We start from the raw sequence: 72,089 nt of genomic DNA on the forward strand, positions 1-72,089 counted from the left end.
TAAATTTTTATTTACAAGTGGTGTACAATAAATTTTATACACCGTAGTAAATATGTAAAAGTTATCTATTTTAATTTAGTGATAAATTTTTTCATTTTAATAAAACTTATTTTTTAAAATGTTTATCTATCAACTTTTTTGATGAAACAAGTGTAAAAGTTAATCAGAATTAGGTTAAAGTTACAAAAAAAAGGGTAAAAGTTACTCCCTCCGTATTTATTTAAGGGGGTGGAAGGAGTGGTGGGTTTATGATATTATTTGTTGGTGGGTCATAGGGTTAATTTAAATGTATTACTCCGTATTTAATTAGATGGTGGGTTGATAAATTACTAAAAATGACAAGTGAATCTCTTAAATAAATACGACCGGAAAAGACAAGGGTATCCCTTAAATAAATACATAGGAAATCTAATATATATATATATATATATATATATATATATATATATATATATATATATATATATATATATATATATATAAAGGAGGCATATTTGCTGAAATATTAGAGGGTCACCTAGGATTACTAATGGTTTCGGCCAATGAAAAATAAGATTTCTAATTTAATTTTAAATTAAAAAAATCGAGTGTCACGTAGATAATTAATTAGGTGCCACATGGATATTTTTATTAATTAATAACATAACTCTTATAATTAAATGTTAAATCTAATAAAACAATAAAATTCTACACATAAATTCATAAAATAAACTGAATCTCGAAGATTAACATAAATAGTTTTAAAAAGTCTATACTGTATTTTTTGTTTTTTTTCCAAAGCTCTTTGGAGGTAACACCCTTCATGTTTTGGCTAAGGATAGCTGGATATTGATTAAAAAAACAGATATTGCGTGGATTTGATAAGATAAAGGTAAATTAGATGTTAAATGTTAGGCAAGACTCTCTAATATTGCAGGACTAGTTTAAGGCCCGTGCAATATACGGCTACTACTATAACAATTTATTATTTTAATAGTAACTAAAAGACTTGTGATATTAGGAAAACATGAAAGTAAAAAGGATATACGAAGTATGAAAAAGTATAAATTCAAAGTTGTGTAAAAAAAAATTCAAATGAACTAAATTTGCATATTACTATACAAAGTTAAAAGTTAGAGTGATGGATAGCTCAGTTGGTTATAGCTTTCATCCCGGTTCCAGGTGATCCTGAGATCGATTCTCATCCTCGTCCTTGTGGCTCATTTGCACCAAAAAAAATAGTCGTTTACTTGTATGTAGAACGCTCTAACAACGTTAACCAAACTCGAATGACTCAAGACTAATTTTCGAAAAGACCCGAGCTGCCGAGCATAACCGAGTTAGTCAAATACAACATATTTTGAATTGAGTAAAATCTTAGTAAATAAACTTATATGTTAGTCTACTTACCATGTATTATTATTTTAATTAACATTCTTACTTACCAGTTACCATGTATTATACTAGTCTTATATGCACGCGATGCGTGCGTGCATATTAGAAATTAAAACTTAACTGTAGATTCGTTTGACGTTTCATGAATGTTCTAGAGCATGTAAAAAGTCTCCTCTCTTCTCCCAAAACACACACATACAAATACGTCTCGTAATGAGCACCAAGCAACCAATTAGTAAACTACTACAGTCCGTTAAGTAAAAATTAAATATTTTTCTGCTAAAAACGAAAATTATAATTTAAAATAAATTAAATATTTTGTTTTGAGGCCTTTTGTTTTTCTTTTCTGGTAAACGAATATTTTAATTTAAAATAAATTAAGTGTTTTATTTTGTTTCCTTATATTTTTCTTTTCCACAAAAGTAAAACTTTTAATTAAAAATAAATTAAAAATTTTGTTTTGATGCTTTTTATTTTTATGTCTTTCTGAAATGTTCATTTTCGTTTTAGTAGAATTCAGTAGTTGGCCCATTTCATTAGAGCGACCCATGTTCTCAAAGCCCAAAGTTTGGTTTGGTTTAGTGTTGTAGGGTTTAGTATTTCATTCCACCTGTTAACCCCATTTTGTTTTGTTGTACCGCCGCTTCCTCTCTCTATTTCCTTTTGTTTCTCCGCCTCTCTCTCTCTCTTCTTTTCGCTGCTCCCCTTCTTATCTAAACCCTAAAATGGCGCTGGTTTGAGCAAGAAATGGCGCTGATTTGAGCAATAAATGGCGAAAAACACTCGAAAAAGGCAACACTCGTTTCTCTAACTCCGAATCCATATCACCTCAAAAAATGCGAGCGCCGTCGATTTGTGGCACAGGTATATTCCTCTATCTTCGTCTTAAATTCTCTATGGTGTTGTGGTTCGTTTATTATTAAAAAGATTAAAATAAACTTAATTTAGCATTTTAGGGTTTTATGGATTGATGTTTTTAGGGTTTTAATCGGAATTTACTTCATGCAATTTTTGTAATATTCAGATAAACTAATTTTTTGTTGCTTTACCAATTCTTTTTGCAAAAACCGCCGTTGATTTTTAAGCGGAATATCAAAATTATTGTTTCTTAACCAAAATTTTTTGCAATTTTGGTTTGCATGTAGAGTCCCTCTATTGGTTGGAGAGGAAGGTGCACAGATGCTGGGCAAGACGCGCGCAAAGCGCTGCGCGAGGCGATGGGCGAGGCGGGGAAGGCGATGGGCGAGGCAACCGAGGCGCTGGTCAGGTTATAATTTGTTTAAATTGGGTGAGATTTGTTACTACTTTGGGTTCGTCAATTCTTTTAAATTATAAACTGATTTGGTTGTTTGAATTTAATTTTATTTGTGTGATTTGGTGGTATGAATTTATTTAGATTTGGTGGTATGATTTGTTGTTGAGTCTTAATAAGATTGGGACTTTGAGAATTGAACATGGTGTGGCTTTTTTTTTTGATGGAATTTGTTTTTTTGTTGCCTTTTGTTTTCTCTTGCTGCAGTATTACTGGCTCAAATTCCTATTTTAAATAATGCTCAGTTATCTTATATTTGTAAGCAATGGTCTATAACTTAAGTTTAGTTGGTTAAATCGTGGGCCATGACAATAAAATGTAACACCTAATATTTTGGGCCATTTATATCTTGGTGTATACCTAATATTCTGGTCTACCCAAGCAGCATTATGAATTGGTGTTGTTTGTTTGTAGAAATATCCTCATTTTTTTGAGTTGAATGCGGAAATTAAGTACTTTAGTGAAAATCATGATATTATTTTCAGTTAGTGTGATTTGTAGGGGTTTAATTAGGGGTTTGATCCTGTTGTTTAGATTATTTTGTGTGTTTTTCTAGTGGATTGTCTTGATTTTCTTAATGTTATTGTTTATTAAAACACAATTCAAAACTAAATTACCTAAATTGATGTGTTAATCACATATTGAGCTCTAGATCAACCCCGTTATTGAGTACCTTGATGTCGTTGTCACTTTGTTGAGCCGAAACATGTAAATACAACTATTCTTGCGACTCGAACTCCCATTATTCACTCTGTAATTTTGGTTAATTCAAGAAGGGATGAGGGATTAGGTTAGTTCACTATGCATGGGTGAGATCATTGTGCGTGGGTGAGGGGAGGAGGGAGATGATGGGTTTTTAATACTGAATTTTGAAACAATGTGCGTGGGTGAGGGGAGGAGGTGAGATTAATGTGCTTGGGTGAGATCAACCTGATGTAATTTTTTTTAGATGTATTTTTATTTATTAATTACTCACTATATTTTAATCGAATAAAATTACATTGTTTTTACCTTCTCATTGAACAAATTTGTTGATTTTTATTCTCAATTAGTTAGAATGAAAACTTGATGATTTTCTTTTCGTTCTATGTAATTAAAACAGAAACAAAACATGTGTACAGTCACATTAGGTATCATAAACATGTATACAGTCACATTAAGCATGCATATTATTATTAAGATCTTGGTGGGCCACATACCTTATGCCGTTGTTTATAGTATGTCTTGATGAACTTAACACCCAACTTAAAATTGAACTTAAAACCGAAATTATAACCTGCAAAACCATAATTTATTTCGGATTTTTTACTTACATAATTGAACAAAAAAAATGCAAACAATCTCAGATTTGACTTGGGAAAGCAAAGGTCTGAAAGATGAGGGGTTTAGTTTTCCTTCCAGATTTTAAAGATTAAGAATTTACCGTATGTCGTTGGTCGTTGTACCTCGTTATGAACTTCAAACCCCAATTAAATTCTGCATTAAAACAAATGTAAGTCAATAATGTAAGTCAATTATATTTAAAATCATAATTTTAATAACAGAAATTTATGTTATCATATACCTTCGTTATTGAAATCTGCAATTAAAAATTAAAAAAATTATGAGATTATTTAACCAAATGCTTAAATTGAAATATAAAATAATTTAAAAGCAAGAATATTACTTACCTCTTTCTTTCAAAAAAAAAAGAATATTACTAACCTTATATGTTGAAATCTGCAAAATAAATAAACACAACAATATTAGAAAAGAACATTTGTTTTATGCATGAATTCACAAATTTAATTTTGTTTTTATTTTTTATATAGTCTTGTATACATGAAAAGTATATTGTTATGCGTACAATATTCCTTGTATTTTTATGCATACACAGATTTGAATATGTCCATACAATTAAATTAGAAATTCACGAATTTGTTAAAAGAATGATTGTTTGATTTCTGTTTCTTTATGGTTATGTATTAAAATTTATGAATTATTATTATAAAAGAATTGTTTAATTTCTGTTTGTATTTTATTTGCAAGGATTGGTACGAAAAGTATACTTACGTGTGGGAGCGACTTGAAGAAGGAAGAACGGTGATGTGGTTCTTTTGAGAACGGGTTCCTTCTGGTTTTCTACTGAGAATCAGCGCGGCAGTAGATTTGCGATGGAGATGTTTTTTGATTTCTGAAAATTTTCTTCCTCTTCTGGTTTACAATGGAGATTTTTTGAATGTTTTTGGTTTCTGCAGTTTGAAATTTTTTGTTCGTTTAGCTGTATTGTTCATAATTTGATAGTTTCATTTGGCAACTGTAATAATTGTAATATTTTCTTTTCCTTATTTTCATTTATTTCCTGATTTAATCCATCAATCAACACCAACTTTGGTAATTGAGATAAATAGGATTGTATTATGTGGTAATGGGCCCATAATCTTGATTCTGGGCGTTACATTCTTTCAGGCAAATTAGATCTTTAGTTAAATTAAACTGTAGAACTACTGAGGGGGTATTTTTGTCTTTTAACTGGGGGACACGAAAAGCAAAGTTACAAAAAAGACCTCAGCTATTCCTTTATAGAATAGAGATTATTAATAGTAGACTAACATTAGAAATTCATTTACCAATATTTTTTTATATTTTTTATCAGATTAAAAAGTTATAATAATACATAAATAAAATTATATCATAAAGGAAAAAATAATATTGATTTAGCTTTCCTCCAATAATATATTATGCAGTACATATCTATGGTAATTAAAATATATTTTTATCTTAGTTTCCTAAAAAAACGTAAAGTAATTTAATTATTTTAAAATAAAAAAATAAAAAAATATTTTGGCAGGAAAAAATCGCACCAGGAAATAACACGTGTCATTCCTGGTGTCTCTTTTAGTATATAGTAATAGATACCTAAATGTTATCTAAAGATGCCTATAGTATTATCTAATTTATCTAATAGCAGTGTTTTATCTAATTTAAACCATTAGGGCCGCTGGGGGATATATATAAGATCCCAATGCATCGATTTAATTGTGTACATTTACAACACTTGAATCAATTTGTTAAAAAACTACTCAGTAAAGTTTATTTGATTTATTGTGTAACAATTTTGCTAAATTTTTGTTTTTTTTTCTCTCTTAGTAGATGTCGTTGGTATGGTTGTGAAAGAAGTTGGAGATTCTATCGAAATAGAAGACCAATGGTACAATTTTTTTTTCTTCAAAAGAGTTACTTAAATATATTTTAATGTTGTTATTAATTCTTTAATTTTCTTATCTTATAATTTTTATAGTGTTATTATTTATTTAATTTTCTTATCTAACAGGGGACAACGAGTCCAATTAAAAATTTGGAGCAACTGTTTTGATGAATATAATATTCGCAACAAAAAAATAATTTGGTGATTCCTCTGAGCCTTTTGCTATAGTTGTTATGTCTACCATGGTAAAACAACTTTTAGGTAAGTATCGGTATCACACATTATAACTCATATATTTCTTAATTTTTTTTAATGAACTATTTATATTTTTTATTTTATTTTCTACTTATACTTTATTTCGTAAAGCAACAGTATAGGGAAAGCTTAGGCCTTGGATACACTGTCTTATTTTTGGGGATTGTCTTGGTATCGAAGTTGAAACTTTTGAAGACATGAGTCAAATACAGTGGGTATATGCTTCTTATAAAAAATGATGGATGTGAGCTACAGATTTTGGTTTCTTATTTCATATCATAAATTTTGTGACATTATGTATATACATTGATTTGGGGGTTAACATAAAAAATAAAACGAAGCTCATGCACGAAAACAAAACTACAACGGAACCCATGTGTCACTAAAACAAAACTACAACGGAACCCATGTGTCACTAAAACGCAACTTAATAATAGAAGAAAAAGTACTCGTTATTGTACACACGTGCATCAAAACTAGTATAATTTATTGTACACCTTATGTGCGTAAAATATTTTATTTGTTTTATGTGTGCGTGTTGTTCACAATATAAATGAGATCATTGGCGCTGTTTAACCTACGTGATTGGAATGATTGTCCTAAAGTTGGTTCATCTTTGCCAATCAAAAGGAAACAAATAATTTCGTAGGTGATTTTCGTAGACAGTTCATAGTTTGTCACCCAAGTTGCTAATTTCAGTGGGAAATGGTCAATCAATAGCGTGTATGGTGGGAAAAGATGCAAATTATTAAAAGAGTACACCCTCTGTTCCGAAATTTTTTCTCCGTTCTTATTTACATGACATAATTGGGTTTATTACACTATTCATACAAGTTCATTTGACTTCATTTTGTGATTTATACTTAAGTAAAAACATAGTCATGTGGGGTTTTATTAGATTCGTCTCAATAAATATATTTTAAATATCAACTTTTTATAATTTTTTCTTATCCATAATTGGAGATATTAACGTTTGAAATCATGCATTGGTAAACGTGCCTAAATAATAGTGTCATTTAAAAAAGAACAGAGGAAGTAGTTGCAACGGTTTGACTTTTTACACTATTCACATAATTCACTTTAACCCTATTTTATTTATAGTATATATATGAAAATAAGTGTTAGCATATAATATATTGTTGGTTTCAACTTAATATATATTTTCAAAATATTAATATTTCATAAGTTTTTATAACATATAATTGAAGATATTGATTGTCAAAGTTGTGCATTGGCAAGCGTGTCCAGTGAAACCGTTGGGACTATTCCGGGACGGAGGGAGTCGTAAGAAAAGAAAAGGAAATAAAAATCAATATGGTTAGAAAAAAATAGTTTTATCAAATCAGTAGGTTGTGTGTAGACTTGTCAAACGGGTCGGTTGGGTCGGGTTATAAAAATATTTTCGGGTTCGGGATAATTATGGTTGGTCACTTTCGAGTCTGGGTTTTGAAATGCTTGTTCAAGATCCAGGTGTTTCAGGTTCGTGTTGAACCAACGGTTGAGAGATTTTAAAACGCGTACTCCCTCTGTTCTCGAATATTAGTCCCTTTTGGAATCTTGACACTATTCACAATTGAAGAGAATCTTCTAATATCTTTCCAATACGTACTTCAAAACATATTCATGTGAGATCTTATTTTGTTCGTCTTAACGTGTAATTTAACATTATCAAATTTTTATATTTTTTTAACATATGTATTTGGTGATATTTACGTTTAAATATTGAGTTGAAACGAGTTGAAAAGTCAAAACATGACTAATATTTAAGAACGGAGAGAGTATTATATTTTCACTAATTTGTGTAATAATGGCAAAATATGGAGAATATATCATTTGACTTATCTCGTATTTTTTGTGAGCGTACGCCTTTATTTATAGTACAAACTAGATTTCCTACACTTTGTAGGTTTCCTAAGTCTTATAGACTTCTATCTAATATCATATACCATAACTCTATCTCATATGATATTCTATCATCCCGCTGATATGTTCATATTTTATAGTGTTTTTACCCCCGTCCCTTAGTACTTTTTGATCTCAAATGAGCTCTACGGAGCGATTTTTAGTACTAATGTGCTCCTTGTAGTGTGTTTGTAGTTTCAAGTTCATCATTGTAGGAATTAGCATGTTTTTGTGCATTTCCTACTCATTTCAATCAATACAAGAGATTATGTACTTTCGAGAGCACACACACTGAGTTGGAAGAGTTTTCGAGCAAAGCGGATAGTGAAAGAACTAGAAATCGACACTCGTCTACTCTTTTGATCATAACTTACGTTCTACAACTCCAAATGAACTGATTCTAATTGGGTTAGATTCTAGACTTCATTAGCTTTCCAACGAGTGGTCACTCGCCTAATTACAACGAATAACGAAGAAGATATGGCGTTTTAAAGATAGAGGATCGTGCAGATTGTACGCGCGCCCGTCGGGCGAATGGCTGCCCGACGGGCGAACGTCTGCCCGACGGGCGGGAGCTGCCCGACCGGGCGCGTGCCGTTGATTTCCAGAATGTCTCCCTCCGCCCGGCGGGCAGACCTGCGCCCGACGGGCGGGTTACGACAACCCAGGGCCCTTTTTCCGCGGTTTTCTTCCGGTTTTTCCTTATGTTTATGGGCAAACTATAAATATTAGGCTTAGTTATTTTAGTTGGACATCTTATTCCTTAGTTTTATACACTTAGTTTATTTCCTTTGCCTAATTTATTCTCTCTAAATTGTTTTAAACACTTAGTTTTTATTTCCAATCAAAAATTCAAGCTTTCTTATTTCATTGTTCTTCAATTAGGTATTGCTCTTATTTTAATTCATTTTCTTGCTTTAATAATGCTTTCAATCATGATTATTGCTTTTTTTATTGGCAACATGCTTGAGTAATCTATTTTCTAGGGTTTGGGGATCCATGATTAATATGAAGGGATATTGAATAGTTGTGATTGTTGGCATTGTAATTGATTCCTATTGATTGGTTTATTTCACTATACAATTAGATTTGCGTAGGTTTAATTGTGGTAGTTATGCAATATCAAATTAAGATTCGAGAGATGCAATTTGATGTTTAGGCTTGTGTCAATAGGTGGAATTAGAGTTAATACGTAGCGAGAGCCCGTTAATTCTAAGTCTATGATTAGTATCGATTCGAGAGAGCATGCCAGTCTAATTAATTACTTTGTTGATTATCGCGATTATTCATTGTCCTGGATTGTTATTTGTTGGTGAACCTATGCCCTAGATTCTTTAATACCTTGATTCTTAATTGTTTAATTGTCGCCGTAGTCTTAGTAATCATCAACCAAACTCTTGTTCCCAATAGTCTAGATTAGTTAATTGATAGTAGAAAGAACGCCCGTTTCCCTGTGGATTCGATCCTGACTTCCCTTGCTACCTAGCTAGTGGACTTAGGTTATTTTTGATTAGGTGATACGACTTTAGCCTGTCAAATTTTGGCACCGTTGCCGGGGATTCGGTTTTATTTTCTGTTATTAATTCTTTTTCTAGATTATTGTTTGTTACTTCTCAAGGGACTCCCGTTCCTTGAGATCGGATCTCACGACTGTTTTCTAGTTTTTACTTGTTTATGCCCAGGACTGTCCATACCAGCGATCTGACTTCGTTCGATCCTGAACCTGAACGCACCTTTCGTAGACGGCGTAGATTCGTTGAATAGTTGAGGGACTATTCTGACTCTGAATCCGACTATCTGATTAGCAATCTATTCCATACAGATTCAGAGATGGGTGACCAAGCACCACCACCACCACCCCCACTTGTGCCAAGGCTTACAGACTATTCTAAACCAAGTCTGTCTATGCTTCCCAAGGCAATCATGCCTTCTATTGCGGTCGAGAATTTCAAGATCGAACCCCAACTGATAAACATGATCGAGAGACACCAATTCGGTGGGGAAAAGGGTGAAGATCCTAATCTCCATATTCAGTCTTTCATTCAGTATTGTGCCACCATTAAGCAGAAGAATTTAACACCGGAGAAGACTATGGAGATACTCTTTCCATTTTCATTGAGTGGGAAGGCAAAGCTATGGATTAACAGTCTCAGCCGCGCAGCTATGAAAATCACCGATTGGAATTCCTTGGCCCTTGCATTCTATGTTAAATATTTCACACCTGAGAAAACAGCTCGTCTGAGGGGTCAGATATTAGGTATCTCTCAACAAGCAGATGAGAGTTTGTTCGAGGTTTGGGAGAGATTCAAGGACTTGCAAAGAGAGTGCCCGCACCATGGTTTGGATGACTGGTTCCTGGTTCAGCTGTTCTATAATGGTCTGGGTAATGAGTCTAGGTGTCTTTTGGATTCAGCTGCCAGTGGGAGATTTATGCAACTGGAGGTGCCTAGAGCTTTAGAGGTGATTGAGGAGATGGGCATCCATAGTGCCCAATATGGGAATCCTAGAGGTTTTGCCGACCGGGGTGTTAAGTATGAGATGAATTCTATTGAACAGCTTACTGCTCAGCTAACTGCCCTACATCACAAGCTAGATAATATACAGATCGCATCTTCCCAATCCAACCAACATGCTAGTGTCGCTGCAATGAGTGCCCAATCTGCCAATGTCTGTAATAGTTGTGGGATGCAAGGCCATTATGCACAGGAATGCCGGAGCTCTATCGAACAATGCAATGCATTCCAGTCCTACAAGCAGAACAATCCGTACTCCAACTCTTACAATGAGGGGTATAAAAACAACCCCCTACTTTCATATAGGAGTACTAATGTCCAAAATCCCCATCAGATTCAACACCCTCCACCACCACAACAACATTACCAACCACCACCACAACAGTCATACCAACCGCGGAGCAACTACAACCCGCAGCCTAGTGGACCACCCGGCTTTCCTCCACAACCTCAACCCACACAGCCTGATCCCATGCTTGTAGAGATGAGGAATATGATGTTGGAATTGCAGAGATCTTTGAGCGAAAAGGATGCCAAAATCGATGCCCTCACTGCTTATAACAAGATCATGGATAAACAGTTGGCACAAATGGCTACTAGTCTTGCAGAGAGACCCAAAGGTCAACTCCCTTCACAGCCTGTGACCAGAGAGTCTGTAAATGCTGTCACCTTGCGGAGTGGATATGAGTATGATGGGCCGCCTATGACTATTGAAGGAGAGGTTGAAGTACCTATCAGTGATGGTGTGACAGAAGAAAGTGGGAAAGTGCTCAAGGAGAAGGAAGCTAGTACAAGGATTGAGAAGAAAGTTGAGATACAAGTTCCACCTATCAAACTTCCCTTCCCTCACCGTCAGCTAAAGAACAAGCTAGACAAGCAGTTTGGTAAGTTCTTAGAAGTGGTAAAGAATCTGCAGGTAACAGTTCCTTTCACTGAATTAATTACTCAACTACCTGCATATGCTAAATACATGAAAGACATCTTGACTAGGAAGAGAGCATTTAGTGAGGTGGAGACTGTTGCGTTTACTGAAGAGTGCAGTGCCTTACTACAAAATAAGTCTCCACCCAAGTTGAAGGACCCCGGGAGTTTCTCTATCCCGTGTAATATTGGCAACCTTTTTATTGACAAAGCCTTATGTGATTTAGGTGCCAGTGTTAGTGTCATGCCCTTGTCTGTATGTACTAAGTTGAACATGTGTGATTTAAAAGTTACCAACATAACTCTACAAATGGCTGATCGATCTGTGAAGTATCCCCTAGGTGTCCTAGAAGATGTGTCTGTTAGAGTAGGTAAATTTTTTATTCCTATTGACTTTGTTGTGTTGGACATGGAAGAGGACAGACAGATCCCTATTATTTTAGGTCGACCTTTCCTACACACTGCGGGGGCAATCATAGATGTCAAGAATGGCAAGCTGGCTTTAAATGTGGGGGATGACAAAGTTACTTTCAATTTAACCCATGTTGCTAAGAGTCCTATGGTAGAGGAGTCGTGTTGTGGAGTTAATATTTCTAATGATTATTTAAATAATGAATTGACTCATACTAACTCTAACAATCCTTCGGAGAAAGCACGTGTTTCAAATTGTTTTGCAGGTAGAGGTGACCGGAATATCAACTCTTTGGCATGGGTTCGGAAGGAAGCACGATTTGATAATGATGCGATCCAAAAGGCCGAAAGTTCTGTAAACGGTGGGCACCGTATTCATGATCGGGGTCGTGATTTATCACTTCCCGCACCACATAGCTCATCCAAGGCATTTGAATTGACACCAGATGGCACCATCTTTGGTGCCCCCATTCGATGAGTTGTCGTGGCTCTCATCCCCTTATTTTAGTTGTCTGTGCATAAACTGAGATTGTGTAATGGGGACATTGAATCAATCTAATCGGGGGATGAGTACTTCACTATCCATTTATTGCTTTCCGTAGTGTACTTTATTGCTTTCGATAGTTTAGTTTTATTTCGTGTGTTTTGTAGTTTATTCTTTGCTTTAGAGTGGTGAGGAGAGGGTATTTTTTTACTGTTTTGGGTGTTTGATGATGTACAGGTGTTAGCTCCTAAGCGCGAGAAATTAGAAAACAACGTAAGGAGCAAGTTCGCAAATGGCCCGGCGGGCAAAAGCCGCCCGACAGGGCGCGTGTCGAAAGAAAAAAAGAAAAATCTCATTTCGCCCGACGGGCAGCCAGGCGCCCGACGGGCGATTTATTACGGAGCTGCAAGCGTATCGCCATACGCCCGACGGGCGAGAGGCGCCCTACCGGGCGCGTGCGGAAATTTTAACCAAGCGTCGCCCTTCACCCGACGGGCGGACCTGTGCCCGTCGGGCGGCCCCCGAGCTGCTGGCCCGTCAGGCGGGCGTTGGCCCGGCGGGCGAGAGGAGAAAAGACTGATTTAAACACGGGATTCACTCCCATTATTTCACTTCTCCTTTCAATCATCTCCTTTTTGAGCCAATGAGGACATTGTCTGATTTAGCTTGGGGGGTGTTTCACTCACTTGTACATTTTAGGTATGTTTTCTTATTATTTTTGCATTTACTTATTTTGGTGTGTTTATTTTTATGTGTGTTTATTTTTGTGTGTTTATTGCTTTCTAGAGTAGTTTATTGCTTTGAAAAAAAAATATAAAAATACGTTCCGATGAATACAAAACCATGCTTCCGTGTGCCCCTTGATCGAAAGTCGTTTTGATTCTTGGTATTTGATGATGAGCAATGTAAATGTGTTAGCCATGATTTGATATCCGACTGCTTTGATGCCTTAACATGAGTCAACTCTGACTACCTATTTGTGGACTTGGTGCTCGGCTAGTTGATTTGGTTAGGAATGTGTGATAGCTTTCTGGTGTGTCATTGATTTTGAGTATTGATTTGCAACTATTAGTAGTGTTTTATGACTCATATACATGCACATTGTGGAGGACGAAGGCATTTTTCTATTTAGGTAGCCTTCAGATGAAATTAGATACATTTGTTCCCTCCTTTTCTACCCATGTTGTTGCTTGTGCCCTTTATTCGGTGACTAACCACATTACAAGCCCGCGAAAACCCCATTGGTTACTAGTCCCAAGCCTAGCTTGGGGGAGCTAATAGTAGTGAGGTGAGGGAGTTGTAGTATTGTTGAAAAAGGAGTTCGTCTCATCATGTTTGTTGTTGAAAAATGAGTTGAAAATGAAAGAGATGAAAGAACAAAACAAATGTGAAGGTTTCTAAAAGAAAAGAAAAAAAAAGAGAGATTGAAAAAGAAAAGAAAGAGAAAAATCTATTACTCTCAGAAAAAGTTCAAAGCATTGTTTCAATCGAGTTTTGTAAATTCATATCCTTATAAGTGATTGGTAATAATTGTGAAAAAGGCAAGAAAGTATGGTGTTGGTTATTTGTTGTTTTGTCATGTGTTGAGTGGGAGAGTTATGGTCATTATATTGGTTAATCATGGTTGTATTTAGGATTTATGCTCCCCAAAGACAAGGCTTTAAGCTCACATTTTTCCCAAATTTACCGCACCCTTACCTAAGCCTAACATTACAAGCTTTGAAGACCTTCCGACCTTTGTGCATAGAGTCGTACTTATGTGAAAATAGTTATTCATCAATGCAAGTTATGACATGACACATTCCGAGTCGACTACTAGGTTGAGTGTATGTTTTTCTAGACACACGAGTGTTGTGAGTTTAGGAGGGCATTGTTCACTTATATGTTAGGAGGAGAGCGAACGGGTACATCTTTTATCCGCCACATAAATGAGTGACGAGTGTGTGAGCACTAGTCTTGAATTCCATTGTGCATTTGTGGTTCGCTTTGCGTGACGATTGTTAAGGTGGATTAGCGGTCGAATAGATTTGATCGGTTGACATTGATGCATGCTTGTTGGATTTTACCTTGAATCGTACCTCCATTGTTTTAAGATGTGTTTGGGGTGAAGTTGATTTATGTATTCATCGATGATTTCTTTGCTTAGGGACAAGCAAAGATCTAGCTTGGGGGAGTTTGATATGTTCATATTTTATAGTGTTTTTACCCCCGTCCCTTAGTACTTTTTGATCTCAAATGAGCTCTTCGGAGCGATTTTTAGTACTAATGTGCTCCTTGTAGTGTGTTTGTAGTTTCAGGTTCATCATTGTAGGAATTAGCATGTTTTTGTGCATTTTCTACTCATTTGAATCAATACAAGAGATTATGTACTTTCGAGAGAACACACACTGAGTTGGAAGAGTTTTCGAGCAAAGCGGATAGTGAAAGAACTAGAAACCGACACTTGTCTACTCTTTTGATCATAACTTACGTTCTACAACACCAAATGAACTGATTCTAATTGGGTTAGATTCTAGACTTCAATATCTTTCCAACGAGTGGTTACTCGCCTAATTCCGACGAATAAAGAAGAAGATATGGCGTTTTAAAGATAGAGGATCGTGCAGATTGTACGCGCGCCCGTCGGGCGAATGACTGCCCGACGGGCGGGAGCTGCGTGACCGGGCGCGTGCCGATGATTTCCAGAATGTCTCCCTCCGCCCGGCGGGCAGACCTGCACCCTACGGGCGGGTTACGAGCTGGTCGCCCGACGGGCGGAAGGCTGCCCGACCGGGCTACGACAACCCAGGGCCCTTTTTCCGCGGTTTTCTTCCGGTTTTTCCTTATGTTTATGGGAAAACTATAAATATTAGGCTTAGTTATTTTAGTTGGACATCTTATTCCTTAGTTTTAAACACTTAGTTTATTTCCTTTGCCTAGTTTATTCTCTCTAAATTGTTTTAAACACTTAGTTTTTATTTCCAATCAAAAATTCAAGCTTTCTTATTTCATTGTTCTTCAATTAGGTATTGCTCTTATTTTAATTCATTGTCTTGCTTTAATAATGCTTTCAATCATGATTATTGCTTTGTTTATTGTCAACATGCTTGAGTAATCTATTTTCTAGGGTTTGGGGATCCATAATTAATATGAAGGGATATTGAATAGTTGTGATTGTTGGCATTGTAATTGATTCCTATTGATTGGTTTATTTCACTATACAATTAGATTTGCGCAGGTTTAATTGTGGTAGTTATGCAATATCAAATTAAGATTCGAGAGATGCAATTTGATGTTTAGGCTTGTGCCAATAGGTGGAATTAGAGTTAATACGTAGCGAGAGCCCGTTAATTCTAAGTCTATGATTAGTATCGATTCGAGAGAGCATGTCAGTCTAATTAATTACTTTGTTGATTATCGCGATTATTCATTGTCCTGGATTGTTATTTGTTGGTGAACCTATGCCCTAAATTCTTTAATACCTTGATTCTTAATTGTTTAATTGTCGCCGTAGTCTTAGTAACCATCAACCAAACTCTTGTTCCCAATAGTCTAGATTAATTAATTGATAGTAGAAAGAACGCCTGTTTCCCTGTGGATTCGATCCTGACTTCCCTTGCTACCTAGCTAGTGGACTTAGGTTATTTTTGATTAGGTGATACGAGTTTAGCCTGTCACCCGCGATGACCACGTTATCCTCAACACCCTCCACAATCGTAACAGCAGTTTCACGAACGTTGCAATTGGAAACGTAAAAGTATCTTTTGCATTAGCACCAAATCAATCGGATGAACTGGTACTTCTTCGTCTTTGTTGAAGTTGATACACACAACTCAGTGATGTCGGCTTCAATAAAAAAATTCTCGATCGAGCAGGAACGCCACTCTTTTCGAACGTGCAATTTTTTTTCTTGATGAGAACGTGTTTCTTTTCGAATTCATCAATTACCTCAACATAACGGGAACCCCTTCGGCTTCTCTTGAGCAATATCATGCTCAATCCGTCATTGGTTTTCTGAGCAACCAAGCTCCCAAATCTTCATTGATTTTTGGAACCAAAACCAAACTCAAATGTATACTCGAATTGGACGTGATACTAAGTATGAGTCTTTTCTCCAACACAAACTTATCTCCTACCAGTTTTTTACAGCAGACGTATTATATTAATTATTAACTATGAATCTCGCCGGTGGGTTCATTTTTCTAACCCACCGTCGGGTGGAAAATTTTGTAGACAGTCCCTAGGATCTCCCTAAGCTCTTGATACCATGCCAAAATATGGAGAACATATTATTTGACTCATATTGTTTGTGGACATACGCCTCTATTTATAATACAAACTAGATTTCCTACACTTCATAGGTTTCCTAAGTCCTATACACTTCTATCTCATATCGTCTACCATAACCCTATCTCATATGATATTCTATAATCTCGGATAATTACGTTATACTCAACAAATAACTATATAAAATATGGGCACAAATTAACAGATTTTCATATTCAAGTTTATATATAGTCAAATTCAACCATAAAATTATGTAGTATTCAAATCAAAATCATATTACACGTAACAATAGTAGACCTGATCAAAAGTCGGGGCGGGCCGAGAGAATAAAAAACTGTCCATTGTGTCGGGCCGGCCCGAGGCAAGGTTGAGTAAAAAACTGCCTTTTGCTACCTCCTTTTTATAAAGATATTTACGGATACTTTTTGCACAAATACTAAGACAAAAGTAGAAAAAATAGTTGAATATAATAAAATATGGATAAAGTAAGAGAAATGTGTAATAAGATGAGTGGATGTAAAAATAATGAATAAAGTAAGAGAAAATGAGTGGAAAATCATAAATATTTTATGGTAAGAAGGATAAGGTAAATTGTTTTTGCCGTTAGCCGCTCCTCCTCTTTTTTTCTCTCCCTTTTTTCTCTTCCTCTTTTAAAACCCTAATTTTCTAGGGGATACCATCAACCATTACCTAATGGTTGATGGTAAGCCCCTTTTTCTTGTTTTTCATAGCTTTTGATTTCATTTTCGGAATAAAAACTCCATTCTCTACCTTTTGGAGAGCTTTTTTACCCATTTATTGAGTTATCTGTACCCATTTATTGGGTTTTATCTCTCCCTCCTTGTGAGAGTTTGGGGCCATGTTTTTAATTTCGCAGGAAAAGTTGATTTATTGATGAAGATTTGTGCGGGGTTACAACGGATGTCATTCTTACGTCTACAATCAATTGAATCGGATTTAATTCAATACCAAAGCTACAACAGATCGAAAGATCCCCTCGTTGAAGGTTGTATCAAACAACAATGTGAAAGAGGGTATTCATCATTGTCAGATCTCATCTACAACGATCATGGTTTTGCCGGATTAGAATTTTGTTTATCCAAATTGTTTTGTATTTGTTAGTTTTGATTTCTATTGTAGATGTCGTATGACTATTTTATCAATGAACTAATTTTTACCTTTAAAAAATGCCCAGGTAAATTTTCATGTCCAAAAATAAAATGAAGTAAAGTGTAAAGAACATCATGAAACGGATTAAAACGAAAAATATAAAGATCATTTTGAACAGAGGTAGTATGAACCACGAACTAAAATTTGAGAATTGTAATAGACATTGGTTTTGATTAGAATCACAAAAGAATAGGAACTTTTAAAAGAGTGGTAACCGGTAAGTAAAGAAAGGGTAAGGAAGATGATTTGATTAGATAAAAAGAATTTTATGGAATTAATTGGTTGAGCGGTTGAGAATTACTGCTAAAATGGATGACCTAGCTTCCAAGAAAATAAACCATGAGATATAATAAGTACTACGTACGAAATAAACCAAGAGACGGAGGGAGTAACATTTAATAGTTGTATTAGACATTGATTTTGTTGAGAATCAGAAAAGGTTAAGAACTTTTAAAAGAGTGGTAAGAAAACAAAGGGAAAGAGAAAACAATTAATCAATCAATGCCTAGTATCTAGTACTCCCTAGTATTTAAAAAGGAAGAATGTGGTTTATTAGATGACTAGATTAGATCCCGTGTACGCACGGATATTTAAAAATTATTATTTGACCATCTTTTTTATAAAAATTTTAATTGAATTATTTATCCCTTAAATCTATTGCGTAATTAATAATCTCGAATATATTCATTTTATCATATTTTAACTTACTATGTATTATTTATTTTATATGTTTAATATGATGATCTGACTAAAATATTTAATATATTTGATATGCTAATTTGACCAAAATATCTAGTAAGAATAAATCTATTATTGATATGACAGTTTGACTAAAATTTTACCAAAATTTTAATAATGGCATATTCCATATTCCATAATCCTATATTTTTTTTCCATATATAAACATTTATACAAAAAGAGAGAAAATAAAAAAAGAATAAAATAAATAGGTCTTTTTAGGAAAGAGTTTTTGGCGGGAAAATTTTTCACCAGGAAGTGACACGTGTCATTCCTGGTGTCTCTTTTAGTATATAGTAATAGATATGTGTCATCCCAACTTTCCTCTATTAATTTATTTTTTCAATTTTCCCTTTTATTGTTTGTTTCACAAATTATTTTACAGCGTTAACACCCCAATTCTTCCTCGTTCAAAATCAATTCACCATTTAATTCATATAACTTTTTTCACCCCATCTCCTCATTAACACTCGATATTAAGCCACCATTTAATTTTTATTTTTTTTTCAACTTTCAATCCACCGAAATCACAATCCCTCAACAAAATTAGCACTTTAAAGATCACTTAACAACCACTATATAATTACCCGTTCATTAAATGGGCTCATAAGCTAGTTAGATAAAAACCACTTTACAAATTAATGGGTTGTGCGATGGATATTTACTGTTATAATGGATGGTGTTAGCTTACTAGGAGAAAATAAAGCATAAAAAAGAAGTACGAAGTAGAATTATAGACATTGATTTTGATGAGAATCACAAAACAATAGGAACTTTTAAAAGAGTGGTTGAAAAGAAAGGGAAAAGAAAGAAAAAAAAATTAGAAAAAAGAGCTTTATCAAATCAGTGGGTTGTGCTATATAATTGAGAGTTATTGTTATAATGGATGGCCTTTATTTGAGAAAATAAACCATAACAATACAAAGTGTATAGGAGAATTTGGAGTTGTAATAGACATTGATTTTGATGAGAATCAAAAAAAATATGAACTTCTAACAGAGTAGTAAGAGTGACTTGACATGACAAAACACACCAAAATGTATGAAATTTGATTTTGGCCAATAAGTCTGTCGCCCGACACATGAAGTTTGCACCTAAACCGTTTTTTTTTTTTTTTGGGTAAATTTCGACATGACGACTAGCCGGTGGACTGAGCCTAGTCAATTACATGACATGCGGGTTTGTTAAGATGCACTTCCCGCTCACATCCATCTTTAATGATGACCGATAATTTTTATAGTACTCATTAATAGTTTATGCACCATCCAATCTTAGCAATCACTTAGTAACTATTTAAAAGAAAAAAAAAGTAGTTAGTACGTAGTATTTGTTACGTGATTGCCGTACACAAACAACACAATAATTGATAGTTTATCTGACAAACTAGGCACATTAATGAATGCAACGTGTACAAAGGATATTTTGTAGTTTCTACACAAGTGGCTAATTTCAGTGGAAAATATGGTCAATCATTTTGGCTTGTGATGTGGAAAAGATGCAAATTATTTAAAACAAACTGTAAATTTCAAATCTTTGTTCAAGATTGGTGGCTAGGTAGACCCTTTAAATACAATACAAGAGGTATACTATTGTGTTTTTCAACGTCTCTCCAAAGCACTAAGGCATGGATAATGTTGATTTGATTTAGGCATTCTGATTTCTAATCATATTTGTATGATGAGTTATTTAGGCTGTCTTCAACTCAAATCGGTTCAAATAATCTATCCAGATTGGGATCATACGGAGTACGGAGTATGTAGTTCATCACCGATTACTATGTACTCCCTCCGTATTTTATTAAAAGATACAGGATACATTTTGACCGGCACGTACTTTTAGAAAAGTGAGTTGAATATATTAAAATAAGATGAAAGTGTTATTGTACTCCCTCTGTCTCTTTTTGTTGTTTACGTTTTTTCTTTTTGGGTGTCCCAAAATGTTCTTTACATTTCCTTTTATATTATCACATAAATGCATTAATATTCTATCAAAATTTTATATCCAATGATTATTTTACCCAATTAAATTCATTGGGTCATTTAATTTCTCACACTTTTCCATTGCGACATTAATTTTTTTCTTATTTTTTCAATATCAGAATTTTGATAAAAGTGAAAATATTATAAATAAACGTAATTTGCCTTGTTTAAATAAAAAAATAGAAGAATTTCCACGCACATTAATTAGTCGATAAAACGCGTGTAAAATATCAAACGTAAAGAACAAAAATAGACGGAGGGAGTAGTAAAAAGATGATGTGAGTAAGTGTGGTGAACACAAAAAATAGAGAAATATTAATATAATTGGAAGTGAAGACTATGGCATGTCAAAAAAGGAAAGTGCATCCTTTAATAAAATACAACCGTTTATAATAGTGTATCCTTTATAAAAATAGGGAGGGGTACGTATTATGAAAATTTGATCAATATTTTTATAATTAAAGTCTGTAGCATTTTCGTTTGAGACTGAAACATAACATGCAATTTCAGGGTAAATACATTGAAGTTCATTAGATCAAGAAACAATTTGTTTATCAGTTTGATAAGTTTATTTTATTGTTAACATATAGAGATATGATTCAGTTTGATAGTTACAACACCTTATAATAAGACTATTAAATTACATGGTCAAAGATGTCAATAATAACCACCGTTTGATTTTTTACACTATTTACGCTACGACTTTGACCATTTTTTATGATTCATACTTAAGAAAATTGTAGTCATGTGGAGTCATTTAGATTCGTATCGATATATGCTTTCTAAATATCATTTTTTTATAATTTTTAGTTACACATAATTTGATATATTAAGAGTCAAAATAACGTATTAGAAGACTAAAAGTCAACCATGGTGTGATATTTATGGTACGGAGAAAGTATATTATTATTATCTATCAAGCATAGTAAGGACTTCATTTGTATTTCTAATCATTCTTATTCATTACTTTAAATAACACAACTAGTGAAATCCAGAGCATGAAACTGATTATTCCTTGGAAAATTTAATTCTAATAATCCGACCTTTGCCCGGTAATCCATTATCAGTCCCACCTATGAGGTATACCTAGCTGATCCAACCTTTGGTACCTATTTTCTTTAAACGGGCCTTATGACCGGTTACCTGAAAGAAAAGTCAACAACTTTCATATTGACTCTATTTATCTGAATTGGCTTTTAATTTTTACATTTTTTACAATTAATTTGGAAACTCCTATACCCTCAACTCTGTTCGTCAGCGGGACCAGCACCGCCATCGCAGAGGAAACGCCGCAGCCATCAGCACAAAGCAGAGTAACCACGAAGCATCCCACGCAACACTTGTGCGATCCCGCGGGCTTTCCTTGCTTGTGCATCCTTGCTCGGCAACCCCGACAACCCAGAACCTCTCACCCTCCCTCACAACAGGCCACATACGCCAAAACTACCGCCGCAACACTTGCTTATCCGTTTCTCCCACTCGATTCGTGCAACAATTTGCGACGAATTGGGTCAAAAAGCGACGAATTAGAGATTTAAGTTTCTGACATCTTCTGATTTCATTCATTGATCGTTTCATTCGAATCTTGAATCAAATAATTGTTGATTCTTGAATTCCCAGGGTTCTTGAAATTTTTTGTGTGTTTGCATGAATCTGGTTATTGGTGATAGATTTTTGATGCAAGTTGTGCAATTGCGTTCCTTGGCATTTTGTTCGAAGGATTGATCGGAGACAATGGAGGTTAGTTAGTTCGTTCTCGGACGGAAAAGAACCACTCGCATATCCAGAGATTCATCACGCCGCTTTCCACCGTAAACCACCTAAATTGGCTGAGGTTGCCCCGACATTTTCACCTTACTTTTGTGCCCCGCTTTCCACTCGCATATCCTTGGCATTTTTTGGTTGTTGCAATTTGATGATTTGGAGAAGAAGAGAAAACTCTCTTTTTTTGTGTGTTAATGGCTTCATTTGGAGCAAAAACAGAAAAGGGAAGAGAGGGAGGAAGCCCACTAAAGGAAACCTGCTTAATTGTCAATGATCACTGCCACGTAGGATAAGTGACCTGATTCTACAGGTCGTAATTTAACGAGGTCCGTTTAAAGATAATAGGTACCAAAGGTTGGATCAGCTAGGAATACCTCATAGGTGGGACTGTTAATGGATTACCGGGCAAAGGTTGGATTATTAGAATTTATTTTTCCTTATTTCTTCTATTTGAAAATTTTGCTACATCTTTATTAATTGAAGTTTAGAATTGATTTCTACATAGTATTTTAGTAAGTTTAGTTACAGACTACTTTATAGTAACGGAGAAAGTAAATGATAATTTTCTTAAAAAAATGTAAATCATGAAATATAGTTTAAGAGTTACAAGTTACATTGATTTTAATCCGAATAAAAAAAAAGGCGCTATTAAAAGAGTGGTTAAATAGAAATAAAAAGGGAAAGCAATTGATTAGAAAAACGAATTTGTGAAATCAATAGCTTGTGCGATTGAGAATACTATTATTAAAACTCAAAAGCAAAGAATGTCATCTCGCCACATGTCGCTTCCTATGTGAGGATGACATGGTGCATCGTCATCTTTGACATTTGATCTCATATAAAATTCTTGATCATGAAAAAAGGTTAGTTATGGTTTCAAACCTATGACCTCTCATTTGTTAGTTGCATATTTTAACCACTATGCCACAACTCATTTTGTTATTTCTTATACGTTAAAAATTATACGAAGTCAATATAATTAGAAAAATAATCTGAATCATTTCTTAATAATCTCACATCACTAATTAGTCATTACTTTTACGAGCTACTAATCCGTACATGATAAAATTTATTAAAGCATACTCAAATAAAAAAAAAATTGTAATTTAACAAATTAAATTAGCCTCAAAATCGGTTATATGATGCAGTACGTAGTTCTAATTGATCCATTTGTCTACTATCTGGGGCATCTGAAGGAAATATGTCCTTCACCCAAGGTGCATTAAGTCTAATACCAAGGTTCAGATTAATTGCGAACAATTAATTTAGTAAGATCAAGTGATCGGAACAGCTAGCTGGAGCAATGCTTCCGACCAGTGAGTTCTAATCTATATTAGGCTCACAACTTACTCTTGACTGAACCTATAAGGCCACACCAATGACATGTAACAGATCACCGGATTAAATCAATCGGAAATTCATTTAATAGCTTTTCGGGAATTAGTTTGGAAAAACGTATTATACGATACGACCTTGCGTCGGAATCGTATCCTTGCGTCGAAATCGTATATCGTATCGCGAATATTCGTAAGCTAGACGAAACAAATAATCGAATCGTACGACGGTGATTCGTCGTGTACGATACAATAAATAATATCCGTAAGGCGTTCGTCGTGAATACGAGCCGCATCGGAGCTGCCGGCCCGTCGAGCCAAGCGCGCATGCGCGCAAGGCCCAACGAGCCAGCGAGCTCGCAACGCAACAAGCAAGCCAGCCCGCGTGGGCGTGGCAGCGCACACAAAGGCGCAACAACACAACAACGAGCAAAGAAAGGCCCACGGCCCATGCTGCTCGGCTGCGCTGTGGGCTTCGGCCTGCAGTGTGTGTGTGCTGTGCGTGGGCTGTGAACGAGTGTGTGATGTGTGGCCGCTCAAGGCTTTTGGTCTTGGCCAGTTACACTTAATATAACAATTAGGTTATATTTTTATCACACAAACACAATTAGTTTTTTCGAGTAACCAAAACCTAATTCCTAAATTACGCTGTTCAGTTTTCTCTCAACCCAAAAACTGTTCATCCCGAAAAGCAAACTATCTTGTGCGTTGTCTAAGCTACAATAATCAAGACGGATCTGAACGTGCCGGTGAACCAAATAGAGCAACGACAAGTGGAGTTCTTTGTTCGTGTTTGTTGATACTATACTCGGGAAAACATGCTTCAAATGTAAGTATGCTTAAACTGTGCTTTATACATGTTTCTTGGCTTTGGGGATGTTCCGCACATGTTATGTATGTTTAACTGTATTCCCCTACAGTGTTATCATGAGCCTTATGTATTCAAAGCATTTTTTAGCATTCTTTATTGTTTTTGCTGATTGTCGAATTTTTCGAATTTTTATTGAATTTTTTCGAATTATTATGGATTATTGGATGAATCGCGTAATAGGTTCTGAATTCAAAAGGTTTCGTATTTTCGACTTTTTTGACCCTAATCTGATTGAAAACGATTTTCAAAGATCAACTCATGAGAACGGAATTGCAAAAACAGGCCTCGAAGTATGTGTTTTTGGGCGTTTTTGTTAATTTTCGTATTAAAATTAACAAATTAGGAAAGGTTTTCAATTAATTGGTCGACCTAAACTACTTGGAATTTATTGAAATTTTGACACAATGCTTTTGGGTATATTTTAGAATTATGGTAAAAATTTCGGCCATTTTTGTTAAACCCTAATTCTGGTTTCCCCAAATTTGTAAATTTTAGATCGCTAATTGATTTTTTAAATAATTTGGATCTGGAAATTTGGTTAATTGGGAAAGGGAATATAATTTCATGGAAAGTGGCATATTTAAAAAATTATTGGATTAAAATTTTGATTAGATTCGTTAATTTTAATCAACACTTAAACCAAATTGATAAAAATCTGAAATTTAAATGTTTGGAACGATTTAAGTTTTAGATTCGATTATTTAAAAGTTCAAATTTTTGGTTGAAATTTTTCGTTCTTAAAATTTGAATTAAGTCAGCCTAGATTTAATAAATTTAACAAAATCGGATTGCTGTTAAAAATTAATTAAATCGTAAAGTCGTTATTTTTCGAAAATAAAAATCGTAAATTTTGTGAAAAATAACTTAATGCAAATTTGTTCGTGAAATTAAATTTTTTTAATTAGTTGGTCCGTAGGCACGAACGAAAGGCATGAACACGATGGTGTGTGTGGACGTGTGGCTAATTTTTAAAACAATAAGATCAATAGCTTGTGTGATTGAGAATCTATCTATACTATTATTAAATCTCCTAGGAAAATCATGTCACGCCGCCATGTGTCACATTCTCTAAATATGACAAGGCGCCACATCAACAATGACATGGAGGATGTGCATTCGCTTTTAATATTGATACACAAAATATTTTTGTTAGGGTTCGAACATGAAACTAACAAGAAATATAGTGGAAAGCTTACCATCTTAGCTATGCTATTATTTATGACTTTCAACTCTATTTAAATGTATTTAAGTGGGGTAGGATTAGTGTGTATTTATACTATTTTTTCACATGTTTTTTTGTTATTAATTTGCTAATTTTCACCACATAGCGATTGCAAGAAAATTAAATTTTGTTACCATTATTGAAAATGATTTTGAATATTTACTGCATTTTAAATTTGTCCATTTTCACAAATAATAGAACATGTTTTTTCATTAACGAGTCAACAATTGTGTTAGCATATATGGATCATAACATATGTACAAAACATTTATTAGATATTAGACATGATTTACAAATAATAACAACCCAAAAAAGGAAGAACATTATTACTAAAAATGATACTTACTACATACAATATATCACATCCAAATAAAATAAACGATCTCCTGATAGTTATTTAAAAAAAAGGTCAAATTCGCATACACAACACATGTAACAGTGCGTAAAAAAATATTTCGTACATTATTAACATTATAACCCGGGGAATCGCCCTGGAGTACACACTTAGTTACCATTAAAAAGGAAACTTTCTTATGTGAAAAGTCACATGGTTTGTTGGAGCAAGTAAATATGCATTCCTTATTCGTAAACTATATCCTTATCATATTCTTGATATAGAAGAATATAGAGCTCCCAAAAACTAATCTGACCCTAAAAATCGACATGAATCGACCTGTATTCTTAATTAAAGAATCAGATCCGATTCGAGATCCGAAATGTTGTTAAAATAGAAAACTCGTAACACGATCGTATCCAACCCGTTAAAATCGATGACCGATTTCGACCCGTTAATGTATGACCCGGATCTGAACCTAGCACCCATCGAAACATAACCGGTAACAGAACTGAGTCAACTGACCCGACCAAAAATGACCCAAACCTGATTTAATACCCGACCCAATGTCAACCCCAAACCGATTATAACCCGACGAAACATGTTATTGACCCAACTCGTGACAACCCGTTACCTGATTTTAGGCGACATGTTGACAACCCGATTTGTCATTGACCTAACTAAATAATAACTTAAATCAAGTTGATATTACTTTTTATAATTACCTAATCTTGAATAAGTGAAAAGCGTTAAATCAAATTTAACTAAATTTATAAAAAAATAATTATAAGGTTAAAACTTGACTAGACCTGATAGTTATCGGACCCGATCTGAATTTTAACCGACCCGAAGTCAAAATTAACTGCTACAAGTCTGACCCAAACCCGACTCGTTAAGACGCGAACCAGAAATTGTACCCGACTAGATAAAGACCCGACCGAACCCGACCCGAACCCGACCCGAACCCGACCTTTACCGAAATGAAAAAATAACCCGACAAATAGTCAAACTGACCGAACCCGACCTAAACCCGATGTGCACCCGGGTGATAAAATAACCCGACACGACCCGACCAGATCATGACTCGAGACCCGAGATAACCAGACACGGACCCGACTCGAGTAACCGTTTTGACATCTATAGAAGAATATAAACCCACATCAATGAAAATTCTAAGATAGTCATAATAAAAAAAAAATTGTGAAACACTACCTTAATATTTGGATGTTTGTGAATTACTATCTTATAAAAACTTTTTTATATTTTCCTATCTTATAAGTTTGATACGTTTTAGTAACACTAACTTGTAACATAAAACGTTAAATCTCTCCGTTTGTCGGCCCCACCCCAACAACTTTACTCAATTTCTCTTTCCTCTTTCTCTACCTCTATTCCCTATTTCTCTTTCTCAATCTTTGTCCTCTCATTTTTCAATCTATTTCCTCTTTGTCCTCTCATTTCTCAATCGATCTCTTTCATCGTTCTCAATCTATGTTCTTGTTCTTGTTCTTCTTGTTCTTGTTCTTGTTCTTGTTCTTCTTCAACAAACACGCTCTTCTCTTTCCTTAACCTTTTGGACAATCTTCTCCACGTGTTGGCTTCATGAGTTTCCATCTCTAGTATGCATAATCCGAAAAATTATCATCATAATCTTCAACAAACACGCTCCAAAAAGTCACATTACACCTACAAGAATTAGTGGATTTCCCTACATAATCTCGAGACATGTAAGCTGTTGGGAGTTCGAGAAAAAAGATACTGAAAATTGCATTTTGGGTTTGAAGGAAGAAGACGATGAACAATATATTAATTACCGGACGCGACAATTACAAAACTTGAGTGACAAACCCTGATTATAGTATTGTCTATGAATATTTGTGGCCATTACCTACTATTATGATGATTAAAAAAAAGAAAATTTGATATAAATAATCCCACCTTTCACCCATATTCTCAAAATAATCTCAATTTAGGATTATTTTAGAATAATCCAAACTTTAGGGGTTACCTTCTGAAAATAATCCAAACTATCAATTTGCCTATTTACAATAAACCCAAAATGGATTAGTAATGACAAGAAAAAAAAACTTCGGATTATTTTGAGAAGGTAACCCCTAAATTTTGGATTATTCTAAAATAATCCAAAGTTGGGATTATCTTTAGAAGATGTGTGAAAGTTGGGATTATTTATGTCAATTTTTCCATTTAAAATTTTGTAACAATTAGAAAAAATGTTATAAAACAATTTTACCCAATCCCATAATAATAAATATGCAATTTAATCAGTTTCGTGCACAACATCAAGTTTATTTTTGCCGAATTTAATCTTGTCAATGTATGGAGTGTGAAACATCTTGCTTGCTTGATCAATTAAGTCATAATGCATTTTAATGCATGATAATGGCCTTATTTCAAATTCGAGGCGTTAGGTTGACTTATCAATCATATAAGGTATTGAGATAATCCATCTCCATCAAAAACCCTTATTCACTATAAAATTCCAGTGGATTAAATCATAATCACATATGATTGAATAGTCAATTGTCCCTTTTATTTGGCGATGAGGCCTAGACGGATGTCTTATTTTGCTTGGTCAATTCCATTAGCCCAAACACAAAACCAAAAAGAATTCCCCAATTACCCTCATGATTGAAATTTTCTCAAAATATAATTATCAAAGAGAATCCCTAACAATTTACTACAAAAAACCATTTTGATCCGTTCAAGCCGCCAATCGGGGCGCATATTTCCGTTGAAACCGTCTTATTCAGAAGACCTTTATGGAAATCACTAATCGGTGTGATTTCCTAAACCCTAAGTGGATCATTTTGATTCTTAAAGTGAATTGATTAAGGATCACAAAACCTTATTTTGAGCAAAATAAAGCCCAATATCATTATCCCTCAAACCCAAGTGGAATTGGCCATTTAAAGTGAGACATTCGTCCGAACTACGATGGTTTTGATCCGAGAGTGGATTCAAATCCCATGATGATCGGTACGTAATGCAACTTCAATGCTCAAACCTATCATGTGTTAATATTCTTGTCTTGGCTTAATGAAAACTTTTTTTTAGTATGCTTGCATGTGTATGACAACGTGAAACCTATGTGTTTTTTTATCTAACTTGCCAAATAGCCATATATCAAATCAACTAGATATTAAGTCAGAGTAAGAGCCTAATATTTAGAATAGAAGAGAAGACGAGTTCCAGACGTTTGATTCTCTTAACCTAGACCCCGAACCCGAATTTTTGATTTCAAAAGACCAGTTTTCAAAGAAGAAAAAGACTTTATTTTATGGAGTTATTAATCATTTTCGAAATTATTTTCTTTGAACTTTTTTCCTAAATGGTTTAACAAAATCCGTTCCCTGTTCGGATAAAAATAGGGTGGTGACTCTAAACCTTTTATAGATAGTATGAACAGACTCTCATGTAAGATTCTCAAGGTAAATAATAGTCGGTCGAAAATCAGGTCCTACACTTTCCAGCAATAGAATTTCACGGCTCTCATTCGTCAAAATACCTATGTATCTTTCTGGTTGACACCTATATCTCTGCGATCTACGCGGGGTTACATTTCTAGTTGGTTCTTGATTCTCACCAGATACTTCTAAAGATCTCTGAGTTTCAACCTGAATGTCATCTTGAGCATTCCCTAGAGTTTGTTGTTCGACTCGAATTTCTTCGAGGTCTACTTTTCTCCCATTTGTCATTTTGGATATTTGATCTCTTTCCAAAAAGATACTATCTCGAGCAACAAACACCTTGTTCTCAGATGTATTGTAGAAGTAATACCCCTTTGTTTCCTTTGGGTAGCCCACAAGGGTACATTTGTCAGATTTCGGTTGAAGTTTTTCTGAAATTAATCATTTGACGTATACTTCACAACCCCAAATCTTGAGAAAAGACACATTTGGAGGCTTTCCGAACCATAACTCATATGGAGTCTTTCGATAGCTATAGACGGAGCTCTATTTAGTGTGAGTGCAGTTGTGTTTAGTGCATGTCCCCAAAATTCTATTGGAAGTTCAGCCTGACCCATCATTGATCGAACCATGTCTAGCAAGGTCCTGTTCCTCCGTTCTGACACACCGTTCCATTGAGGTGTTCCAGGAGGAGTCAATTCTGACAAGGTTCCACAATCTTTCAGATGGTCATCAAATTCATAGCTCAGATATTCACCGCCTCTATCAGACCGCAGTGCCTTAATCTTATTGCCTAGTTGATTCTCTACTTCACTCTGAAATTCCTTGAATTTGTCAAAGGATTCAGACTTATGCTTCATTAGGTAGACATAACCATATCTACTGAAGTCATCAGTGAAAGTGATAAAGTAGCTGAAACCACCTCTAGTATTTGAACTCATTGGTCCACATACATCTGTATGGATTAAACCCAATAGTTCAGTTGCTCTTTCTCAACCTTTAGAGAAACTTTGCTTTGTCATTTTGCCAAGTAAGCATGATTCGCATTTACCATAATCCTCTAAGTCAAATGGTTCTAGAATTCCTTCCTTTTGAAGTTTTTCTATGCGTTTCATGTCAATATGGCCTAATCGACAATGCCACAGAGAGGTGAGATCTGAATCATTCTTTTTGGCCTTTTGGTATATATGTTATAAACTTGTTTGTCGTGATCTGATATATAAAGTTCATTGACTAATTTAGCATATCCATAAAACATCTCTTTAAAATAAAACGAACAAATATTGTCTTTTATTAAAAAGCTAAATCCCTTAGCATCTAAGCAAAAAACAGAAATGATGTTTTTAGTAAGACTTGGAACATGGAAACATTCTTCCAGTTCCAAAACTAGCCCAGAGGGCAACGACAAATAATAAGTTCCTAAAGCTAATGCAGCAATCCTTGCTCCAATTTCCCACTCGTAGGTCGACTTCACCCTTGCTTAACCTTCTTCTTCTTCTTAGTCCCTGTGAATTGGAACATAAGTGTGAGCAACAACCTGTATCTAATACCCAATTAAGAAGTTGAATTTGCAAGTATACAGTCTATAACGGAAATACCTGAAGATGGAACGACAATTCCGTTCTTCTGATCTTCGTTTAGCTTCAAGCAATCTCTTTTCCAATTCTCCTTCTTCTTACAGTAGAAGCATTCAGATTCGGAAGTGAGTTGGCTCACCTTCTTCTTTTCAGACTTGGTGCGGCCAGTTTGCTTAGTTGGGATGACTTTCTTGCCACCTTTCTTAGCATTTCTCTTCTTGCTAGATTTCTTGAACTTGCCCCCACGCACCATAAGCACATCTTGCTTATCACTTTTGAGCGTCTTTTCAGCGGTCTTCAGCATACCGTGAAGCTCAGTGCGCGTTTTGTCCAGACTATTCGTGCTGTAGTTCATCTTGAACTGATCATACCCGCTATGAAGAGAATGGGGGTTGGTGTCTACATCCATTTCTTGAGAGAAATGCTGATCCAGCCGACTCATATTCTCAATTAATCCAATCATCTTGAGAACATGTGGACTTACGGGCTCGCCCTTCTTGAGCTTGGTGTGAAAAATTTGCCTACGAGTCTCGAATCTTTCGACTCGAGCTAGATCTTGGAACATGTTCTTTAACTCACTAATGATATTGAAAGCATCTGAGTTGATGAACGTTTTCTGTAGATCTGCACTCATGGTTGCAAGCATTTGACATTTTACGTCCTTGTTGGCATCAATCCAACGATTAAGGGCTGCTTGAGTGACCCCTTCGCCCGCGGCTTCGGGCATCGCCTCTTCCAGGACATACTCATTTTCTTCCTGCATAAGAACTATTTGCAAGTTCCTTTGCCAGTCAAGGAAGTTTTCCCGCTCAATTTCTCCTTTTCGAGAATTGATCGGATGTTGAATGAATTGTTGTTTTCCATAATTAAAACTACAATTGGAAAGAATAAACAAAGAAATAACCATTCATATTTTCTCTTAATAAACTTAAGTTCTAGCATACATGCATAATTCAATATTTATTTAGCATTTTATTCGAGTTTTTGTGTTCCGACAGGTGTGAATAAAATGAATCCAAGATCCTTAAATCATTGAAGAATTAAGCACATTATGTATTCTGACTCAATTCTAAAATATTTTAGGTTAGAAAATCCTTTACTAATAGTCTAGAAACTACTCTTGACGTCTAAGAACTTATTAGGTAAACCTATCCCGTTTGCCACGACATAAAAGGACTCCTTACTTATATCGTTGAGTTTTACCAAAACTAACATGTACTCACAATTATTTGCGTACCTTACCCCTTTAGAATCAACAAGTAACACCTCGCTATGGCGGAAAACTATTACTTTGATTGATGTAAAGGTTATCCAAGTAAGTGTTATTTTGGAATGGCACCTTTTAAATCAATTTTTAAAGTTTGGAATTTAAGGCTCTTACTATGTTGGTTAGATTTTAAGTGAACTAAAATCCTTAATCATGCAACATAATCAAGCCACAATCTCATGCATTTTTAAGACATATTTAAAGCAATAAATAACTTAAAACATGCATAAGATTTAAATGTGATCTAGTGTGGCCCGACTTCATCTTGAAGCTTCAACTTCAAACTCCGTCTTGAAAATAGATTGGAAACTCTGTCTTGAATTTCACCATGGGAGGCGCCATTTTCTTCGAATAGGATATGCTATAATTAAAACTAATTACAACTATTTGATGGTATGCAGACCATATTTAAATAAAAACTTTGGTGCATAAGACCAATTTTACATTCAAATGAATAGTATGCAGACCATATTTACTATCACTACTACAAAACATGCCCTTTTTGGACGCTTGGTCTTCGACGCCAAAGGCAGTGATTTGAGGGGGAAAAAATTCCCGTGTGTCCACGACGCCTTTAATAGTCCACAATTGTGTGGACGCTTTAAAGCGTCGAAGAAAGGGTCCCTAACCCACATGCTTCTCACGTGCTGCGAATAACTTTCAGATTACTTGTGAAAATCAAATCGCGCAAAAAAGAAATTTTTTTTGGAAACTGCCTAACTTGCCTAACTCCACTACTCATCCCTCCCATCCCATGTACGTTCAAACCCTAAGTCATCTTCTTGTTCTCTGATAATCGCCATTCCTTTCGCCATTAATCCTCTCGCCATTGTCTTCAGGTTCTTCCACCTTTAATCCAATTCCTAGATATGCTGCTCAATATGCTCTGTTTTTTATTTTTCGTTTTTGTCAATTTAATCTAATATTTCCAATTAATTCTTTGCTAATTTATTCGATCATCTTCATCATCTCACGAGTCACAGTGGTGGAAAATCGCGTTGTTACTAATTAGTTTTGCGTGTTGTGGGCTTGAATTTCCAAGGTATGTACCCTGTTCTTCATCAAATTTTACCTTTCTTTCAAATTTCTTTGAAAATTTCAGTATGATTGTTGTATAATTATGATTGTTGTATAATTTTTCAATTTTCTTTCAATTTTCAATTTGTTGAGAGTTTCGCAGGGCTTGTTTATATTTCAATTCGTATATTTCAATTTGAGATTGGTTGTTTGGCTTGGGCTGAAATTTTGTAGAACAGTGTGTTATATTTGTTAGATATGCAGAGTATTTTTTTTCTGGGAATTATAGTAGTAGCAGCAGTATTACATTGCCAAAAGTTGTCCCCAGTTTCTTGCCATTGGGATCCACCCTGTTCTTGACCCTTTGATTTTCATTCCTGTTACTTCTCCATCCAATCCTACATTTGTTATGAGTAGTTGGTAAAAATTGGCGTTTTCGGTTATCGTGAACTTCATCCCACCATCTCTTTCACACTCCACCCAGCATCAAGTTCCACAGTTTCCTCTTTTCTTTCAGCAAAATCTTACTAGTTCTTTGCAACAATTAATTAAGAACAGCTGCTTCATTTGTAAACTAAAGAGTTAAGAGGAATCCTTGACAAGTGCATAATTACACGAATAACAAACACAACCTAATATATATTGTTGCAAAGTTTGGGAGTTCAAGACTTCAAACTTCAAAGTATAGCCTGTATAGACAATTTGGTTTTATGCAAGTTGGAGCTTTTGTCTTGAAATCGTTAAAACAGATGATGGTTATCTTTTGAATGCGAAGCATGATTATTTTTTTAGTCGTTAAATGACAGTATACGTATACTATTAATCCGTTGTTGTTTTTTGTGCTTTGATTCATGAAAAGTGTGATTGATTTTATCCTTTGTGCTTGTTTATTGCTTAAATCGAGTTCTTATCACTCACCTTTGTATTCACTTTCACACCCATAAAGAGGTGACTTCTCTTTGATTAAAGGTTAATGAATTACAATACATCTCAGAGTTTACATTTCTTCTTTGATTTGATTTACCATTGATTGTTGTATTTATATTGGAGATTGTTAGGCCACAACTAAAACACAAACGTCTTCTAAACTTTGTTTTAGGCCTGAGTATGCTATTAATTTAGCTATATGTTTTCCTTCCCCAATGTAATGATGGAATCTATCTATGCATATATGGTGTTTATAAGAAAATTCTGACATGGATTAACATTCGTCAAACAAATTAACATCTCAAGGAGTGTTCAATATCAGGCCTAATAGCTCCTGATTTTTCTGAAAACCTGAATAAGTATCTGTCAACACTAATTAATGTTAATCTTCTAGCTTTTTGGTCATTCACAATGACTAATTTTTTTCCAGAATTTTAGCTTGCTAAATTTGGTTATGTTTTCTTTTTACTAAAGTTAATTCATAAGTTGAAGAGATCGGAGTCTGGCTATGACTATAACTGCAGCCTTCAATGCTACAAAACTAACACGTGTAAATTAAAGAAAAATATAATGTCAGTTTAGTATCATCAAGTGATACAATCGACCTCAAAAGTGATTAACATGAAGAAAATTGTCATTTAACGACAAATGGACGATCCATATTTTGCTTATTTCCACGACCCAACTGTATAACCTTTTAACCTTAGTATTGAATTAGGATTGACGGTGATATCCATATAACCTATATTACGGTTCATATGAGTTTACCTAATTGTATCTTGCCTACTTTTTGGTTTGCAATACTCGTGGTATTAACTTTATTCTCCGATTGGCAAAGCCTAATAAGTTCTTGGTTGAGTGTTAAATAGACACTCTGGTTTGTGTGTTTTACTTTGGTTTGTGTATTCTCACAAAGGTTATTGCTTTGTTTAGTTCCTGTTATTTTGTTGTATGTATTTTTGCTTACTTTTGGTGGAGCAAAACTGTCAGTGTTGTTAAGATTGCATAGGCTGCAATTAGAAATATATTTTGATGAAACATAAAGTACGGAGCAATTTGATAGAGACATCATAGACTGCACCTGTTGTTCAGATTATTTTTCTTGATTTTTCATTTGTTGTTCTCTTGATGTGAGCCACAAATGCAGCGCGTGTTGTTGTCCTCAATTTCCATCTTTAGTAAAGTTTCACTTGTTTGCAGCCTATTCTTCATAGCAAGCCATAATCATAATCTATTCTTTGGGATTGAGTATCTGTTCCAAACACCTTTGCTCCACTGCATTTTCTGTTCTTGGCCACATAAGTCCGGTATAGGAACAATCCAACTGAATGCTAGAGTTGCAGACAGCAACATAGGAACAATTTAGGCTAACTTTTTGAATTTGACCAACATTTTTAGTGCAAGTTAATATACAAGTTGCAAAAGAAAACAAAAACATTAATAATAAGAATTTATTCATATATGATTTTGGTCTAAAAAACATAAGATTATGGCATTTTGTTTTGTCAGATAAGGTAAATCATTAAAACTACAGTCTAAGTATAGTTAATTTTGTTTTGGCATTTTGAGTTGGTGTTGCTGCTTCTGTCTCCTTCAGTCTTGTTGGTGCAGTTGCTGCTGGTCTGTTGGTTTACTGGTGTGAGTGAGGGTTGTTGCTGCTCTAATATTGTGTGCAGGCTGTGTATGTTGTTGCAGCTTGGTGTGTGCCTCAGCTGCAGTTGTTGGTTTTTTGTTTTTTTTGGTAAATGAGTAGAATATATTACCAAAATAGTGCGAACAAGCTAAAACAACGAAACAAAAGAAAACACGAGGGAAAAACTAAAGTGACAACCCATCTAGGATGGCTCCCCACTATTAGCTTAACCCTAAGACAACTAATCCATAATCTCCACATTTTGAAGATTTTTACAAGAATAACATCTACTGTAAACTTACAGTTGCACCTCTCTAAAAACAACATGGGCATCAAGTTTACAACTCTTAAATATTCTAGCATTCCTCTCTTTCCATATCATATACAAAGTGACAACAAGAGCTATTCTGTAGACATGATGCTTCACAGAATTCCCACTGAACTGAGTTATCAAAATCTACAACTCTTGATACCAAAGAACAGGTTGTCTTTGATAACCCAACCAATTCAAGACTAACCTCCAAACCGCAGCAGCATAATCACATTTGAAAAACAAATGATCGATATTTTCTAACTCCTGACTACAAAGGCTGCAAATAGAATCAACATGCACCCCAAACTTCTCAAGCCTGTCAGAAGTAGAAAGTCTCGAATGAGCAGCTAACCAGCCCTCATTGCTGTATAAACTTGCGTTATAGAAAAGGAAAAGCCCTGTACCAGCTCTGCACCATTAGGGATTTCAGCTATAAACTTGCTAGCACTAAATTTTTTCCGGATAACCCAAGAAGCTTGGGAAGGTGGTATCATATTCATCACATTCTAATTTTTCACATAATAAGTGTGAATCCAATGGATCCACAACTTATCTTTCTTCTTGTGGATATTCCAGAGCAGTTTACACACTGCCGCTTTGTTGCTTTTTTGTTTATTTTGTTTTGAGTTGCTGTTTGTGCTCCCTAGTCCTGGTTTGTTGGTTCTTTGTTTGGATTATGATTGTCTACCTTTTGGTAATAAAATTTGCTATTTTACCAAAAAAAAACTTTGTACAAAATTATCTGCATAAATCCATTTATCTGTATCATATGATATAGGTCCTTGATAATCAAACTTAATTTCGTATCCAAGCGAACCAAATTCAACCGTCCCCCTCTTCCCAATCGAGATTATGTGCACGTACTCCGTACTCCTCAATGTGACGACTTTTTCCAGACTTTCTAAGACTTCAATTACAAAACTTGAACTTGAACTTTGATTAAAAAAAGATGGGGGCAGATTTCATCACCTGAAATATGTTTATTGTCAAACAGTTATTACATTCTGATTGGATAGTATTCTTCTACTATATTAGTGAGCATAAGTCTTTGATTCTCACAACACAACTTACTGGTGAGCCAAATCGAAATAAAAAAATTATCCAGAATGTAGAATGTCAGAATGTAGAATGTCAGTAATAAGGAAAAAAACTGAAAACTTGCATGAATTAGGAGGGACAGTTGGTGGTCCAATTGCAGTAACCTGGAATCCAGATATCAGCATATGCCTGCAGTATGATTTTTATTTGGTAGCTGCTTCCTGCTTGCAATAATATTTTCTTTGTGAATTATTTTTATTTGCTTGCAATATATCTAATGGATAATTTTGTGTCTTGATTATCAGATCGCTGCGTATTTAATTTAGTTTTGTTTTGTTGATTCAATTGTGGTGGTTAACTAGTCGTTCTTGTTGCTTTTGTGAAAAGTTGCTAAACAATTTATACTTGATGATCATTATATCAACTTGTTAACCTATCTCATGGGAAAAATACTTAAAAAATGTAGAGATTATAGTTGCAAAATTAAAAACCATGGTCAATAACTTTTGTTTTGTATGTTCTTTACATGTTATGAGAAAATAAGAGAAATATTATGTACTGATCACCCAAAAAACTAAACGAGAATGTGATGTTAATTATTTGCAGATTAATGTGGTTTAATGGTTCTTTGTTTTCTAAGTGTGTTTATTTATAATTTTTTTTCTTAGACATGGATACTAGTTGGATTGACTTACGAAAGGGATATACCCATTATTATAATGGTTGCATGGAATTTTTAGAGGTTGCAAAGGAGAGTGTTCTAGAGGGACAAACTCGATGCCCGTGTAATAAATGCAAGTTAAAGAAATGGTTTGACTTAGAAGAGGTAGGAGGACACATTTTATTTAACGGTTTTTATAAGAATTATAGGCAATGGATTTTCCATCGTAGAGTTGAAAAGAGTAATACCTTAGAGATCCCTAGTGATCAAGAAAAGGTAGTTGGCCGAGATGATATGAATGGGTTACTAAGAGTAGCTTTTAAGGTTGACAATAGTCCACAACCCACCAACGAACCCCAAGACCCATCATTAAGTGAAGCTAATTTTGAAGATGAATATTCGTATGACATGCATGAAGAGTTAAATTTTGATTGTGAGGAAGATGATGAATTTCCATCAACCAACACCAATGAAGAAGAAGCAAAGTATAAACGACTTAGGGAAGCTTCTGATGAGGGTCTATATGAGGGGTGTACATGTTAGGTTATGATACATATGACAATTCATAAATCATGCGGAAAAACCATTTAGCCAGGAATACATATTATTTACACATAATCATATAGCATAGTTTAGATGCATACTCCTTGTTGCGTGCCTTCCCTAGCTGCGCCCGAACCGAACAAGAACAAGTCTTTAGGACTCCAAGTGTCGTCCCTCCGTAGATAGTCCACAGCACGTCCGGATCCGCCTTAAGATTGACCAACTAGAATCGCCCTTAAGGTACTAATAATTTCGGCACTTTTAGGCATGGTATGTGACTGAATTTTTCTCTCAAAAACTCACTTTGAATACTTAAAAACTCGTTATAAATTGTGAACCCAGGCCACATATTTATAGGGGTATGGAAAGAGAATTGGAATCCTACTAGGATACGAATTAATTAAATTAGAATCCTAGTGGAACTCTTATTTAATTAATTTATCTTTTAGGATTAGGAATTTAATCATTAAACGAATCCTGTACATTTTAGGTTTCGTATGTGAACACAAACACACACGCACGCACAGCAGCCCACGAGGGGCGCCATGCGCGCGCGCGCACAGCCCGAGCAACGCAGCCCACGACTGCCGCAGCCTTGGGCGCGCGCTGGGCCTGCCTTGCGGTGGGCCTGGCGCAGCCTTGGGCTGGCGTGTTGTGGCGCGCGTTTCCCTTGCTGGACGTGGGCCTGGCTTCGTGCTGGGCCTTCGTCTAGCAAACTCGTCCGATGCTAATTCGTACGACGCGCTTCCGATTAATTTTCCGATTCCGGAATTCATTTCCGATAAGAAAAATATTTAACATTTCCGATTCCGGAATTAATTTCCGTTTCGAACAAATATTTAATATTTCCGTTTCCGGAATTATTTTCTGATTCCGATAATATTTCCGATTCAGACAATATTTCCGTTTCCGGCAATATTTCCGATTCCGGCAATATTTCTATTTCCGATAATATTTTCCGATACGTACCATGTTTCCGTTTCCGGCAACATCTACGACTTGGATAATATTTATATTTCCGATACGATCCATATTTCCGTTTCCGGCAATATCATCGTTTCCGGAGTATTCATTTCTTGCCTGTGACGATCTCAGCTCCCACTGGAACCAAGATCCGTCGATTCCGAATATCCATAGATGGAGTATTTAATGCCATTAAATACTTGATCCGTTTACGTACTATTTGTGTGACCCTACGGGTTCAGTCAAGAGTAAGCTGTGGATTAATATCATTAATTCCACTTGAACTGAAGCGGCCTCTAGCCAGGCATTCAGCTCACTTGATCTCACTGAATTATTAACTTGTTAATTAATACTGAACCGCATTTATTAGACTTAACATTGAATGCATACTTGGGCCAAGGGCATTATTTCCTTCAGTCTCCCACTTGTCCTTAGGGACAAGTGTGCATTTCCTAATTCCTTTGTCGCTCGATGCTTGCTCTTGAACATAAGGTAAGAGTTGTCATCCTTATTATGTCCAGAGGTGTTCCTCGGTTTCAGAGTTCAACTGATCAAATAAACAGATAATCATAGCCTATGATTCATCCTGTTAGGTTATGATACATATGACATTTACATAGATCATGCGGAAACAACCATTAACCCAGGAAACATATTATTTACACATAATCATATAGCATAATTAGATGCATACTCTTTGTTGCGTGCCTTCCCTAGCTGCGCCCGAACCGAACAAGAACAAGTCTTTTAGGACTCCAAGTGTCGTCCCTCCGTAGAAAGTCCACAGCACGTCCGGATCCGCCTTAAGATTGACCAACTAGAATCGCCCTTAAGGTACTCAGAAAATTCGGCACTTTTGGGGCAAGATGGGTGTTTGAATTTTCTCTCAAAAACCTCACTTTTGAATACTTTGAAACTTGTGTATAAATTATGACCCCTAGGCCTTTATTTATAGAGTTATGGAAAAGGAATCGTAATCCTAGTAGGATGCGAATTAATTGGAATTAGAATTCTACATGAATTCTACTTAATCAATTTATCCAATAGGAATAGACATTTAATCATACACTGACTCTTGCAGATTCAGGAATCTCGCATGAGCTCAAACTCACACACACACGGCAGCCACAAGGGTTGCCCACGCATGCGAGCAGCAGCCCACGCAGCGCGGCCCACGCATGCGTGGCCTTGTGCGCGCTGGGTTGTGGCGTGCGTGCTTGCTGGGCGATGGCCTGGCTTCGTGCTGGGCCTTCGTCCGGCAGGCCTCGTCCGATGCTAATTCGTACGATACGCTTCCGATTAAATTTCCATTTCCGGAATCTATTTCCGATACGAACAATATTTAATATTTCCGATTCCGGAATTAATTTCCGTTTCGAACAATTATTTAATATTTCCGTTTCCGGAATTATTTTCCGATTCCGGCAATATTTCCGATTCTGACAATATTTCCGTTTCCGGCAATATTTCCGATTCTGGTAATATTTCCATTTCCAATAATATTTTCCGATACGTACCATGTTTCCGTTTCCGGCAACATCTACGACTTGGATAATATTCATATTTCCGATACGATCCATATTTCCGTTTCCGGCAATATCATCGTTTCCGGAGTATTCATTTCTTGCCTGTGACGATCTTAGCTCCCACTGAAACCAAGATCCGTCTGTTCCGAATATTCATAGATGGAGTATTTAATGCCATTAAATACTTGATCCGTTTACGTACTATTTGTGTGACCCTACGGGTTCAGTCAAGAGTAAGCTGTGGATTAATATCATTAATTCCACTTGAACTGAAGCGGCCTCTAGCTAGGCATTCAGCTCACTTGATCTCACTGAATTATTAACTTGTTAATTAATACTGAACCGCATTTATTAGACTTAACATAGAATGCATACTTGGACCAAGGGCATTATTTCCTTCAGTCTCCCACTTGTCCTTAGGGACAAGTGTGCATTTCCTAATTCCTTTGTCGCTCGATGCTTGCTCTTGAACATAAGGTAAGAGTTGTCATCCTTATTATGTCCAGAGGTGTTCCTTGGTTTCAGAGTTCAACTGATCAAATAAACAGATAATCATAGCCTATGATTCATCCGAGCACGGCCATGCATTTCACAGTTTCTAGCTCTCCGAGTGGCCTTGTACAACTTTTAAGCATCTCATCCCGATTTATGGGAGGACAATCCCAATCTTGCGATCTTGAGATTAGACTTCGTTTGATAGGTGGTTACCTGAGCGTTGCCTTTATAGCCTCCTTTTACGGTGCGACGGTTGGTCAACGTCAAAGCAACCAGTTCTCAAACAAGTAATCTCAAATCACTCAGGTATTGAGGATTTAGTGTCTAATAATTTAATGAAATTTACTTATGACAGACTTTCATCTCTTACAGTAAAGTTTCATAGGTCTTGTCCGATACTAGTCTTCCCAAAGTAAGTATCTATGCAAATGATTATGACATTGCCATGTCCACATAGTTCAAGAAACAGAACTACTAGTCATCTTGCATTCTAATCGTCTAACGTTTTCTATGCGTCCAATTTTATAGAAAACTCCGACTAGGGACCATTTTCAACTTTTGACATTCAAGTTCACTTGATAGACATTTCTTAGTCACAGGACTGGTCCTGACAGTCTATCTTGAATATATCGTCAAGTTGAAGGGACTCATCATTTAATAAACCACAAATTAAATGGAAAAATGAATTCCTTTCATTTATTGTGAATGATTAACCAATAATGTTTTACAAAGATTTAAACTCTAAAACTTTAAAACATTAAACAGAGACATCAAAGCCATTCTCCAATATGCTTGATTCCCATAGCTGCAGTGTGCGAGTTGTGCTTCGCTTGCGGCAGAGGTTTAGTTAATGGATCTGATATGTTGTCATCAGTTCCAATTTTTCTTATCTCGACTTCTTTTCTTTCAACGAACTCTCGTAGAAGGTGAAATCTACGAAGTACATGCTTGACTCTCTGGTGGTGTCTAGGCTCTTTTGCCTGTGCAATAGCTCTGTTATTATCACAATACAGGGCTATTGGTCCTTTAATGGAGGGGACTACACCAAGTTCTCCTATGAACTTCCTTAGCCATATAGCTTCCTTTGCTGCTTCATGTGCAGCAATGTACTCCGCTTCAGTTATAGAATCCGGAATGGTGCTTTGCTTAGCACTTTTCCAGCTTACTGCTCCTCCGTTGAGGCAGAAGACAAACCCAGACTGTGATCTGAAATCATCTTTGTCGGTTTGGAAACTTGCGTCCGTATAGCCTTTAACAATTAATTCATCATCTCCACCATAGACCAGGAAGTCATCTTTGTGCCTTTTCAGGTACTTCAGAATATTCTTGGCAGCAGTCCAATGCGCCTCTCCTGGGTCTGACTGGTATCTGCTCGTAGCACTGAGTGCGTACGCAACATCCGGGCGTGTACATATCATAGCATACATTATTGAACCAATCAATGATGCATATGGAATCCCATTCATTCGTCTACGCTCATCAAGTGTTTTTGGGCACTGAGTCTTGCTTAGAGTCATTCCATGAGACATGGGTAGGTAGCCTCGCTTGGAGTCCGCCATCTTGAACCTATCAAGCACCTTATTGATATAAGTGCTTTGACTAAGTCCAATCATCTTTTTAGATCTATCTCTGTAAATCTTGATGCCCAATATGTACTGTGCTTCTCCTAGATCCTTCATCGAAAAACATTTCCCAAGCCAAATCTTGACAGAGTTCAACATAGGAATGTCATTTCCGATAAGCAATATGTCGTCGACATATAATACTAGGAAAGCAATTTTGCTCCCACTGACCTTCTTGTATACACAAGATTCGTCCGCGTTCTTGATGAAACCAAAGTCACTGACTGCTTCATCAAAACGTATATTCCAGCTCCTGGATGCCTGCTTCAATCCGTAGATTGACTTCTTTAGCTTGCATACCTTTTTAGCATTCTTTGGATCCTCAAAACCTTCAGGCTGTGTCATAAACACAGTTTCTGTTAAAACGCCGTTTAAGAAAGCAGTTTTGACATCCATCTGCCATATTTCGTAATCGTAATATGCAGCGATTGCTAACATTATTCGAATAGACTTTAGCATTGCAACTGGTGAAAAGGTTTCATCGTAATCCACACCGTGGACTTGCCTGTAACCTTTCGCAACCAATCTAGCTTTGAAAACTTCAAGTTTCCCATCCTTGTCCTTTTTCAGTTTGAAAACCCATTTGCTTCCAATGGCTTGGTAGCCATCTGGCAAATCGACCAAATCCCATACTTGGTTTTCAGACATGGAGTCTAATTCAGATTGCATGGCTTCTTGCCATTGCTTGGAGCTAGGGCTCGTCATAGCTTGCTTGTAAGTCGCAGGTTCATCACTTTCAAGTAATAGAACGTCATAGCTCTCGTTCGTCAAAATACCTAAGTACCTTTCCGGTTGAGATCTATATCTTTGCGATCTACGCGGGGTAACATTTCTAGATTGACCATGATTCTCACCAGATTCTTCTAAAGGTCTCTGAGTTTCATCCTGAATGTCATCTTGAGCATTCTCTAGAGTTTGTTGTTCGACTCGAATTTCTTCGAGGTCTACTTTTCTCCCACTTGTCATTTTGGAAATGTGATCTTTCTCCAAAAAGACACCATCTCGAGCAACAAACACTTTGTTCTCAGATGTATTGTAGAAGTAATACCCCTTTGTTTCCTTTGGATAGCCCACAAGGATACATTTGTCAGATTTTGGATGAAGTTTGTCTGAAATTAATCGTTTGACGTATACTTCACATCCCCAAATCTTAAGAAAAGACACATTTGGAGGCTTTCCAAACCATAATTCGTATGGAGTCTTTTCGACAGCTTTAGACGGAGCTCTATTTATAGTGAGTGCAGCTGTATTTAGTGCATGTCCCCAAAATTCTAATGGAAGTTCGGCCTGACCCATCATTGACCTGACCATGTCTAGCAAGGTTCTGTTCCTCCGTTCTGACACACCGTTCCATTGTGGTGTTCCAGGAGGAGTCAATTCTGATAGAATTCCACATTCTTTCAGATGGTCATCAAATTCATGGCTCAGATATTCACCGCCTCTATCAGACCGCAGTGCCTTGATCTTCTTGCCTAATTGATTCTCTACTTCACTCTGAAATTCCTTGAATTTGTCAAAGGATTCAGACTTATGCTTCATTAGGTAGACATAACCATACCTACTGAAGTCATCAGTGAAAGTGATAAAGTAGCTGAAACCACCTCTAGCATTTGTACTCATTGGTCCACATACATCTGTATGGATTAAACCCAATAGTTCATTTGCTCTTTCTCCAACTTTAGAGAAAGGTTGCTTTGTCATTTTGCCAAGTAAACATGATTCGCATTTACCATAATCCTCTAAGTCAAATGGTTCTAGAATTCCTTCCCTTTGAAGTCTTTCTAAGCGTTTCAAGTTTATATGGCCTAATCGACAATGCCACAGATAGGTGAGATCTGAATCATCCTTTTTGGCCTTTTTGGTATTTATGTTATATACTTGTTTGTCGTGATCTAATAAATAAAGTCCATTGACTAATCTAGCAGATCCATAAAACATCTCTTTAAAATAAAACGAACAACTATTGTCTTTTATTATAAAGGAAAATCCCTTAGCATCTAAGCAAGAAACTGAAATGATGTTTTTAGTAAGACTTGGAACATGGAAACATTCTTCCAGTTCCAAAACTAGCCCGGAGGGCAACGACAAATAGTATGTTCCTACAGCATGCAGCAATCCGTGCTCCATTTCCCACTCGTAGGTCGACTTCACCCTTGCTTAACTTTCTACTTCTTCTTAGTCCCTGTGGATTGGAACATAAGTGTGAGCCACAACCTGTATCTAATACCCAAGAAGTTGAATTAGCAAGTATACAGTCTATAACGAAAATACCTGAAGATGGAACGACTGTTCCGTTCTTCTGATCTTCCTTTAGCTTCAAGCAATCTCTCTTCCAATGCCCCTTCTTCTTGCAGTAGAAGCATTCGGATTCAGAAGTGGGTTGACTGACCTTCCTCTTTGCAGATTTGGCGCCAGTTTGCTTAGTTGGGCTGGCTTTGTTGCCACCTTTCTTAGCATTCCTCTTCTTTCCAGATTTCTTGAACTTGCCCCCACGCACCATAAGCACATCCTGCTTATCACTTTTGAGCGTCTTTTCAGCGGTCTTCAGCATACCGTGAAGCTCAGTGAGCGTTTTGTCCAGACTATTCATACTGTAGTTCAGTTTGAACTGATCATACCCGCTATGAAGAGAATGGAGGATGGTGTCTATAGCCATTTCCTGAGAAAATTGCTGATCCAGCCGACTCATATTCTCAATGAGTCCAATCATTTTGAGAACATGTGGACTTACGGGCTCGCCTTTCTTAAGCTTGGTCTCAAGAATTTGCCTATGAGTCTCGAATCTTTCGACTCGAGCCAGATCTTGGAACATGTTCTTCAACTCACTGATGATTGTGAAAGCATCTGAGTTGATGAACGTTTTCTGCAGATCCGCACTCATGGTGGCGAGCATTAGACATTTCACATCCTTGTTGGCATCAATCCAACGATTGAGGGCTGCCTGAGTGATCCCGTCGCCTGGAGCTTCGGGCATCGCCTCATCTAGGACATACTCCTTTTCTTCCTGCATAAGAACTATTTGCAAGTTCCTTTGCCAGTCAAGGAAGTTTTTCCCGTTCAACTTCTCCTTTTCGAGAATTGATCGAATGTTGAATGAATTGTTGTTTGCCATATTAAAAACTACAATTGAAAAGAATAAACAAATAAATAACCATTCACAGTTTCTCTTAATAAACTTAAATTCTAGCATTCATGCATAATTCAATGTTTATTAAGCATTTTATTCAAGTTATGTGTTCCGGCAGGTGTGAATAAAATGATTCCAAGATCCTAAAATCATTGAAGAACTAAGCACAGTTTGTCGACTTAATCCTAGAACATCTTAGGTAAGCAAAAGCCTTTTGCTAATAGTCTAGAAACTATTCTTGGTTGATAGGTACGTCTAAGAACTTATTAGGTAAACCTATCGAATTTGCCACGACATAAAAGGACTCCTTACTTATATCGTTGAGTTTCACCAAAACTAACATGTACTCACAATTATTTGTGTACCTTGCCCCTTTAGGACCAATAAGTAACACCTCGCTGAGCGAAAACTATTACTAGATTGATGTAAAGGATATCCAAGCAAGTGTATATTTTGGCATGGCACCTTTTAACTCAATTTTTTTAAGTTTGGAACTTAAGGCTCTTACTATGTTGGTTAGATTTTAAGTGAACTAAAATCCTTAATCATGCAACATAATCAAGCTTTTGATCTCATGCATTTTAAGACATATTTAAAGCAATAAATAACTTAAAACATGCATAAGATATTTGTGATCTAGTATGGCCCGACTTCATCTTGAAGCTTTGACTTCAAAGTCCGTCTTGAAAATCTCCGTGGGAGGCACCATTTTCTTCAAATAGGATAAGTTATAACTAATTACAACTATTTGATGGTACGCAGACCATATTTGAATTGAAAAACAACTTTGGTACTTTAGACCAATTACATTCAAATTAATGGTACGCAGACCATATTTTCTATCCTATTTGGGCCATACTAGTCACTTCATAACCTGCAAAACAGTACATATACAATATATACCATTCACCCATTCATTATCATGAATGGCCCACATAGCTGGTTAGTTAAACACATTATGCATCACGTAACCATTTGCAGCAATTAATCAAGGGCACCAATAATCTACCAATTATTCAGTCCTTATTAATTCTAATCGAGTTGTTTTAACCTTAAGGATTTGTAGACCTAATCAAGAGTTTATGACTAAAAAGTGCTCCCACTCAAACCAATAAATTCATATGCTTTACTAATTTTAAACATAAAATTGTATTTCTAGTCTAACCGGAAACATACAAATTTAATTAAAATTTAAAGCTCATATAAATTTATAATTGAATCCAAAAATTTAATTTAATTTCAGTCGCATTTAAATTAATTCATGATTTTAATTTTAGTAAAATAATTAGAATAAATTCCATTTATTATAATTATAATATTCAAAATTAAAATCCAAGAAATTAATTCAAATTATTAATTTTAAAATTAATTAAAATTACGTGAACTGAAATTTTCAAATTAAACATTCAAAACGATCTAATCGAAACGCAAACACCCTACGCGTTGCACGCCCATGGGCTGTACGCACACAGCCATTGCTGGCCATGTGCGCGCAGCCCATGCGCTCGTTGCATAGCTGCTGCTGTCCCATACGCAAGCCTCCGCACAGCGCCCCATCGCACGCGAGCTATCGCTCGCAGTGCGCGCGCGAGATCGCTCGCTGGGCGCGCTGGTTCGCTCGCTGGCGCGCGAGATCGCTCGCTGGCGCGCGAGATCGCTCGCTGGTGCGCGCGAGCCATCGCTCGCTGGCGCGCGAGATCGCTCGCTGGTGCGCGCGAGCCATCGCTCGCTGGCGCGCGAGATCGCTCGCTGGTGCGCGCGAGCCATCGCTCGCTGGCGCGCGAGATCGCTCGCTGGTGCGCGCGAGATCGCTCGCTGGTGCGCGCGAGCCATCGCTCGCTGGCGCGCGAGATCGCTCGCTGGTGCGCGCGAGCCATGCTGTGCGCAGCGCTCGTGGCACGCGAGCTTGCGCTCGCTGCGCACGAGGCTGCGCGCTTTTGTGCGAGGCAGCGCGCGTTGTGGCGCAGCTCGCTTGCTGCCCACACGCGACTGCCTTGGCTCGCCCCTCGCCCATGCCCATACGTTCATTGCTCGTGGCACACGACACAAGGCAGGGCTGCTGCCTTGTGCTCGTGCACTACGCCCTTGCTCATTGCATTCGTGCCGCACGGGCGACGAGCTCCCTTGCTCGTCGTCGCATGCCCGCATTATACAACACCCCTTAAGGGTAACACGAAGCGTCCATTGCTTCGTGCGTGCAAGTTATTTGAACGAATCGCATAAAAATTTAAAATTTATATTTAAAATTAATGACAAATTAATAAATATTATTAATTTCATAATTTTAGGGCGAAAAAAATCGAAAATTTATTATCCAATTGATTTCCGATTGATATGGATTCAAGTCTAGGTCATAAAAATTTAAAATTTATCGTAAATTTACAATTTTTATGGTGGTTTTTAATCATAGGTTTCTAATTAAATTACAATTAATTATGAAAATCAAATTAATTCTAAATTATTCTAATTTTCAACAAATTAATCATAATTACAAATTAGATTGCATAATTAACAAGACTAGGCATTCAAACTTGTTAAACATATGCAGTAGGTCAATCAAAAATTCAAGATTTATCAACAGGAATCGCAAATATTTAATTTAACATCTTAAATTTACGAAATTTTGCATCCGAAAAACTAAAACCTTCGAAAAGTCATAGTTAGGCTTCGAATTTGAGAATTCTGGGTTCGGCAGAAAAATACTATTTTTGTCAAAATTTTAGAATGCCTTTTACATACGGAATTGACACAAAAATCACTCAATTCGGATGAGTAATGAAGAAACTGCCGAAAAACTGCGTACATATATTTAAATAAACGCAATTTGCAATTAATTAACAATTACGAAAATTAATCACCCCTTTTAATTCTTGCAAATTTGTAATATTTAACCATGTTCATGCAATTTAGATTATGAAAATAATAAGGGGCTCGTGATACCACTGTTAGGTTATGATACATATGACATTTACATAGATCATGCGGAAACAACCATTAACCCAGGAAACATATTATTTACACATAATCATATAGCATAATTAGATGCATACTCTTTGTTGCGTGCCTTCCCTAGCTGCGCCCGAACCGAACAAGAACAAGTCTTTTAGGACTCCAAGTGTCGTCCCTCCGTAGAAAGTCCACAGCACGTCCGGATCCGCCTTAAGATTGACCAACTAGAATCGCCCTTAAGGTACTCAGAAAATTCGGCACTTTTGGGGCAAGATGGGTGTTTGAATTTTCTCTCAAAAACCTCACTTTTGAATACTTTGAAACTTGTGTATAAATTATGACCCCTAGGCCTTTATTTATAGAGTTATGGAAAAGGAATCGTAATCCTAGTAGGATGCGAATTAATTGGAATTAGAATTCTACATGAATTCTACTTAATCAATTTATCCAATAGGAATAGACATTTAATCATACACTGACTCTTGCAGATTCAGGAATCTCGCATGAGCTCAAACTCACACACACACGGCAGCCACAAGGGTTGCCCACGCATGCGAGCAGCAGCCCACGCAGCGCGGCCCACGCATGCGTGGCCTTGTGCGCGCTGGGTTGTGGCGTGCGTGCTTGCTGGGCGATGGCCTGGCTTCGTGCTGGGCCTTCGTCCGGCAGGCCTCGTCCGATGCTAATTCGTACGATACGCTTCCGATTAAATTTCCATTTCCGGAATCTATTTCCGATACGAACAATATTTAATATTTCCGATTCCGGAATTAATTTCCGTTTCGAACAATTATTTAATATTTCCGTTTCCGGAATTATTTTCCGATTCCGGCAATATTTCCGATTCTGACAATATTTCCGTTTCCGGCAATATTTCCGATTCTGGTAATATTTCCATTTCCAATAATATTTTCCGATACGTACCATGTTTCCGTTTCCGGCAACATCTACGACTTGGATAATATTCATATTTCCGATACGATCCATATTTCCGTTTCCGGCAATATCATCGTTTCCGGAGTATTCATTTCTTGCCTGTGACGATCTTAGCTCCCACTGAAACCAAGATCCGTCTGTTCCGAATATTCATAGATGGAGTATTTAATGCCATTAAATACTTGATCCGTTTACGTACTATTTGTGTGACCCTACGGGTTCAGTCAAGAGTAAGCTGTGGATTAATATCATTAATTCCACTTGAACTGAAGCGGCCTCTAGCTAGGCATTCAGCTCACTTGATCTCACTGAATTATTAACTTGTTAATTAATACTGAACCGCATTTATTAGACTTAACATAGAATGCATACTTGGACCAAGGGCATTATTTCCTTCACATCCGAGCACGGCCATGCATTTCACAGTTTCTAGCTCTCCGAGTGGCCTTGTACAACTTTTAAGCATCTCATTCCGATTTATGGGAGGACAATCCCAATCTTGCGATCTTGAGATTAGACTTCGTTTGATAGGTGATTGCCTGAGCGTTGCCTTTATAGCCTCCTTTTACGGTGCGACGGTTGGTCAACGTCAAAGCAACCAGTTCTCAAACAAGTAATCTCAAATCACTCAGGTATTGAGGATTTAGTGTCTAATAATTTTAATGAAATTTACTTATGACAGATTTTCATCTCTTACAGTAAAGTTTCATAGGTCTTGTCCGATACTAGTCTTCCCAAAGTAAGTATCTATGCAAATGATTATGACATTGCCATGTCCACATAGTTCAAGAAACAGAACTACTAGTCATCTTGCATTCTAGTCGTCTAACGTTTTCTATGCGTCCAATTTTATAGAAAACTCCGACTAGGGACCATTTTCAACCTTTGACATTCAAGTTCACTTGATAGACATTTCTTAGTCACAGGACTGGTCCTGACAGTCTATCTTGAATATATCGTCAAATTGAAGGGACTCATCATTTAATAAACCACAAATTAAATGGAAAAATGAATTCTCTTCATTTATTGTGAATGATTAACCAATAATGTTTTACAAAGATTTAAACTCTAAAACTTTAAAACATTAAACAGAGACATTAAAGCCATTCTCCAATATGCTTGATTCCCATAGCTGCAGTGTGCGAGTTGTGCTTCGCCTGCGGCAGAGGTTTAGTCAATGGATCTGATATGTTGTCATCAGTTCCAATTTTGCTTATCTCGACTTCTTTTCTTTCAACGAACTCTCGTAGAAGGTGAAATCTACGAAGTACATGCTTGACTCTCTGGTGGTGTCTAGGCTCCTTTGCCTGTGCAATAGCTCCGTTATTATCACAATACAGGGCTATTGGTCCTTAATGGAGGGGACTACACCAAGTTCACCTATGAACTTCCTTAGCCATATAGCTTCCTTTGCTGCTTCATGTGCAGCAATGTACTCCGCTTCAGTTGTAGAATCCGCAATGGTGCTTTGCTTAGCACTTTTCCAGCTTACTGCTCCTCCGTTGAGGCAGAAGACAAACCCAGACTGTGATCTGAAATCATCTTTGTCGGTTTGGAAACTTGCGTCCGTATAGCCTTTAACAATTAATTCATCATCTCCACCATAGACCAGGAAGTCATCTTTGTGCCTTTTCAGTTACTTCAGAATATTCTTGGCAGCAGTCCAATGCGCCTCTCCTGGGTCTGACTGGTATCTGCTCGTAGCACTGAGTGCGTACGCAACATCCGGGCGTGTACATATCATAGCATACATTATTGAACCAATCAATGATGCATATGGAATCCCATTCATTCGTCAACGCTCATCAAGTGTTTTTGGGCACTGAGTCTTGCTTAGAGTCATTCCATGAGACATGGGTAGGTAGCCTCGTTTGGAGTCCGCCATCTTGAACCTATCAAGCACCTTATTGATATAAGTGCTTTGACTAAGTCCAATCATCCTTTTAGATCTATCTCTGTAAATTTTATGCCCAATATGTACTGTGCTTCTCCTAGATCTTTCATCGAAAAATATTTCCCAAGCCAAATCTTGACAGAGTTCAACATAGGAATGTCATTTCCGATAAGTAATATGTCGTCGACATATAATACTAGGAAAGAAATTTTGCTCCCACTGACCTTCTTGTATACACAAGATTCGTCTGCGTTCTTGATGAAACCAAAGTCACTGACTGCTTCATCAAAACGTATATTCCAGCTCCTGGATGCCTGCTTCAATCCGTAGATTGACTTCTTTAGCTTGCATACCTTTTTAGCATTCTTTGGATCCTCAAAACCTTCAGGCTGTGTCATAAACACAGTTTCTGTTAAAACGCCGTTTAAGAAAGCAGTTTTGACATCCATCTGCCATATTTCGTAATCGTAATATGCAACGATTGCTAACATTATCCGAATAGACTTTAGCATTGCAACTGGTGAAAAGGTTTCATCGTAATCCACACCGTGGACTTGCCTGTAACCTTTTGCAACCAATCTAGCTTTGAAAATTTCAAGTTTCCCATCCTTGTCCTTTTTCAGTTTGAAAACCCATTTGCTTCCAATGGCTTGGTAGCCATCTAGCAAATCGACCAAATCCCATACTTAGTTTTCAGACATGGAGTCTAATTCAGATTGCATGGCTTCTTGCCATTGCTTGGAGCTAGGGCTCGTCATAGCTTGTTTGTAAGTCGCAGGTTCATCACTTTCAAGTAATAGAACGTCATAGCTCTCGTTCGTCAAAATACCTAAGTACCTTTCCGGTTGAGATCTATATCTTTGCGATCTACGCGGGGTAACATTTCTAGATTGACCATGATTCTCACCAGATTCTTCTAAAGATCTCTGAGTTTCATCCTGAATGTCATCTTGAGCATTCTCTAGAGTTTGTTGTTCGACTCGAATTTCTTCGAGGTCTACTTTTCTCCCACTTGTCATTTTGGAAATGTGATCTTTCTCCAAAAAGACACCATCTCGAGCAACAAACACTTTGTTCTCAGATGTATTGTAGAAGTAATACCCCTTTGTTTCCTTTGGATAGCCCACAAGGATACATTTGTCAGATTTTGGATGAAGTTTGTCTGAAATTAATCGTTTGACGTATACTTCACATCCCCAAATCTTAAGAAAAGACACATTTGGAGGCTTTCCAAACCACAATTCGTATGGAGTCTTTTCGACAGCTTTAGACGGAGCTCTATTTATAGTGAGTGCAGCTGTATTTAGTGCATGTCCCCAAAATTCTAATGGAAGTTTGGCCTGACCCATCATTGACCTGACCATGTCTAGCAAGGTTCTGTTCCTCCGTTCCGACACACCGTTCCATTGTGGTGTTCCAGGAGGAGTCAATTCTGATAGAATTCCACATTCTTTCAGATGGTCATCAAATTCATAGCTCAGATATTCACCGCCTCTCTCAGACCGCAGTGCCTTAATCTTCTTGCCTAATTGATTCTCTACTTCACTCTGAAATTCCTTGAATTTGTCAAAGGATTCAGACTTATGCTTCATTAGGTAGACATAACCATACCTCTTGAAGTCATCAGTGAAAGTGATAAAGTAGCTGAAACCACCTCTAGCATTTGTACTCATTGGTCCACATACATCTGTATGGATTAAACCCAATAGTTCATTTGCTCTTTCTCCAACTTTAGAGAAAGGTTGCTTTGTCATTTTGCCAAGTAAACATGATTCGCATTTACCATAATCCTCTAAGTCAAATGGTTCTAGAATTCCTTCCTTTTGAAGTCTTTCTAAGCGTTTCAAGTTTATATGGCCTAATCGACAATGCCACAGATAGGTGAGATCTGAATCATCCTTTTTGGCCTTTTTGGTATTTATGTTATATACTTGTTTGTCGTGATCTAATAAATAAAGTCCATTGACTAATCTAGCAGATCCATAAAACATCTCTTTAAAATAAAACGAACAACTATTGTCTTTTATTAAAAAGGAAAATCCCTTAGCATCTAAGCAAGAAACTGAAATGATGTTTTTAGTAAGACTTGGAACATGGAAACATTCTTCCAGTTCCAAAACTAGCCCGGAGGGCAACGACAAATAGTAAGTTCCTACAGCTAATGCAGCAATCCGTGCTCCATTTCCCACTCGTAGGTCGACTTCACCCTTGCTTAACTTTCTACTTCTTCTTAGTCCCTGTGGATTGGAACATAAGTGTGAGCCACAACCTGTATCTAATATCCAAGAAGTTGAATTAGCAAGTATACAGTCTATAACGAAAATACCTGAAGATGGAACGACTGTTCCGTTCTTCTGATCTTCCTTTAGCTTCAAGCAACCTCTCTTCCAATGCCCCTTCTTCTTGCAGTAGAAGCATTCGGATTCAGAAGTGGGTTGACTGACCTTCCTCTTTACAGATTTGGCGCCAGTTTGCTTAGTTGGGCTGGCCTTGTTGCCACCTTTCTTAGCATTCCTCTTCTTTCCAGATTTCTTGAACTTGCCCCCACGCACCATAAGCACATCCTGCTTATCACTTTTGAGCGTCTTTTCAGCGGTCTTCAGCATACCGTGAAGCTCAGTGAGCGTTTTGTCCAGACTATTCATACTGTAGTTCAGTTTGAACTGAACATACCCGCTATGAAGAGAATGGAGGATGGTGTCTATAGCCATTTCCTGAGAAAATTGCTGATCCAGCCGACTCATATTCTCAATGAGTCCAATCATTTTGAGAACATGTGGACTTACGGGCTCGCCTTTCTTAAGCTTGGTCTCAAGAATTTGCCTATGAGTCTCGAATCTTTCGACTCGAGCCAGATCTTGGAACATGTTCTTCAACTCACTGATGATTGTGAAAGCATCTGAGTTGATGAACGTTTTCTGCAGATCCGCACTCATGGTGGCGAGCATTAGACATTTCACATCCTTGTTGGCATCAATCCAACGATTGAGGGCTGCCTGAGTGACCCCGTCGCCTGCGGCTTCGGGCATCGCCTCTTCTAGGACATACTCCTTTTCTTCCTGCATAAGAACTATTTGCAAGTTCCTTTGCCAGTCAAGGAAGTTTTTCCCGTTCAACTTCTCCTTTTCGAGAATTGATCGAATGTTGAATGAATTGTTGTTTGCCATATTAAAAACTACAATTGAAAAGAATAAACAAATAAATAACCATTCACAGTTTCTCTTAATAAACTTAAATTCTAGCATACATGCATAATTCAATGTTTATTAAGCATTTTATTCATGTTATGTGTTCCGGCAGGTGTGAATAAAATGATTCCAAGATCCTAAAATCATTGAAGAACTAAGCTCAGTTTGTCGACTTAATCCTAAAACATCTTAGGTAAGCAAAAGCCTTTTGCTAATAGTCTAGAAACTATTCTTGGTTGATAGGTACGTCTAAGAACTTATTAGGTAAACCTATCGATTTTTCCACGACATAAAAGGACTCCTTACTTATATCGTTGAGTTTCACCAAAACTAACATGTACTCACAATTATTTGTGTACCTTGCCCCTTTAGGACCAATAAGTAACACCTCGCTGAGCGAAAACTATTACTAGATTGATGTAAAGGATATCCAAGCAAGTGTATATTTTGGCATGGCACCTTTTAACTCAATTTTTAAGTTTGGAACTAAAGGCTCTTACTATGTTGGTTAGATTTTAAGTGAACTAAAATCCTTAATCATGCAACATAATCAAGCCACAATCTCATGCATAATTAAGACATATTTAAAGCAATAAATAACTTAAAGCATGCATAAGATAAATGTGATCTAGTATGGCCCGACTTCATCTTGAAGCTTTAACTTCAAAGTCCGTCTCGAAAATCTCTGTGGGAGGCACCATTTTCTTCAAATAGGATAAGCTATAATTAAAACTAATTACAACTATTTGATGGTACGCAGACCATATTTGAATTGAAAAACGACTTTGGTACTTTAGACCAATTACATTCAAATTAATGGTACGCAGACCATATTTTCTATCCTATTTGGGCCATACTAGTCACTTCATAACCTGCAAAACAGTACATATACAATATATACCATTCACCCATTCATTATCATGAATGGCCCACATAGCTGGTTAGTAAAACACATTATGCATCACGTAAACATTTGCAGCAATTAATCAAGGGCACCAATAATCTACCAATTATTCAGTCCTTATTAATTCTAATCAAGTTGTTTTAACCTTAAGGATTTGTAGACCTAATCAAGAGTATATGACTAAAAAGGGCTCCCACTTAAACCAATAAATTCATATGCTTTACTAATTTTAAACATAAAAATGTATTTCTAGTCTAACCGGAAACATACAAATTTAATTAAAATTTAAAGCTCATATAAATTTATAATTGAATCCAAAATTTAATTTAATTTCAGTCGTATTTAAATTAATTCATGATTTAAATTTTAGTAAAATAATTAGAATAAATAAAATTTATTATAATTATAATATTCAAAATTAAAATCCAAGAAAATAATTTAAATTATTAATTTTAAAATTAATTAAAATTACGTAAACTGAAAATTTCAAATTAAAATTTCAAAACGATCTAATCGCAACGCAAACACCTCACGCATCACACGCCCATGGGCCACACGCACACAGCCATCGCTGGCCATGTGCGCGCAGCCCATGCGCTGCGTCGCATAGCTGCTGCTTCTATCCTTCGCAAGCCATCGCGCGAGCTGGTGCTCGCTGCGCGGGCGCCAGCGCTCGATGCACGCGAGCATGTGCTCGCTGCGCGCGCGCCAGCGCTCGATGCATGCGAGCCATCGCTCGCTGCGTTCGCTCGCTAGCGCTCGCTGCACGCGGGCCAGCGCTCGTTTCGTGCACTCGCCAGCGCATGCTGTGCGCGCTCGCTAGCGCTCGCTTGGTGCGAGCCAGCGCTCGCTGCGCGCGGTATCGACGCTGGGCGCAGCACTCGTGGCACGCGAGCTTGCGCTCGCTGCGCGCGAGGCTGCGCACGCTTGCGCGAGGCAGTGCGCGTTGTGGCGCAGCTCGCTTGCTGCCCACACGCGACTGCCGTGCCTTGCCTTCGCCCATGCCCATTCGTCCATTGCTCGTAGCCCACGACACAAGGCAGGGCTGCTGCCTTGTGCTCGTGCACCATGCCCTTGCTCATTGCATACGTGCCGCATGGGCGACGAGCTCCCTTGCTCGTCGTCACATGCCCGCACTATACAACACCCCTTAAGGGTAACACGTAGCGTCCATTGCTTTGTGCGTGCAAGTTATATGAACGAATCGCATACAATTTTAAAAATTTATACTTAAAATTAATGACAAATTAATAAATAATATTAATTTCATAATTTTAGGGCGAAAAATCGAAAATTTATTATTCAATTGATTTCCGATTATTATGGATTCAAGTCTAGGTCATAAAAATTTAAAATTTATCATAAATTTACAATTTTTATGGTGGTTTTTAATCATAGGTATCTAATTAAATTATAATTAATTATGAAAATCAAATTAATTCTAAATTATTCTAATTTTAAACAAATTAATCATAATTACAAATTAGATTGCATAATTAACAAGGCTAGGCATTCAAACTTGTTAAACATATACAGTAGGTCAATCAAAAATTCAAGATTTATCAACAAGAATCGCAAATATTTAATTTAACATCTTAAATTTACGAAATTTTGCATTCGAAAAACTAAAATCTTCGAAAAGTCATAGTTAGGCTTCGAATTTGAGAATTCTGGGTTCGGCAGAAAAAAACTATTTTTGTCAAAATTTTAGAATGCCTTTTACATGCGGAATTGACACAAAAATCACTCGATTTGGATGAGTAACGAAGAAACTGCCGAAAAACTGCGTACATATAATTAAATAAACGCAATTTGCAATTAATTAACAATTACGAAAATTAATCACCCCTTTTAATTCTTGAAAATTTGTAATATTTAACCATGTTCATGCAATTTAGATTATGAAAATAATAAGAGGCTCTGATACCACTGTTAGGTTATGATACATATGACAATTCATAAATCATGCGGAAAAACCATTTAGCCAGGAATACATATTATTTACACATAATCATATAGCATAGTTTAGATGCATACTCCTTATTGCGTGCCTTCCCTAGCTGCGCCCGAACCGAACAAGAACAAGTATTTAGGACTCCAAGTGTCGTCCCTCCGTAGATAGTCCACAGCACGTCCGGATCCGCCTTAAGATTGACCAACTAGAATCGCCCTTAAGGTACTAATAATTTCGGCACTTTTAGGCAAGGTGTGTGACTGAATTTTTCTCTCAAAAACTCACTTTGAATACCTAAAAACTCGTTATAAATTGTGAACCCAGGCCACATATTTATAGGGGTATGGAAAGAGAATTGGAATCCTACTAGGATACGAATTAATTAAATTAGAATCCTAGTGGAACTCTTATTTAATTAATTTATCTTTTAGGATTAGGAATTTAATCATTAAACGAATCCTGTACGTTTTAGGTTTCGTATGTGAACACAAACACACACGCACGCACAGCAGCCCACGAGGGGCGCCATGCGCGCGCGCGCACAGCCCGAGCAACGCAGCCCACGACTGCCGCAGCCTTGGGCGCGCGCTGGGCCTGCCTTGCGGTGGGCCTGGCGCAGCCTTGGGCTGGCGTGTTGTGGCGCGCGTTTCCCTTGCTGGACGTGGGCCTGGCTTCGTGCTGGGCCTTCGTCTAGCAAACTCGTCCGATGCTAATTCGTACGACGCGCTTCCGATTAATTTTCCGATTCCGGAATTCATTTCCGATACGAACAATATTTAACATTTCCGATTCCGGAATTAATTTCTGTTTCGAACAAATATTTAATATTTCCGTTTCCGGAATTATTTTCCGATTCCGATAATATTTCCGATTCAGACAATATTTTCGTTTCCGGCAATATTTCCGATTCCGGCAATATTTCTATTTCCGATAATATTTTCCGATACGTACCATGTTTCCGTTTCCGGCAACATCTACGACTTGGATAATATTTATATTTCCGATACGATCCATATTTCCGTTTCCGGCAATATCATCGTTTCCGGAGTATTCATTTCTTGCCTGTGACGATCTCAGCTCCCACTGGAACCAAGATCTGTCGATTCCGAATATCCATAGATGGAGTATTTAATGCCATTTAATACTTGATCCGTTTACGTACTATTTGTGTGACCCTACGGGTTCAGTCAAGAGTAAGCTGTGGATTAATATCATTAATTCCACTTGAACTGAAGCGGCCTCTAGCCAGGCATTCAGCTCACTTGATCTCACTGAATTATTAACTTGTTAATTAATACTGAACCGCATTTATTAGACTTAACATTGAATGCATACTTGGACCAAGGGCATTATTTCCTTCAGTACAACTTTCTCAAAGTTTTCGTTTCTATTGCACTTGTTTGACCTCAAGTGTATGTTCCATTGGTCTGCCGCATCATTTAATAAGTTGCTTGAGCTTCTATTAGACGCATTTCCTTATATTAAGGAGTTTCCATCGTCGTATTATGAAGGCATGAAGATAATGAATGATTTGGGATTGGGTTACGAGAAAATCCATGCATGTCCGAATGATTGCATGTTATATTGGGGCGAATTTGCAGGAAAAAGTGAGTGTCATATCTGCCACAGATCAAGGTGGAAGAATGTGAAAGAAAAGGAGGGTGAGAGTAGTGTGAAATACAAAGGAACATGTAAGAAGGGTGTTCCAGCTAAAGTGATGCGGTACTTTCCTCTGATCCCTAGACTAAAGAGACTTTACGTGTCATCTAAAACAGTAGAGGACATGAGATGGCATTTTGACCGCAAGGATGGAAATATCATAAGTCACCCGGCGAATGGTGAAGCTTGGAAAATGTTTGATAAAAGATATGAGGAATTCGCCAAAGATCCTCGTAGTGTTAGATTGGGTATAGCAAGTGATGGCTTTAATCCATATCGTTTAATGAATACTAGTTACAGTACATGGCCGGTGATCCTGATTCCTTATAATTTGCCATCGTGGCATTGTATGAAATCGACATCATTTATTTTGTCTGTGCATATTCCGGGGAAACAGGGTCCTGTTATGGATATTGATGTGTACTTGCAACCATTAATCCATGAGTTAAAATTGTTGTGGGAAGGTGTAGATGCCTTTGATGCTTATAGTGGAAAAAATTTCAAGATGCGAGCAGCCTTACACTCCACTATAAATGACTTTCCAGCATATGCTATGTTGTCGGGTTGGAGTACAAGAGGTTATACAGCTTGCCCTTCGTGTGCTGATTCTACTTATTCTTATAATTTCGGTGGTAAAATTGTCTACCATGGGTGTCGAAAATGGTTACTAGTTGACCATCCTTATCGTTCTCAAACAAATGTATTTGATGGGACAGAGGAATGGTCTTGCTCCGGTTCGTGTAAGCGGGACAAAAGTTTTGAAGCAACAAGAAAAGGTTAAGTATGTGTATGGAAAGTCAAAAGTTGTTCAGAAAAAAAGAGGGAGACTAGAAGATGATGAACTTGATGATGATGATGATGATAATGATGATAATGACCAGGATGAGTCAAATCGTGTTCTGTGGAAAAAGAAAAGTAAGCTTTTTGAATTAGGATATTGGGAACATAATCCTCTTAGACACAACTTAGATGTTATGCACATTGAGAAGAATGTATGTGACAATTTCTTAGGAACTCTTTTAGATATGAGCAAGAGTAGAGATGATAAGAATGCTAGATTGGCCCTTAAAAAACTGAACATAAAATCTCATCTTTGGCCTCAATCTCATCCAAGTTTTGTTAACGACTATTTGCATCTGATCAGAACTGAAAGTCTAAAACTGATCAGAACAAAGCTTGAAAACCAACATTTATTGATAGTGAATGCAGGGAACTGAAAAGGTAGTATATGAAGTGCACTTTAGCATTCTAAAAGAAGTGCGCTTTAGCATTCTAAACCGGAACAAAGATAGTATATATATAAATATTGAATAAATATTAATAGCTTATAACAGCATTCTAAAGAAGTGCGCTTTAGCATTCTAAACCGGAACAAAGGAAGTATATGAATAAATATTGAATAAATATTAATAGCTTATAACTGAAGGAAATAATGCCCTTGGTCCAAGTATGCATTCAATGCTAAGTCTAATAATTGAGGTTCAGTATTAATTAATTATACAAGTTAATAATTCAGTGAGATCAAGTGAACTGTATGCCTAGCTAGAGGTCGCTTCAGTTCAAGTGGATTAATAATATTAATCCACAACTTACTCTTGACTAAACCCGTACGGTCACACAAATAGTACGTGAACGGATCAAGTTTTTAAGTGAATTAAATACTCCATTTATAGATATTCGGAATCGAAGGATCTCGGTTCCAGTGGGAGCTGAAATAGTCAAAAGACAAATTATGAATACTCCGGAAACGACGATATTGCCGGAAACGGAAATATGGATCGTATCGGAAATATAAATATTATCCAAGTCGTAGATATTGCCGGAAACGGAAACATGGTACGTATCGGAAAATATTATCGGAAATGAAAATATTTCCGGAATCGAAAATATTCCCGGAAACGAAAATATTGCCGGAATCGGAAATATTATTGGAATCGGAAACTATTTCCGGAATCGGAAATATTAAATATTTGTTCGAAACGGAAATTAATTCCGAAATCGGAAATATTAATGAATCGGAAATGAATTCCGGAATCGGAAAATTAATCGGAAGCGCGTCGTACGAAATAAACATCGGACGAGCTTGCTAGACGCAAGGCCCAGCATGAAGCCAGGCCTGCGCCTAGCAAGCCCATGCGCGCAAGGCAACACATCATCCCGCCAAGGCACGCAGGCCCAGCCAAGCAGCACGCAAGGCCAGGCCCAGCGAGCAAGGCAAGGCTGGCGCGCCCAAGCAATGAGCCGCAAAGCTGCTGGGCCGAGGCTTCTCACGCGCGCGCGCCCTGCTCCCCTCGTGGGTTGTGCGTGCGTGTGTGCGTTGAGTTTGTGCATACGTCAAATCCTTAAGCAATTAGGATTAGATTAAAGATTAATTTCCTAAAGCTACTAGAGTTAGTTGTTAAATTAAACATTAACTTAATAGTTTTAATTAATGTCTAATTCTAATAGGATTAGATTAATTGAAACCTAGTAGGCTTCTAGTTCCAATAATCCAACCCTATAAATAGGTGATGGCATTCACAATTTATTATAATCCAATTCAAGTATTCATATAGTTTTAAGGTTAAACCTAAAGTTAATAATTTGCCACAAATTATATTCGAATAACTTAAAAACCTTAGGTTGAATTCTAGTTAATTAAATCTAAGGCGGATCCGAACGTGCTGTGGACTATCTACGGAGGGACTACACTTGGAGTCCTAAACTTGTTCTTGTTCGGTTCGGGAGCAGCTAGGGAGGGCACGGTACAAATGTATGCATCCTAAATTATGCTAATTGTTATGTGGCAATTAATTTGGATTCCTGGCTTTATTGTTTTCCCGCATGAAATATATATGCTTTATATGTATCATAACCTAACAGTGGTATCACGAGTCTCTAATTAATTCCATAATAAATTATAGTTAACATGGTTAAATTTTATAAATTTGCAATGAATTAAAGGGGTGATTAATTTCGTTTTTTGTAATTAATTGCAAATTCGTGCGATTATTTAATTATATGTTCGCAGAATTTTCGGCAGTTTAGTCAATAATGGTCGGAATCGTATAATTTTATAGTGAATTTCGCATGTAAACGGCGTTTTAAAATTTTGACTAAAATCAAAGATTTGATGCCGAACCCAGAATTCATAAATTCGAAGCCTAACTATGACATTTCGGAGGTTTTAGTTTTCCGAACGCAAAATTTGTAATTTTTAAGATGTTAAATTAAATATTTGCTATTCTTGTTTGTAATTCTTGAATCTATGATTGACCTACTATATATGTTGAACAATTTTAATGCCTAATCTGGTTAATTATACAACTTAATTTTTAATTGTAATTAATTTGTTGAAATTCGAATAATTTAGAATTTGATTTGATTTTCATAATTAATTGACAATTTAATTAGGAATCCATGATTGAAAACCACCATAAAATTTGTTAAATTTGGAAAATTTTAAAATTTTATGACCTAGATTTGAATCCATGAAAATAAACTTGATCGGAAATTAATTTGAATAATAAATTTTCGATTTTTCGCCATAAATTTATGAAATTAATATGATTTGTTAATTCATCTATAAATTTAAATTATAAAGTTTTGATTTTTATAAAAACCTCTCATGAATCTTGCACGCACAAAGCAATGGACGCTAAGTGTTACCCTTAAGGGGTGTTGTATAGTGCGGGCATGCGACGACGAGCAAGGGAGCTCGTCGCCCATGCTGTACGAATGCAGCGAGTAAGCATGTAGCACGCGAGCACAAGGCAGTGGCCCTGCCTTGCGTCGAGTGCTGCGACGATGCATGGGCGGATGGGGCGAGAGACAAGGCACCATGCGAGACGAGGCGCGCGCGCGCAGGGAGAGAGAGCTGGCTCGACCAGCGAGCGCTGCCCCGCACACAGCGAGCGCTGCCTCGCCACAAGCCAGCGAGCAATGCTACGATGCATCGAGCAAGCTGCTGCGCGCAAGCGTGGCTTGCTTGGCTTGCTGCGTTTGCGCGTGGTTGCTTGTGCTTTGCTGTGCGATCACTCGAGTGGGGCGATGCTGCCCCATGGCCTCGTCTTGACCCGATTGATACGCTTTAATTTAATTTTGATTTTCAGTTGGAAAAACAATTTTAATTAATTTTAAAATTGGTAATTTAATTTTTCTCGGAATTTAATTTTGAATAATTTAATTATTATAAATTTTATTTATACTAACTATTTTACTAAAATTAAAATCTTGATTAAATTTAAATTAATTAACTTAATAAACTGAAAAAAAATTAAAGGATTCAAAAAATTATTTATATGAGCTTTAAATTTTAATTAAATTTGTACGTTTCCGGTTGGACTAGGAAATACAATTTTATGTTTAAAATTAGTAAAGCATGTAAATTTCTTGCTTTAAGTGGGAGTGTTTTAGTCATAAAATCTTGATTAGGTCTACATTCCTTTAAGGTTAAAACAATTTGATTATAATTAATAAGGATTGAATAATTGGTAGATTATTGGAACCCTTGATTAATTGATGCAAATATTTATGTGATGCATAATATGTTCTACTAACCAGCTATGTGGGCCATTCATTGATAAATGAATGGGTGAATGGTATATTGTAAATGTACTGTTTTGCAGGTTATGGAGAGTGACTAGTATGACCCAAATAGGATAGAAAATATGGTCTGCGTACCAATAATTTGAATGTAAAAATTGGTCTAATGCACCAAAGTTTTTAATTTAAATATGGTATGCGTACCATCAAATAGTTGTAATTAGTTTCAATTATAGTTTATCCTATTTGAAGAAAATGGCGCCTCCCATGGTGAAATTCAAGACGGAGTTTCCAATCCATTTTCAAGGCGGAGTTTGAAGTTGAAGCTTCAAGATGAAGTCGGGCCATACTAGATCACAATTATATCTTATGCATGCTTTAAGTTATTTATTTCTTTAAATATGTCTTAATTATGCATGAGATTGTGGCTTGATTATGTTGCATGATTAAGGATTTTAGTTCACTTAAAATCTAACCAACATAGTAAGAGCCTTAAGTTCCAAACTTTAAAAAATTGAGTTAAAAGGTGCCATGCCAAACGAACACTTACTTGGATAACCTTTACATTAATCTTAGTAATAGTTTTCCGCCTAAGCGAGGTGTTACTTATTGATCCTAAAGGGGTAAGGTACACAAGTAATTGTGAGTACATGTTAGTTTTGGTGAAACTCAACGATATAAGTAAGGAGTCCTTTTATGTCGTGGCAAATAAGATAGGTTTACCTAATAAGTTCTTAGACGTACCTATCAACCAAGAGTAGTTTCTAGACTATTAGCAAAGGCATTGCTTACTTAAAATATTTTAGAATCGAGTCTAAATACATAATGTGCTTAATTCTTCAATGATTTAAGGATCTTGGAATCATTTTATTCACACCTGCCGGAACACATAACTTGAATTCTTAATAAATGATAAATTATGCATGTATGCTAGAATTTAAGTTTATTAAGAGAAACTGTGAATGGTTATTTATTTGTTTATTCTTTTCAATTGTAGTTTTTACTATGGCAAACAACAATTCATTCAACATTCGATCAAATCTCGAAAAGGAGAAGTTGAACGGGAAAACTTTCTTGACTGGCTGTAATACCTCGTATTTTTATAATATTTATAAAGCATTTTACGATTTATTAACATTTAAATAATATTTAAATGCATTTTATTTAATGTATTTTAATTAATTAGAATATTAATTATTTTAATTAATTACGAAACGAATTTAATTATTGAGTCGGGAAATTAAATGAGTTGCAAATGATTTTTAAAGCTTCGGGTTTTAAATAAAAAGTCCAATTCGTTTTATTAAACGAGCCCGATCAAAAGAGTTTAATTGAAATCCTAAGCAAGCCCAAATCACTTATTTCCTAAGCCCAACTCAAATCTCCTAAGCCTAGCCTATCAAGGGATTAGGGAGCCTATAAATAGGACTCCCCCATCATTAATTGAGCCCCTAAAATTCATAAACCCTATTTTTGCTTTGCTTGCCCAACACTCCTCTTCCCCTCTCCTCTTTCTGCTCGACTCGTCCGCACGCACGCAGCCCCGTGCTCGCGCTGCTGTGCTCTCGTGCTGCTCGGCCTCATGCCCAGCGCCGCACTCCCTCGCCCTCTCGCTTGTGCCCTCTCTCACAACGCCCACATCTCCCTCGCTCTCTCGCTCGTGCCCTCGCGCACATCGCTGCACTCCCTCTCGCCTTCGCTCGCCTTCCCTCGCGCACCAGTGCCCAGACCCTCTCTCTCTCTCTCTCTCTCTCTCTCTCTCTCTCTCTCTCTCGCAACAACACCCAGCCCTCGCTCGCCCCTCGCGCACAGCGCCCAGCCGCGGCCTTCGCCCCTGCTGCTGCTCTTCGTTATGAATTCCGTGGTTTGAGGATTTGCATGTTGTGATTCATTAGGTTTGTTTTAATTATTAAAGGATGAATTTTCAGATTTGTTTATTGAATAAAGCATTGATTTTTATGATGATAAACTAGTGTTATTGGGATTTTCAAGTTAGGGTTTTAACCTAGACCTAATGAGTCATTTGATTAGCATAATTAAGTGATGATTTTAATTATGATAATCAATTATATTTTCAGATTTGAATAAAGGTTTAAAGTGTCGATTTTTTATTGATTTTAACGGCGGAAAAAGTATGTTTTTGTACTAGGGATTGATTTTGCAAATTGAGACGACTTTATTATTGAAAAACGATTGAATTCTAAAGTTTAAAGGAGGTTTTAAATTTTATAAAGTTGCTGGAAATTTAATGAACATGAAAATAATTTAAGTTTCATTATTTCGATGATAGGAGGTGATTTCTAGTTGAGTGCTCGTTATTGCAAAGTGGCCCCTACGCTTAGGTATTCCAGGTACGTACAAGTCTAGGGCGACCACACCTTTTGTCAATGACATTACATGATTGTTGATGATGTGAATCACATTATGTGGAATCATGTTTATTTTGGTGAACGAGCATGTGATTTGTGATGTTGGATTTATTGGATTAATTGTTGAACAAGCATGTTGGAATTATTATGAGTATGGATTTCATTGTCAATCATGTTGTTCAATATTTATGCATGTATGGTTTATTTCACATGCAAGGGATGGATTATTTATTTGTATGCTATTGTACGGGATGTCTAGCATACTTTGAGCCAAGTATTCGTACTTCGTTGTACTATTTATTTTACCACATGTGAAGGGTTAGCTCACGTAAGCCACCGCACATGTAGGGTTCAGTTGGGAATATTATGTATGAAATGAATTAGGATTTGTCGTGCAAGGGCACAACCCTCATGTTAATGTGCATGATGTGGAGTCTCAGCTTGGTGAGGAGGAACATGGTAGTAATATCACAAGTGTCTTGCCTTGTTGATCACAAGTCCTAAAGCATTTAAAATAAGATTGTTTTGGTTGTTGTTTATTAATTGTATGTGTGCATGTTGGTGAGTCTTGAGTTCGCCTTTAATAAAATATTAATAAACGTAAAGTGCAACCAGAACAAGCTTCAAAACTCTTGGAACGTATATACCTTGAGTATGAACAATGGGGGGAGTCTTGCCGGAAAGCTCGTACTCCTACTAATGATACAAGACGTTGTTTCATTTATATTATGCGCAGGAATTTCGTCGGTATGGCCCGACACTCGGTATGGCCCGATTTTATTATTATATATTTGGTGTATGGTTGGCTCCCATCATCTTTTCCCTTTGTGGATTATTCTTTTGGCCCGTTCGAAGCTTTTTCTAATTAAATTGTGAGTCAAGAGTCGAGTCAAGAGTCGAGTCTTGTATTTATGATCGGTTGTTAATTATTAGATGGCTTTTGCATGATGATTAGTACTTAGTGAGTGATGCATGTTTTAGTTTCATTCACTCTATTCTTGTAAGTACTCAGCTTTTGCTGACTACGTGCTTTGTGTGTTTTGGTCATGGCCTTTGCCTTAATGACCCTATGATGATCTATCATTTGCACTTGCATTGATGGGGAGTAGAATAAAATAGCAGGTTGGTAGATCGGAATCATGTGGCCTGGGATGATCGAGAGAGTTGCATGTTTTCGTATTTGAACTATTTTAATAATATTTTAATTATGTTTGAAATGTTTGAACTATTTATGTTTTTGGTTTTGGCCATTATGGTTCCAAATTTTAGGAGGCCTCAATATTTCATTAATTATGTTTTTAAAAGTTAGTTGACATTTAATTCCGCTGCGAAATTCTGGTACTAGCCTTAACCGTTATCACGGTGGCGGTAATACTTTAGTAATTCCTTTATTTTAAGTTGGAAAATGGTTTTATAAAAGCAAGGAATTATTAGGGTGTTACAAAGTGGTACACTAGAGCTTAGTTTCATTCCTTCTTTGTAGTAAACAATACTACAAAATGGTAATCGGAGACTAATGCGGAATTTTAGGATTTTTAAATATTATTTTCCTAAAGTCAAAACGTATTATTTTGAGTACTCAATATTTTAAAGGTCAAATATCAATTATTTTGGGTCGTTTGAAATGAGTTGAAAAGTTGGATTATTACGTAAAATTAATTAATGTTTCCGAATTTTTTTTTTTTATTTCGAAAATTTCGAAAATAATTCGATTTATTTTAATAATTTCTGAAATTATTTTATTTAAATATCCGAATTATTTTAATTATTTACTTATTTATTTATTTATTTATTCGAATATTTTTCGAATTTATATTTTTAAAAATTTTCGGATTCCTTTTTATTTTATTTTAAATTATCCGAAATTTATTTATTTATTTATTTAATTAATCAATAATTCTTATTAATTTTTGATTTTAATTTAAATAATTTCAACTAAGTTAGGAGTTATTTCTTAATTAATTTCGAAAATTAATATTATTTTCAAGTGAGAATTGGGTAGACTAAGAAGGGCATATTAGTCTAAGAAAGCATATTATGTGACAATGTGATTTATTAAGTGCCATGAATATGTTCTAACCATGTTTTATCTTGCTTTATGTGATTAATTGCATCATATTTCATGTTGAGCATATATTTGTGCATTGAAATTGTATGGCTCCACGAACTATTTATTGTATCCTTTTGGGGTTGGAATTTCTATGGAAACGCGTTAGTAAGACTTTTGAGTTGTGAATATTAGGAATTAAGGATGCTACCTTCTAAGTTCACCAGTCTAGGATACTTAGAGAAGATGGATAATGAGACTCCTCGCACGTATGTTCAGAAGATCATGTTTGCTTGTGACTATTTGGCTTCGACCAAGAATATGCCCCACCTTAGGCACAAAGATATGATGGCTAGTATGGTTATACATTGCTTACCCCATAAGAACCCTTACATAGACCTCAAGAACAAGTTCTGTGACATGCACTTTGGTGATGGTACCCCTAATCGGTACAAATATGGGACTAGTGATGGTAGGTGGAAGTATGATTCTGAGGTTCTTGCTACTATCTTAGAGGTTGCAGAAAATAGCTATGAGGATGAGAAGTACTCTGCGGGTCTAGGTATGGGCTATGGAGGAATAGAAAGTGATGGTTAGGATGGCATGATCCATGATGAGCAAGCTAGTGAGGTTGAGGAGGATAGTGATGATGATGTGGTAGAGATTGAAAATCCTAACCCTATAGTTCCTGAACCCACCATTGAGATATCCAGTGGATCTGAAGATGAGTTTGAAGAGAATAATGTGGTTGATAGTGACACACAGCAAAATGATAAGGCTATGGATGAAGACTCGGATCCGGAAGAAGACTTGGATGATCCTAATGATCAAGACTTTACTCCAGAACAATACAAGGAAAGAAATGATCGTCGTGATGACGTTAGTCTCTAGAGAAATGTAATCCTTAGTTTTATTTTTCGTTGATTAATAAAGTGGCAAAGCTACTATTTATGGTTTTAGTTTTATCATAGTTGGAGAATAAATGCTATGGCATTAGTGGATGTAAGACTTATTCATTGGAGTTTTAATAAAAGAATAGAATTTCCTTTTTTCGTTATCCTTTAAGTTCAATTCTCAATTCTAAGTCTTGTGGGTATCGCAAAGGGATTACTTGTTATTTCTTCAATAAAATTTTATGTGCAAGGTGGTTTAGTAGCAACCATCTAAATTTACTTGCATCGAATAGTGGGGTGAGAAGGCCCAAGAATGGCGCCAACTCTTCCCCTAGGTTGCGCCTAAATGTGTTCTTGTTGTGAGTAGGTTCGTTGTTGAACTAGTGCCTTAGTGATGTCATGTCCAACTAATATTAAAGTTAGCCTTTTATTTATTCAAGATAAGGGATATGGCTAACCAAGAGATTTCTGAAGTGGTTAGACAACTACCTGAGGTAGTTCGAGACCTAGCTCAAACCAAAGCCAACCCAGTGCATGATCCGGCTGGGGAAATGTTTAAGAAAATAGCTCAAAGAAAGCCTCCACTCTATAGCGGAGAGATTGAACCCAGTGTGCTTGAGAACTGGTTGAGAGAGTTTGATAAGCTCATTGTAGCTGTGAATTTCCCCGAAAACCTTAGGGTGAATAGTGCTGTGTACTACCTGAGAGGTGAAGCTGATTTATGGTGGCAACGATGTGAAAATACCCTTAGAGCCACACCTAACTTTGGATGGGAAGCATTCAAAACTGCACTAAGGAACAAGTTTTACCCACCTTATCTGAAGAAGCAGAAGGCGCATGAGTTCATTGAACTCAAAATGGGAGGTCTGTCTGTGACGGAATACTATTCTAAGTTTATAGAGCTGTCTAGGTTTGCACCTGAAGTGGTGGCAACGGAAGAGCTCAGGGCTCAAAGATTTGGAAATGGTTTGACCATGGACTTACAGCTGTTGTTGTCTGGAGAGACCTTTACCTCATTAGACACCCTGTACGGAAAAGCTGCTCACCTGTATGGGTTACAACAAAGGAAGAATGGTAGTGCTGAAAAGAGAAAGGATGGTGGAAGCTCGAATCAAGGGAATAACCATCAGAATCACGGGAATTTTAAGAAGCACAAAGGAAATGGGAATTTCCAGTTTAGGGCTAACAATGCTGGTAATCGCAACAACCAAGGTGGTGGAAATCAGTCTGGAAGGAATGGAGTACGGACCTACGAATGTAGGCGCTGTAACATGAATCACCCTGGAAAGGATTGTGATGGAAATTGGTGACTTGTAGATTCTGTCAAAAGTTAGGCCATAGGGAGTATGAATCCTATTCTAAGAATGGAAAGCCTAACCAAGGTAACCACCAAGACAATAACCGGAACAATCAGAACCGGAATGGGGGAAATGGAGGTGGAAACCAAAGGAACTACCAAGGTTGTAGCAATGGCAATAACAATGGCAATAGCAATGGCAATCACCAGAACCATGGAAAGCCTGGAGGAAACCAACAGCAGAATGGGAACCGAAACAACAATGGGAACACCAATGGAGGTGGCTATAACAAAGGAGTTGCCCAAGGAAAGTTGAATGCGATATCTAGGCAAGAAGCGGAGACTTCCTCTGACGTCATAGCGGGTACTTTTTCTATTAATTCCGTTTTAGTTAAAGTTCTATTTGATTCTGGTGCGACTTATTCTTTTATATCAGTAGATGCTTTGGGGAAACTAGGGTTGAAAGAGCCTGAACCAATTGAGGTACCTATAGTCATACCTACTGGTAGTATAGTGAAGTGTACCAAAATTCATAGAGATGTGCCTTTGACCATAGCCAAGACCGTGTTCTTATCTAACCTAATCGAATTCGAGTTAGGAGAGCTAGATGTAATTCTAGGAATGGATTGGTTGGACAAGTTCAAATCCAAAATAGATTGTGAGAAGCAGAAGGTTCACTTGAGGTCTAGCCTAGGCAAAGTAGTGTCATATCGTCGTTTTGGTAAGCCTAAGAACATAGGAATCATCACGGCAATGGAACTCGTGAAGCTAGCCAGTAAAGAAAACCCAACCTTCTTATGTAATGTGAGAAACCTAGAGCATGTGATCAAGGATCAGCCTGAGGATATTGCAATAGTTAATGAATTCCTTGATGTATTTCCAGAAGAGATCCCGGGGATGCCTCCCAATCGACCTATTGACTTTACCATAGATTTAGTGCCTGAAACCGCCCCTATTTCAAAAGCACCCTATCGAATGGCTCCAGCAGAAATGAATGAGTTAAAAAGCCAACTATAGGATCTATTGGAGAAAGGTTACATTAGGCCAAGTGCATCGCCTTGGGGAGCACCAGTGTTGTTTGTGAAGAAAAAGGATGGAAGTATGAGGCTTTGTATAGACTATAGGGAGCTCAATAAGGTCACGATCAAGAACAAGTATCCATTACCTAGGATAGAAGACCTATTTGACCAACTGAAGGGAGCTGGAACCTTTTCGAAGATCGATTTGCGTTCGGGTTATCATCAATTGAGAATCGCTGATCACGATATACCAAAGACCGCATTCAGGACTAGATACGGACA

The 72,089-nt window shown here is 36.7% G+C and overlaps 1 protein-coding gene and 1 non-coding gene across 2 annotated transcripts; both read right to left on the bottom strand.

The window, feature by feature from the left end:
• Positions 1 to 4,097: 4,097 nt before the first annotated feature.
• On the bottom strand, positions 4,098 to 37,422 carry LOC130463132 (uncharacterized). Its single transcript, XM_056832180.1, has 7 exons — positions 37,358 to 37,422; positions 36,405 to 36,608; positions 36,189 to 36,323; positions 35,221 to 35,263; positions 4,357 to 4,405; positions 4,251 to 4,265; positions 4,098 to 4,162 (listed from the first exon to the last, which is right to left on the bottom strand). Exons 1-7 carry the CDS (start codon positions 37,420 to 37,422, stop codon positions 4,098 to 4,100), a joined length of 576 nt encoding a protein of 191 aa, XP_056688158.1.
• LOC130464541 (small nucleolar RNA R71) lies at positions 10,266 to 10,372 on the bottom strand. The gene has a single exon (XR_008924941.1). It is a non-coding gene; the product is annotated as a small nucleolar RNA R71 (small nucleolar RNA).
• Positions 37,423 to 72,089: the final 34,667 nt, after the last annotated feature.

This window comes from Spinacia oleracea, chromosome 6, assembly GCF_020520425.1.
Source record: "Spinacia oleracea cultivar Varoflay chromosome 6, BTI_SOV_V1, whole genome shotgun sequence".
NCBI lineage: Eukaryota > Viridiplantae > Streptophyta > Magnoliopsida > Caryophyllales > Amaranthaceae > Spinacia > Spinacia oleracea.

Bases quoted from the DNA above. Each gene is read 5' to 3' on its own strand.
- LOC130463132 (XM_056832180.1), bottom strand. From the start codon at position 37,422: ATGCTGATATCTGGATTCCAGGTTACTGCAATTGGACCACCAACTGTC. The intron at 36,609-37,357 runs GTTTTCAGTTTT...CTAATGGTGCAG, and splicing joins GTCCCTCCTAATTCATGCAA to AGCTGGTACAGGGCTTTTCC. The intron at 36,324-36,404 runs GTTAGTCTTGAA...AACTCAGTTCAG, and splicing joins TATGCTGCTGCGGTTTGGAG to TGGGAATTCTGTGAAGCATC.